Source organism: Lepidochelys kempii, chromosome 5 (genome assembly GCF_965140285.1).
Source record: "Lepidochelys kempii isolate rLepKem1 chromosome 5, rLepKem1.hap1, whole genome shotgun sequence".
NCBI classification, from domain to species: domain Eukaryota; kingdom Metazoa; phylum Chordata; order Testudines; family Cheloniidae; genus Lepidochelys; species Lepidochelys kempii.
The window spans coordinates 5,177,204-5,249,292 of record NC_136384.1 but is presented as its reverse complement, the minus strand read 5'-3'; the positions used below and the strand labels follow the sequence as shown (position 1 = coordinate 5,249,292).

General features: G+C 45.6%; 1 protein-coding gene across 3 annotated transcripts; it reads right to left on the bottom strand.

The window, feature by feature from the left end:
• Nucleotides 1–17,376: 17,376 nt before the first annotated feature.
• DCAF12 (DDB1 and CUL4 associated factor 12) lies at nt 17,377–64,963 on the bottom strand. 3 transcript variants are annotated; one of them, XM_073343387.2, is made up of 10 exons: nt 62,642–62,787; nt 61,758–61,844; nt 61,012–61,266; nt 48,580–48,786; nt 46,979–47,039; nt 39,673–39,866; nt 38,562–38,627; nt 34,794–34,956; nt 28,872–29,056; nt 17,377–26,942 (listed from the first exon to the last, which is right to left on the bottom strand). In XM_073343387.2, exons 2-10 carry the CDS (start codon nt 61,818–61,820, stop codon nt 26,784–26,786), a joined length of 1,353 nt encoding a protein of 450 aa, XP_073199488.1. In that variant the 5' UTR covers nt 61,821–61,844; nt 62,642–62,787; the 3' UTR covers nt 17,377–26,783. The 3 variants fall into 3 exon arrangements, with proteins under 3 accessions (XP_073199488.1, XP_073199489.1, XP_073199487.1); XM_073343388.2 differs by lacking the exons at nt 61,758–61,844; nt 62,642–62,787 and adding an exon at nt 64,675–64,963 and having other exon boundaries at nt 48,715–48,786; XM_073343386.2 differs by lacking the exons at nt 61,758–61,844; nt 62,642–62,787 and adding an exon at nt 64,675–64,961.
• Between the last annotated feature and the right edge of the window lie 7,126 nt (nt 64,964–72,089).

The following is a 72,089-nucleotide window of genomic DNA, read 5'->3' as shown; positions in this document are numbered from 1 at the left end:
TTCTCTAATTTGTCAAGGTCATTTTTAATTCTAATCCTGTCCTCCAAAGTGCTCGCAACCACCCTCACCTTGGTGTCATCCACTAATTTTATAAACCTACTCTCCACTCCTTTATCCAAGACATGAAAGAAACTATTGAATAGTTTCAGACCCAGCACAGATCCCTGTAGGGCCCTGCTAAATACATCCCCCTAGTTTGACAGTGAACCATTGATAACTACTCTTTGAGGATGGTCTTTCAATCAGTTGTGTACCCACATTGTAGTATTTTCATTTTGATCACATTTCTTGAGTTTGCTTCTGAGAATATCATGGAGGACTTTCTCAAAAGCCTTACTAAAATCAAGATGGATTATGTCCACTGCTTCCCCCTGCATCCTCTAGGCCAGTAACCCCATTGAAGAAAGAAATCAGGTTGGTTGGGCATGGTGGCTAGTCCTTAGAACTCTCAGAGTGGTAGCCATGTTAGTCTGTATCAGCAAAAACAACGAGGAGTCCTTGTGGCACTTTAGAGACTAACAAATTAGAGCATTGGGTTGGACTAGATGACCTTCCAGCCCTGATATTCTATGATTCTTTGAAATTTATTTGGCATAAGCTTTCGTGGGCTAGAACCCACTTCATCAGATGCATGGAGTGGAAAATACAGTCCATGCATCTGATGAAGTGGGTTCTAGCCCACGAAAGCTTATGCCCAAACAAATTTGTTAGTCTCAAAGGTGCCACAAGGACTCCTCATTGTTTTTCCTTATAACTCTATTATCCTCTTACAAATTATTTTGTTCCGGGATCTTTCCACATACCCAGGTTAGGCTGACTGGTCTATAATTCCCCAGGTCCCCTTTGTTCCTCTTTACTTAAAAGACAGTGTGACAGGGTTGGGCCGGATGGCTACAGGAGAGTAATAGAAGGCAGAAATATTAGCCCCAGGTTAAGTAGGTCCCTTTTCTCTGGGTAAGGTAACAGGGAAGGTTCCAGAGCAATCAGGAACCTTCTGGAGACAATTAAGACAGACAGGCTGATTAGAACACCTGCAGCCAATCAAGAAGCTGTTAGAATCAATTAAGGCAGGCTAATCAGGGCACCTGGGTCTAAAAAGGAGCTCACTTCAGTTTGTGGTGCATGTGTGAGGAGCTGGGAACAAGAGACACTAGGAGCTGAGAGTGAGAGCGTGGACTGTTGGAGGATTGAGGAGTACAAGCATTATCAGACACCAGGAGGAAGGTCCTATGGTGAGGATAAAGAAGGTGTTGGGAGGAGGCCATGAGGAAGTAGCCCAGGGAGTTGTACCTGTCACACAGCTGTTCCAGGAGGCACTCTAGGCAGCTGCATTCTGCAGGGCCCTGGGCTGGAACCCGGAGTAGGGGGCGAGCCTGGGTTCCCCCCAAACTTCCCAAGCCCTGGTCATACACAGGAGGAGTTGACCTGGACTGTGGGTTCACGAAAACGGCCAAACTGAGGGCTGCCTTGAAACTCCAAGGCGAGCAAATCCACCAATAAGTGCAAGACCCACCAAGGTAGAGGAGGAACTTTGTCACCACTAGTGTTAGCAGTGGGATTTTGTGTACACAGCGCAGCGGAAGAAGGAGGGTGTTGGGAGGGAGAAAAAAAAAGAGGGTTTATTTTTTTTTCCCCACCACAATGGAGGAAGTAGTGCGGGCACTGATACAAGCCACAGCTGCCCAGCAGGAGGCTACCCATGTCCAGGCAGCCGCCCAACATGAGGCAGTGCAGCTGCAGCAAGAGACTAATCGCCTGATGATGGACCAGGCTGCTCAAGACTGGGCTATGTTGTGGGAACTGATAAACCAGGTAAAGACCCTTACAGAGCTGAACCGCGTCCATGATGGGACGCAGATCATACAGGCCAGCAATTGGCGGCAGAAAATGACACAGGAGGATGATGTAGAGGCATACCTCCTGGCTTTTGAGAGGACAGCCCTGCAGGAGGCTTGGCCCCAAGAACAGTGGTCTGGCATCCTTGCTCCATTCCTGTGTGGGGAGCCCCAGAAGGTCTACTATGATTTGCCTGAAGAGGCTGTGGCAGACTACCCCCAACTGAAATCAGAAATCCTGGCCAGATCTGGGGTAACGACCGCAGTGCAGGCCCAGTGATATCATGAGTGGAGGTACCAGGAAAACAAAACCCCGTGGTCCCAATTATATGACCTCATCCATCTTGCATGAAAGTGGTTACAAACTGAGTCCGGAGGAGATACTAGAGGTTCTTGTAATTGACTGGTACATGAGGGGACTACCACCAGACCTTCACACCTGGGTAAGCCAGAACGAACTCTCCACCTACGACGAGGTTGTCGCGCTGGTAGAAAGGTGAAAGACTGCGAGGGAGCTGACCCAACCAGTTAAGGAAGAAGCACCCCGGGTTAAACTAGCAGCACCAAGCCCTAGAGCTCGGGTGACTGGGCCGCCAGGAGAGCCCAGGTGGAAAAAGAGAGGGGTTGAAGGCCCACCAGAATCCACAAAGAGTCAGAGCACTGAGGGGGAAGAGGATCGTGATGTTCGAATACCCAAACCAAGAGACCGGGGAACGCCTAGGGCTCCATACAGATGTTACGCCTGCGGGGAGTGGGGACACATAGCTGTACAGTGTCCCAATGCCGAGGAGCCTATGCAGCGTAACCTGGGGAACTGGGCAGACCCATGTTCCCTAATCCACCTTGTGGGGGTCTCACTAACCCCACATATGTACACCAGACCAGTGAAGCTAAATGTGGTAGAGACCACAGCACTGATTGATTCGGGGAGTGCTATCATGCTTGTCTCGGGGAAGCTCGTGAAGCGTAGTCAGCTGCTGTGGGCTAAGCGTATGGGGATAACATGCATCCATGGGACAGTTGGTTATTACCCCACCATCCCAGTAAAAATCGAGATTCAGGGAAACGCTACTGAGGTAGCAGCAGGTGTAGTCCCTAAACTCCCATACCCGGTGCTCATAGGGAGGGACTTCCCAGGGTTTGGAGACTTACACCCGGTAGGGGAATTGGAGAAAGAGGGAAGCCCTGAAAGTAGTGAGGCATCCACAGTAGACTGTCAACCCCCAACCTTCTCTGAAATATCCCCAGATTTGTTCTTCACTCCCAGACAGCATAGAAAGACGAAAAGGGAAAGAAGGGCAGCTAAGGCCTTGGGAACCCAAATACTGGCCCAAAGCCAGAGGGTCACTCTTGTAGGTAGGCAGACCCGAGCAGCTGAAAAGGAGGCCACCTAGGAGGGTGGAGCACCCAAGTCTGACCCACACCCTAAAGCCTCTGAACCAGTAGAGGTGACAGAGACTGGCCCCCTAGATCTCAGGCAGATTAGCCCCGGGAGAGGAAATTTTGGACGGGACCAGGCTGAAGACCCAAGGTACAACAACATTAGGAAGAAGGTGACCGAAATAGATGGGGTCCCCGTGGAAGGGAAAACCCAGGGACTAGAACCCTACTTCATTATGAAGAAGAATCTCTTTTACCGGATTGCACCAGTACAGGGGCAGAAGGTACAGCAGATCCTAGTACCTCAAAAACACCAGAATGGTGTATTAAGTCTGGCCCACAGTCATCTTTTTGGGGGGCATTTGGGCTTAGAGAAGACCCTGGCATGGGTCCTGTGGTGATTCTTCTGGCCCAGAGTACAGGAAGTGCAGAGGTACTGTGCGTCCTGCCCGGAGTGTCAGCTGCACAGTCCCTGTCCCCACTTGAGGGCACCTTTAGTACCCCTTCCCATCATAGAGGTCCCCTTCGAGTGAATAGCCATGGACCTAGTGGGACCCCTGGAGAAGACAGCCCAGGGCCACCAATATATACTTGTCATTCTGGATTATGCTACTCACTACCCAGAAGCCATCCCCCTGCGGAACATGGCCTCTAAAATGATAGCTAAAGAGTTGGTGGGGATCTTTTGCCTCAAGGCAATGATAAGGAAAGGGGTAAGTCGGGAAGGGAAGGATTGGGACACCCTACTACCCTACCTTATGTTTGCAATCCGGGAGGTACCTCAGGGCTCCACTGGGTTTTCCCCCCTTTGAATTATTATATGGACACCATCCCCGTGGCATATTAGAAATCACAAAAGAAATCTCGGAAGAGGAACCCCATGAAGGGAGAAATATAATTGACCATGTGTTGCCGATGCGAGAACGGATAGCACGGGTCACCCCTATTGTACAGGAACATTTGGAAAAGGTGCAGGAGGCCCAGCGAGCCCATTACAATCGCCAAGCAAAAGTCCGACAGTTCCAACCAGGGGATCGGGTGATGGTGTTGGTACCCATGGCAGAAAGCAAGCTTTTGGCCCAATGGCAGGGGCCCTAGAAGGTGGTTGAACCCGTGGGGGAAGTAACCTACAAGGTGCAGCAGCCAGGATGACAGAAACAAGAACAAATTTATCACATTAACCTCTTAAAGCCTTGGCACTAACGAGAGGTGTGTGCCAAGAGACCCCGATCCAGGGAAATAACATGCAGGAGCAAATCAGGATATCCACTGATCTGACACCAAACCAGAAGGAGGTAACTGAGATGATCAACAGATACCAGGACGTGTTTTCAGCCAAACCAGGTCAAACCACCGAAGCCTATCACCACATTATCACAGACCCTGGGCAACGTTAACTTTAAGGCCCTATCGGGTCCCAGCAGCAAAAAAGGAGGAGATCAAGGCAGAGGTAAAAAGGATGTTGGAGCTGGGAGTCATTGAAGAGTCCCACAGTCAGTGGTCAAGCCCGATTGTGTTGGTACCCAAACCCAATGGTACCACTAGGTTTTGTGATTACTTTCGCTGGCTGAATTAGATATCCAAATTTGATGCATACCCAATACCCCATATCAATGAGTTAGTTGACCGCCTGGGCAATGCCCGATTTTTGACCACCCTTGATTTAACGAAGGGATACTGGCAGATTCCCCTTGCCAAAGATGTGAAAGAAAAGACGACATTCTCTACCCCAGAGGGTCTGTTTCAATATACTGCTCTTCCTTTTGGACTGCATGGGGCATCTGCCACCTTCCAGCATCTTATGGACAAGCTCCTACGGCCCCATACAAGTTATGCAGCGGCATACCTGGACGATGTGATTACTCACACCCCCAACTGGGAAACCCACTTAGGAAAGGTGGAAACGGTTCTAGACACGCTAAGACGGGCTGGCCTCACAGCCAACCTGGCCAAGTGTGCTATAGGGCTAGCCGAGGTTAAATACTTTGGCTACATTGTAGGAAGGGGCACGGTCAAGCCCCAACTAAACAAACTAGAAGCTATCCAAAATTGGCCCTGGCCGAATCAGAAAAAGCAAGTCCGGGCATTTCTGGGTGTGGTGGGGTACTACCAATGATTTATTCCCCATTTTGCTACCAGAGCGAGTCCCCTGACAGACCTGATAAAAGCCTGGGGTCCAGACATGGTGAAATGGACAGATGCTGCAGAGAAAGTATTCATGCATCTACGGAGAGCCCTCTGCAGTAACCCTGTGCTTATAGCCCCAGACTTCAACATTTTACAAACAGATGCATCTGAAGTAGAATTGGGAGCTGTCCTATCACAGATGGTCGGAGATGAAGAACACCCAAATCCCCTACCTCAGCAGGAAACTCGTCCCGAGAGAGCAGATGTATGCCGTGGTTGAAAGAGTGCCTAGCTGTGAAATGGGCCATGGAAACACTACATTATTACCTTCTGGGACGACGGTTTACCCTTACTGACTGACCATGCACCCCTCCAGTGGATGTAGCGAAATAAAGAGAAGAATGCAAGGGTGACCAGATGGTTCCTGTCCCTACAACCTTTCCAATTCACCATACACCACCAGGCTGGAAGCCACCATGGAAATGCAGATGGCTTGTCACGAGTACACTGCCTGACATCTCAAGTTGCCCAGCCCCATAGTGTTGAGCAAATGGGGGGCACATGTGACAGGGTCAGGCTGGATGGCTACAGGAGAGTAATAGAAGGCAGATATATTAGGCCCAGGTTAAGTAGGTCTCTTTTCTCTGGGTAAGGTAACAGGGAAGGTTCCAGAACAATCAGGAACCTTCTGGAGACAATTAAGACAGACAGGCTGATTAGAACACCTGCAGCCAATCAAGAAGCTGTTAGAATCAATTGAGGCAGGCTAATCAGGGCACTTGCGTTTAAAAAGGAGCTCACTTCAGTTTGTGGTGCGCGTGTAAGGAGTTGGGAGCAAGAGGCACTAGGAGCTGAGAGTGAGAACGCATACTGTTGGAGGACTGAGGAGTAGAAGCATTATCAGACACCAGGAGGAAGGTCCTATGGTGAGGATAAAGAAGGTGTTGGGAGGAGGCCATGGGGAAGTAGCCCAGGGAGTTGTGGCTATCGCACAGCTGTTCCAGGAGGCACTCTCAACAGCTGCATTCCACAGGGCCCTGGGCTGGAACCCAGAGTAGAGGGTGGGCCTGGGTTCCCCCCAAACCTCCCAACTCCTGGTCAGACACAGGAGGAGTTAATCTGGACTGTGGGTTCACAAAAATGGCCAAACTGAGGGCTGCCATGAAGCTCCAAGGCGAGCAAATCTGCCAATAAGCCCAAGACCCACCAAGGTAGAGGAGGAACTTTGTCACAATAGGTACTTCATTTGTTTTCCTCTAGTCTTCTGGGACCACACCTGTCCTCCATGAGCTATCAAAGATAATCACTAACAGTTCTGAGATTGCTTCAGCTAGTCCAGGGGTTCTCAAACTTCATTGCACTGCAACCCCCTTCTGACAACAACAATTACTACACGACCCCAGGATGGGGGGACCCAAGCCTGAGCCTGCCCAAGTCCCACCACCTTGGGTTGCGGGTGGAGGTCAAAGCCCAAGCACGAGCGCTATTGCCCAGGGTGGGGGCCCAAAGACAGAGCCCAAGGGCTTCAGCCCCAGCCAAGGGGCCTGTAACCTAAGCCGAAATGCCCAGGGCTGAAGCCCTCAGGTTTCGACTTCGGGCTTCAGCCCCGAGTCCCAGCAAGTCTAAGCCAGTCCCTATGACCCATTAAAATGGGGTCATGATCCACTTGAGTCCCAACCCACAGTTTGAGAACTGCTAAATTAGTTCCTTAAACATCCTAGGGTGAATTTCATTAGGACCCACGGACTTGAAAACCTTGCATTTCTTTCTCCATCTTGTTAATATTAATTGTGTTAAATATCTCGTCCCGATGTACCTTTTTAGTGAAGATTGATGCAAAATAGGCATCAATCTTGGCCTTCTTGCTAGCTGCAGTTATTGGCTCTCCTTCTCTGGTAAGTAGAGGACCTACACTTTCCCTCCTCTTTCTTGTGCTCCTAATGTACTAATATCCTCTTTGGTTACTAAGGGACTGGAAGGGACTTGATCATCCTGCTGTGAGAAGCACATCTTCCTACTTCTTTCCCAACAGAGAACAGAAATGCTCTTGAATGCTTCTGCCTGTTCTGCATCATTAACAAATGTTACTATCTTCATGCATCTGATTAAGTGAGCTGGAGCTCACGAAAGCTTATGCTCTAATAAATTTGTTAGTCTCTAAGGTGCCACAAGTCCTCCTGTTCTTTTTGCAGATACAGACTAACACGGCTCCTACTCTGAAACTTGTTCTCCGCGGAGCGGCCTTGCAAATGTCAGTGATGGGAAGGTGCTTGTAAAATGCCATAGCTACACCCATTCTCCTAGTAAAAGGAGCTCTAACGCTATATCTACACTGGCACTTTTGTCGGTAAAGCTTTTGTTGGTCAGGGGTATGAAAAGAAAAACAACCTGACAGACACAAATTTCACTGACAAAAGCACCTGTGTGGACAGTGCTATGTCACTGGGAGATGCTCTCCCATCAACACAGCTACCGATGCTTGTTGGGGGTGGTTTAATTATCTCATTGGCATAGTGTGGCTACAGGGAGACCTTACAGCAGCTAATCTGCAGCGTTACTGATGTGCCGCTGTATCATAGACATAGCCTCAGGTGGGAGGGGAAAGCAAAGCTGCCATATAACAGTCCTCAATACAAAAAGTCTGACCCATCTAGAGAATGATTGTGCTGAAAGGGCCATACCCTTCAAGGAACCAGTATGAGAGATGAACTTAGGAGATCTGAAGTCCTTAATTTGATCCAGGTAAAAGGAGACTTCTCCTTTTGCATCTAAAGAATATAATCCAGCACTTCCCTTCCTTATGTATGGTTTCAGAAAAGATCCAGGTAAGTTTATACACTGAGTCACATGGAGATTGGAAAACATTTTTGGAATGAATTTAAGACGTTGTCTAGTATGCAGGAGAGTTGCCATTAGTTCATGCAGCTCACTAATTCTGCTAGTGAACGTGACTGCTCTCCTAAAGGCTGTTTTTATCAAAAGGTGAAAACAGGGAGCAATCTTGTAATGGCTTGAAGGGGGCAGAGCTCAGCTGAGTCAATACTAAATTCAAATTCCACAAAGAGAGACAATCTTTGGTGGGTGGATAAAGGTTCAGCAGCCCCTTCAAAAATCTCTTTACGATGTGATGTGAGAAAATGGGTTTGTCCACAGTGTGTATTGACACAAAGCTCTGTCCTTGCCTCCATGGGTCCCGTGTTTCCTGGCAGATTTAGCTAGCCTCAGAGGCTCACTGTGACTATCCATGTACCCCTTCTCTCTCTAGAGACAAGGGTCACAGTCTACTGAGCCATTTTCATCATAAGCCAGCGAGGGGGGTGAGGAGAAGTTATCTTTCCTTTCACAGTCTCTGTTGTCTCCAAGTCTCAGTGATTAATCGGGGAGGAGAGTCCGGGCCCACCCTCTACTCCGGGCTCCAGCCCAGGGACCCTAATAGTATCAGCTATGGTAGCTGACCTTTTAGAAACATGACACGTACAATTCCCTGGGCTACTTCCCCCACAGCAGCCCCCACTTTCTCAAGCTCCACTTCACCCTTACCTCAGGGCCTCCTTCCTTGTGCCTGATATGGTGTGTACTGCTCAGCCTCTCCAACAGCACAACTTCCTCCCACAGCTCCTGACATGCACCCCCACCTGACTAACTGGGAGGCTTTTAACTAGTTTCAGCCAGCCCCTGATTGGCTTCAGGTGTCCCAATCAACCTAGCCTTCTCCCTGCCATCTGGAAAGTTCTTAATTGGCCCCAGGTGTCTTAATTGACCTGGAGCAGCTGCCATTTCACTTATCCTGGTACCAAGGATTTGTTTAGTCTGGAGCTAATATATTTATCTCCCACTACTTTTCTATAGCCATCTGGCCTTGCCCAGTCACAGTATGGACTGATGAAAGAGCTGCCAGATGTACTTTAACAGATGATATAGCTAGACTCTCTGTTTCTAAGTGTAACAGATATTCTAAGACCATCTGAATCGGAGTTTACATTGGATCTATGTTTCTATTTTCTGCCCTTATAGTGAATCTTTTCCATTTGAAGTCATAACACCTTCTAGTAGACGGCTTCCTACCATTAACCTCACACTGGAGCACAAGCTTTCTATATCCCTCACAGTGCTGTCACCCAAGCCCATAGATGTAGAGATCTGAGGTTCAGGTGGAGCACTTTCCCTTGTTGCTGCCATAATAGGTCCATCAATAAAGCCAAAGTCCTGTTATTGCCATTAGATAATTGGAGTAGATCAATGTGGCCAAGATGACAATGGTACACTGGAACAATTAAGATCATCCTAGCAGAATCTTGTTTTACTGGGTTTAGAACTTGGAGAATTGGAGGGAGTGGGGGAAATGTATACATGAGATCCATTCCCCACTTTAGGAGAAATGCACCTGTCAAAGATTAGAGAGAGAAAGTGGGTGAGGTAATATCCTTTATTGGACCAACTTCTGTTGGAGAGAGGCAGGCTTTTGAGCTTCCTCAAAGCTCTTCTTCAGGTCTAGGAAACGTGCTCAGAGTATTACAGCTAAATACAAGGTGGAACAGATTATTTCTTGAAGAGCGCTGTGTAGCTCGAAAGCTTGCCTCTCACCAACAGAATTTGGTCCAATAAAAGATATTACCTCACCCACCTTGTCTTTTTAATATCCTAGGATGAACATGCCTACAAGATCATCTGTCAAAGACTGACTATCCATCCCCACTTGTGAGCAAAAAAGGGGGCATTTTGCATTGAGTGAGGTAGCAAACAGGGCTTTAGCCATGGATCCCCAATCGTAGAATCGTAGGACTGGAAGGGACCTCAAGAGGTCATCTAGTCCAGTCCCCTGCACTCGTGGCAGGACTAAGTATTATATAGACCATCCCTGACACGTGTTTGTCTAACCTGCTCTTAAAAATTTCCAATGATGGAGACTCCACAACCTCCCTAAGGAATTTATTCCAGTGCTTAACCACCCTGACAGTTAGGAAGTTTTTCCTAATATCCAACCTAAACTTCCCTTGCTGCAATTTAAGCCCATTGCGTCTCGTACTATCCTCAGAGGTTAAGGAGAACAATTTTTCTTTCCTCCTCCTTGTAACAACCTTTTACATGCTTGAAAACTCTTATGTCCCCTTTCAGTCTTCTCTTTTCCAGACTAAAAAAACCCAATTTTTTCAATCTTCCCTCATAGGTCATGTTTTCTAGACCTTTCTAGGCTTCTCTGGACCGTCTCCAATTTGTCTACATCCTTCCTGAAATGTGGTGCCCAGAACTGGACACAACTCCAGATGGGATCTAATCAGCACAGAGTAGAGCAGAAGAATGATTTCTCGCGTTTTGCTTACAACACTCCTGCTAATATACCCCAGAATGATGTTTGCTTTTTTTGCAACAGCGTTACGCTGTTGACTCATAGTTAGCTTGTGGTCCGCTATGACCCCCAGATCCCTTTCTGCAGTACTGCTTCCTAAGCAGTAATTTCCCCTTTTGTATATGTGCAACTGATTGTTCCTTCCTAAATGGAGTACTTTGCATTTGTCCTTATTGAATTTCATCCTATTCAGACCATTTCTCCAGTTTGTCCAGATCTTTTTGAATTTTAATGCTATCCTGCAAAGCACTTACAACCCCTCCCAGCTTGTTATCATCTGCAAACTTGATCAGTGTACTGTCTATGGCATTATCTAAATCATTGCTGAAGACATTGAACAGAACCGGACCCCACTCGTTATGCCCTTCCAGCATGACTGTGAACCACTGATGATTACTCCCTAGGAACAGTTTTACAACCAGTTTTGCACCCACCTTATAATAATTCCATCTCTGTTGCATTTCCCTAGTTTGTTTATGAGAAGGTCATGCAAGACAGTATCAAAAGCCTTACTAAAGTCAAGATATACCACATCTACCGCTTTCCCCCTACCCACAAGGCTTATTACCCTGTCAAAGAAAGCTATCAGGTTGGTTTGACACCATTTGTTTTTGATAAATCCATGCTGTTACTTATCACATTCTAGGTGTCTGCAAATTGATTGCTCCATTATCTTTCCGGGTACAGACGTTAAGCTGACTGGTCTGTAATTCTCTGGGTTGTCCTTATTTCCCTAGTATAGATTGGCACTATATTTGCCCTTTTCCAGTATTCTGGAATCTCTCCCGTCTTCCATGACTTTTCACAGATAATCGCTAATGGCTCAGATATCTCCTCAGTCAGCTCCTTGCGTATTCTAGGATTCATTTCATCAGGCCCTAGTGACTTGAAGACATCTGATTTGTCCAGGTAATTTTTAACCTGTTCTTTCCCTATTTTAGCCTCTTCTGATCCTACCTCATTTTCACTGACATTCACTACGTTAGATGTCCAATCACCACCAACCTTCTTAGTGAAAACTGAAACAAAAGTCATTAAGCACTCTGCCATTTCCACCTTTTCTGTTATAATTCCCCTCCCCCCTTTGCTCCCCCGTCCTAGATCTTCCTCTCGCTTCTAATGTATTTGTAGAATGTTTTCTTGTTACCCTTTATGTCTCTAGCAAGGTTGATCTTGTTTTGTGCCTTAGCCTTCCTACTTTTGTCCTTACATATGTGTGATATTTGTTTATAGTCATCCTTTGTAATTTGACCTAGTTTCCACTTCTTGTAGGACTCTATTTTTAGATCATTGAAGATCTCCTGGTTAAGCCAGGGTGGTCTCTTGCCATACCTCCTCTATTTCCCACCCAGTGGGATAGTTTGCTCGTGCCCTTAATGTCTTTTTGAAAAACTGCCAACTGTCTTCTATTGTTTTTCCCTGTAGACTTGTTTCCCATGGGATCGTACCTACCAACTCCCTCAGTTTGCTAAAGTCTGCCTTCTTGAAATCCATTGTCTTTATTTTGCTGTTCTCCCTCCTAGCATTCTTTAGACTCATGAACTCTACCATTTCATGATCACTCTCACCCAAGCTGCCTTCCACTTTCAGATTCTCAACCAGTTCCTCCCTATTTGTCAAAATCAAATCTAGAACAGCCTCTCTCCCTGGTAGCTGTCTCCACCTTCTGAAATAAAAAATTGCCTCCAATACAATCCAAGAACTTATTGGATTATCTGTACCCTGCAGTGTTATTTTCCCAACAGATATCTGGGTAGTTGAAGTCTCCCATCACCACCGAGTCCTGTGATTTGGATGATTTTGTTAGGGGTTTAAAGAAAGCCTCATCCACCTCTTCTTCCTGGATAGGAGGTCTGTAGTAGACCCCTACCATGACATCATCTTTGTTTTTTACTCCTTTTATCCTTACCCAGAGACTTTCAACAAGTCTGTCTCCTATTTCCATCTCAACCTCAGTCCATGTGTATACATTTTTTATATAAGGCAACACCTCCTCCCTTTTTTTCCCTGCCTGTCCTTCCTGAGCAAGTTGTCCCCTTCTATACCAATATTCCAGTCATGCGCATTATCCCACCAGATCTCTGTGATGCCAACTATGTCATAGTTGTGTTTATTTACTAGTATTTAGAGTTCTTCCTGCTTATTCCCCATGCTTCTTACATTAGTATACAGACATCTAAGATATTGATTTGATTTCTGCCCCCGCCCCCTCCCCAGTTCTGTCTTGTCTCTCCTTTATCCCTGCTATAACAGCCCATGCTCCCCCTAAATTCCAATCTTTCTCCCAGGTCTCCATGTTCTTGACTTACCTGGGGCGGGGGGGTGTGTGGAAGGGAGGCAGTAGAATGATCTGAAGGTCTTGGATCCATGGCAGAAGGATCAAGACATCTTGTCTCCATAGAACGTGGTGGAATCTGTTCCAGACCTGGAGAGTCCAGTCTTCTAGCATGAAAAGAAAAAGGAGAAGGAGGTGGCTAGTATGGCCATAGCATCCAAGGAGGCATAGGGTAGTCCTGCCAGCTTACCCAGCGAGGTATCAGTCTCCAAAGGACATCCAGGGAATTCAGGACCACTCCTTGCCTGCAATTTCTTCCATGAAAAGAACATGCACTTGACACCCATACCAAATCTGGCTCTAGCTTGGATCCAAAGCTCTTGATGACACTCAGTGTAGGAATTCTAAAAAAAGAGAAAAAAAAGAGAAGGCAGGGAGAAGATCCATGTAGGGGTCTGGAGTGGAAGTAGATGCAAAGCTAGGGAACTTTTTCTCAAACCTTCTTGTCTTAGTCTTTTGTCTGGAGGAGACTGTTTCAATTGGATCTGTAGAGTGCAAATCCAGGTAAATTTGAGCTGTCACTTCTATCATGTGCCATTGGCTCTTTGTTAACAGATCCAGAGGTCTCTATCTCAAGCCCATAGATCTGGATGCATCATGACGTCCGGAGGCTTTTGACTTGGGTTCTGCTCCATGCAGCCTCTTGGAGGAGCTGTGCTTAATCTTTCTTGTCCTCAGAACTGAGAAAGATGTTCTGGGCGCATCCTGTGGCTCCTTATCATGCTTGTCCTGATACAGGACTGATGTAGATTGCACCATGGTCAAAGTCAGTTCCGAGGACTTGACTATCAGGTCCTCAGCTGATTTGGAACCGGAGCCTGGCACCAAAACTTTTGTCACGGAGCCGGAAGACTTCTTGGATCCAGAAGTAGACTGAGCCGCCGATCCTGGTCTCCTACTTTTATAGACAGATCTTTTTGAGCTTTTGGCTCCATAGGCTTAGCAGATAGCACCTCCTTTAACAAAAGAGCCTGAAGTCTATTTTGTTTGTCCTGCCTGACTCAGGGGGTGAATATGTTGCATACCTGACAGCATGCTGGCGAGTGATTTTCTCCTAGACGTTTTAAGCACCAGATGCGTACATCAGAGAAAGGAAAGACTGTTGGACACAAAAATATATTTTTGAAGCCATGCTTCTTCATGTTGACATCTGTCACAATTGGTAAGTCAACAATTTTATTTATTTATTTTTTACTAGCAACTATAAGTTATCTATATTATCAAACTACTGGAAGAGCACAACTATATTTATTCAGTTTTAGGCCACAGCACTAACTGCAGAAAGAAACAGGCCTAAGCTGGTTCATGCCCTGACTGGCGATTGGAAAGAACTGAGGCACCAGAAGTCATAGAATCATAGAATATCAGGGTTGGAAGGGACCTCAGGAGGTCATCTAGTCCAACCCCCTGTTCAAAGCAGGACCAATCCCCAACTAAATCATCCCAGCCAGGACTTTGTCAAGCCTGGCCTTAAAAACTTCTAAGGAAGGAGATTCCACCACCTCCCTAGGTAACCCATTCCAGTGCTTTGCTATCCTCCTACTGAAAAAGGATTTCCTAATATCCAACCTAAACCTCCCCCACTGCAACTTGAGACCATTACTCCTTGTTCTGTCATTTGCTACCACTGAAAACAGTCTAGATCCATCCTCTTTGGAACCCCCTTTCAGGTAGTTGAGAAGAATGAGGGGGGATTTGATAGCTGCTTTCTTCTGCAGACTAAACAATCCCAATTCCCTCAGCCTCTCCTCATAAGTCATGTGTTCCAGTCCTCTAGTCACCATGTTAGACGTGTCAACGCACCTCCTTTAGCCATGCCCCCTGGCCAGCTTGGATGCTGGGGACAGGAGGGGAGGGGTGAGGCACTGCTGTTAGAAGGTTCCGCCATCCTAGCTGCACCAGGCTGGCATGTCCCAAGAGTGGGAATGTGCAGAGGGCACTCAAAGACAACCCAAGTTTTGGGGTTGGTCATGTCTAACCAGCTCCCCGCAGTGAGGCACTGAGCACAGTCACTGGCTTCCCCCAAACTCCCACCTCTTCCCACCCTCACTCTGCCCCAAGCCACACCCCACACCTCTTCCCACCCAGTTCTGCTCCCTCCCCCGAGCACACCCCATCCCTGCTCTTCCCCCTCCCCTCCAGCGCCTCCTGTTCACCGCTGAAGAACTGATCGCAGCAGGCGGGAGGCGCTGGAAGGGAGGCAGAAGAGCTGATCGGGGGCTGCCGGTGGATGCTAAGCAGCATCCACTAATTTTCTTCTGTGGGTGCTCCAGCCCTGGAGCACCCACAGAGTCAGCACCTATGGCATGGAGTTTGAAGGCTGGCTGAGAAGAGAGTTCTCTCCCCTCAGGGGGAAGCAATCCCATTATCGGAGAGAGATTTCCCAGTCCATATTTTACTCTGGGCCATATTTAAATGGTCAAGGTGTAACTGCTCCCCCTTCCCAGCAGGGGGTGGAGTGGACCACTGCATGGGAGCCCCCAAAATGTAGCAAGCAGGCTCTATACCGTTACACCACAATCAGCTGGGAAATGCTCACAGCCACTCAAGAAATGTGGAACTGGGCCCAAGCAGAGCCAACTAAACGGTGTCTGATCAGCTAGCATCTTGGAGTGCTCAGTGGCTTTTTCCATGTGCGAGGCCCCGGGCACTGTTCCACTGTGATCCTTTGCTTTGTAACAGCAGCACCACCAACTGGCAGAGACAAGACACCACATTATACTAAAAAATATGCTGGAGCTGGAAAATGCAAAACACAAGCAACCCTCATACTTTAGAGGCAGCCCTGCCGTACTTGGCCCCGGAGCAGTCGCGAGGCAAAGGACTCAGCACCGGGAGGAAGCAAAGTAACTATGAGCACTGACACTGGGTTTGTCCCTTGAAAGCACAGTACAGGAGTTCTAAGTTCTTGGCCTTCATCACTGTAGTATCAGAAGAGCTCCCGCAGGTGAAAGTGACAATACTCTTCCTCTGCCTTCCCTGGCAGCGATGCTTCAGAGGGGTGTGGGGGTTTATGGAACAGAAGTGCTACCACTGCAGGAAAGCAGGTGGGTAGCAGTCATGGTAGTAATCGCTATAGCATAGACCTATCTGCCTCAGAGTTTTATCTGTGCTCACAAGCCTCCCACATTGGTCGTTTTATTGTCCCAGTGCAGCACAGTTGCAATGGTCAGAGAGGAGGTCTCTGGAAACTGGGGGGGCCCAGTCGATACAGCACTTTGGACCAAATAGTACAGACCATGACTTTGAACTGGAGTCTGTTCAAGGAGGAGCCAATGCAGAGAGCAGTGTCTCAGGGCAAGCAATTCCTGGGCACCTGTGTTGCTGAATCCACAAGCTGCTGTGTTTTGCACTAGCTAGGAGCTTCTTCAAGGTACAGGGCTTTGTTCCTGTATATTAAACTCTGTGCAGAAGATGTCTCCTAATTCACCTGGGAGACTCCTTCCCCCAAGTTGGTGGAGATTGATGGGCTCTGCAAGAAACAGCATCACACCCTCCTTAGGCAGGAGTGGTCTCAAACCTGTTGGGATAGGTACGAAAACAGAGAGAAAGCAAACATGCCTGTAGAGTGGTTAAAACAAAACACTTCACTGTGAGAAGGAAACGGAATGAGAAAACGACTGCCATGGGCGTGTAGATGCAAAATGTCTCCTGTGCACAGAAATAATGAGCGGTGTGCTGAATAGTATCTAGTGGCACAGACAAGCCTGCAAGTGGTGTGCCAGACCTGCCAGAGATCCTAAGGGCCCTCTATTACATTCTCACCATCACCCTGAAGATGTCTCTAGAGGTAGTGAAGCCAAAACAGCGGTTAAATGAAGATTATGCCTGCCTCAAGAGGGTGGGACAGCAGTAGCATAGCTATGTCATGTTTATGAAGGGCTTTGAGACCCTGCGATAAGACAGCATAGAAGTCTAAAGTATACCTACAGTGTTGCCTTTAGATTTATTTCCTTGTGAAACAGAGACTACTCTGCTGCTGGGGCCATGTAGGGCATGGGATAGATTCTGGCTGCGTGGGGACAAGAGGGCTGTTCCATAGTGTCCTTGAGATTATGTTCTTCTCTATACAGTCATTAATATGCCACAAGCAGTTCAGATGTATTTCCCTTTGAACAACCCAGGCCAGCAAGGAGGCCTCCTGACTGTTGAAAAGGGGCATGACCAAGACAGTAGGTCTCAAGTTAGATTCCCAGTATGACACTAATAGCTATTAGGCATTTATACTAGGCTAGGTACAGCAGTTAGGCTCTACTTCCGGCTCCTAGCAGGTTGTTAATACAGATCATCATGGTTGCCCCTGGGTTTATGTACAATGGTGGGGTTAAATAGTAAAGACCACCACTAACCAACACTATACAAATACATTTTATTTAGAGATATCCATATTAAGATGCACAAATACTTTTGTTCACCAATTTCAGTTCACACAACTTCAAGTAGTGGAAAAAAACTGCAGTTAGTTACAATTATTCTATATAACAGGGCAGTAGTAAAAGATCCATTTGTCAGACTACAGAATGGTTAACACTCAGATGACAATGTACAGATCTATGTATTAAAAAGTGCACTGGTCATTGCCACATACACTAGCATGCTTTTTCCAAGAGCAAGATCTTTCTGGCTTGTGGACACAGTAACCCGGTTAATGTGAGATTGAAAATTAACCTCTTAATTTGATTTGGAGATGAATCTATTCACAAATCTCCCCAAACCAGGAATTATGAGTTTTATTCTTTAATACAAGGATGTCAACTTGCAAACCAAACTCCCATTGCGCTGTCCATATGATCAGGTAACACACTGATGACCTAAAGCCGTCACAGTTATCGCCCAACTTTAACTGCTCTCCTCTTACATTCTGAAGAGAAGCCCAAAACACTCAACTGCATTTAGGAAGCGGACGTAGGACAGTCACCAAATCTTTGCAGCTGGTTTGAATTCTTCCACACAAGAAAAAACACCTCATCCCGCAAAAAAATATGCAAGCAAGCCAACAGGGATCACATGTTGCTGAATTCATATTTTTGTGATCCCACATTAAAAGTAGAGAAAAAGTGGTGCTGGATCTGTAGAGTAACTGCAGTGGGTTTAAAATGAATAAAAACACATGGAACCTTAAATCATCTCCTTAACACAAGGAAAGCCCAGCAGGTTCCATTTGTTACTGTTACCCCCTTATTTTGCATTCAATAACACAGCGAGAGAGAGCACTGCATGCTGCTCAAGAAAGACCAGCGAGGACTGCTCTATGGATGTTAACACTGAATACCAGGAATCACATAAAATCAGTCTTCAGTTAAACTCCTTGCACTGAAGACACAAAGTGAAACAGATTGACCTTTTCATTATACTTAAGGAAATCCAAGAGGCACACTTTGCATTGATCAGAAATAACCGTGATGTACATTGCAACGTTCAATGGATTTAGAATCCAGTGGAAGGAATTAAAACACAATTCAGGACCTCTGTTCTTATTCCATTAAGACTATTTTAAACTGCTCCCTCATCTACTTGAGCTAGAGGTACCTTTCCAGTGCCCTGCATACAAAGCTTGTTTCCCCCCGTAAGGCTTGTTTTCATCGAAGAAGTTTTCTTCTGCACATAATGGAAACAAGTAACCTCAATGCCTCACAGGGCAGGTCCCAAAAGCACGTCAGGAGAGCGGAGGGTGGGAATCAGTAGACATTGTACATATGCAGTCATCCCCAGAACAAGAAGGTGGAAAGTAAAAAACAACCAGATTTAGATAGCCAGCAGTGCAGGAATTAATTCATTTACAGAGCCGGAATGAGTGGGGAACACAGCCCTCCAGATCAGAGAAGGAGACCAATTTAGGGAAACACCCAGTGCTGGGTAAGAGAAAGGTGGGAATCAAACTGTAGAAGTTCTGATCCAGCAAAGTACATAAGGGCTTGAAGTATATGCTTAAGTCTCATCAGCTTCAGCAGGGCGTAAGCACATAACCTGGTTTTCTGCTGAACAGGGGCCCAAGTTAGCAAGCCACGATGGAACATGCTGGAGTCCACAGAAGAGTGACTGGGACAAAAGGCTGAATGATGGAAACAAAGCTTGTGGAAGAACAAGAGGGACAGAGCCTGCCGCAGGCTGTTTTGTGAGCAGGAAAACTGAGCCAGGGGGACCGGCCCCTGCTGCGTTCTGTGAAGTCCTAGGGAAGCGGCCAGTTGAAGTACTAAAGTCCCAACTGGAATTCTACATCCCCTGCACCCAGAGGTAATGCAAGATCAATAGGTAGAGCCAAGCGGAGGAAGCCACAAACAAGGGCCCTCTTCACTATGGCCCGCCAGCAGTGCGCAGAGTGCTGCCCCTCAGCACCCCAGAAATGAAGCCGTTTCCTAAGTCAGGGAAAGGCTGGAAAGCTCAAGCGCAGTAGGAGCCTGGGGAGGAAGGGGTGGCTGGCAGGCTGATGACAATGAATGGAAAAACTGGTGCTTCCCCGCACTATCTTCACACAGCATCTCTGAAGATAGAAGGCCAGCCACTTTCCACAGGCAAGCTCTAGGCGTTGTAATCGACTGTCAGATAAGGGATGATGAAGAGCTGTAGCCGAACCCACAGACCTTCATTGTTCAAGTGTATTAAAATAGCTGCTTGTCTTCTAAAGTAACAGGCATGTGGAATTCCCCTTGGACAAACTACGCAATACGTGTCTGCCACTTAACTATACGGTCCCAGCAGCAGTGCTCCCCGCCCCCGCATTAATTACGGCAAGAAACTGCCTTTTTTTTTTTTTTGGAAGTAATTCTAGCTATTACAGTTGTGAAGAAAGCCCTGTGCTGTAACCAGAAGGAACCTGCAATCAGCTTGGAAGTGTGATGTACCCGCTACAGTACTCCAATGGGGTGTTAACTCTGAAGTGGAATGACAACATTGTTAGTTGTTTCCCTGCTGCTCAGATTGCAGACAGTGGGCCATCACTTCCCACCTTATGACCACTGCTTTATGAAATCTGGATGTTAGAATTTCAGCTTCTGTAGAGGTTGCCAAAAAAGCAGGAATTGTCATTTCACATGCAGCTAGGTAGCAACAGGTTTAAGACACAGCACAGAGTGGTCTTTCTACCCAGGGGCAACCAGGATTTTTCATACAACTTTCAGTACAAACTATTTTAATATTTTTCAGACCAGACAAGAGTTTGGAATTTATTCTTAAAGGTGAACTGGAAAGAATGGAGAAAAAAAGTTAAACCGCTAAAGAATACAAACCAGAAAACAAGTCAGATTAAGTCTGCTCTGTAGGATGCAATGAGGATAAGTAGGGCCAAAAGCTACACTAAATAAGATCTCTAGGTTACTCCATTTTAGGCATGTGCACATTATATCCAAAGACTAATGACCATACATTGACACAGCTGTGCTGGCTCTGTAGGGCTAGCAGAAAAGAAGGAGTGACAATCTGGTTCAGTAGAATTTTTGTGCTAAAGTTCCAATCAGCGACTCATTTGCAAACTCACTGAAAGCAGTGGGGATTAGTGATACACAAGAAGAAACCCAGCTTGAACTTCAGATCATATTGAATTTGCAGGGTAGTTAGAAAAGTAATATTTGTACTCCAATTCAGCACATTGGAAGTCACTGAGAAACAGAACCAACCCCACAAAGCCTCTCTCTTTTTAAAAGTTATTTTTCAGAGAAGAGCAGCTATTTACAGGATAACTTTCTAGACACTGAGCTACATATACAAATAAGTTGGTTTCTGCATGTAGTCTGCAAGTTTTCATTGTTTAATTTGCAAATTGCATGGACAGTTTTAGACATTTAGCCCTCAAGTTAAACACATGAACTACAGAACATTTGAAAAACCTCTACTCCCTTCGCTTAACTGCTTAGGTGCAAGTTCAAGATTGTGCACTGTATCGAAATAGTTGATGCTATAAACCATACTGAGAATTATTTTGTGCATGCGTGCGCACAACAGCAATGTATGCCAAAGAAACATTGGGTCCTGAATTTAAAACGGAAGCAGGCAAGTGACAGAAGTCTTGATATTTTCAATGCACTGGATGTTTAAGTCTGTGAAGTGTGGTCTACTTGGAAAAACATTTTAAAAGAACTACAGTTCACTTTAAGACAACCTAACCCCAAGCCACAGTTGTGATCCCCACATATTTTAAACATCCTGCATAGTTTGTGCATCAGAGGCAAGTGGGGAAGATCCAGCATCTTATGTACATATTACCAAACATGTAAGCACTGATGTCTATGAAAGGACTCATCCCAAGACAAAAATCAGTGCATTTGATTTGTGTCTGTCCCATATTCTTGAATGTCAAATAAAAAAAGTCACCACAATACAAACTTGTTGCAACTTCACGGTTTACATCTTAGAAAAAGACAGCAATGAGTTTCTGTCAGGTAACTTTACAAAGATCAAGGTACCATAAGAGAAAGGCACGTTAACCTCTGATTGGTCCTTTTCGTTATTTGGATGAATCATAGTGATTTATATACCCTGAGACTGCAGGAGGCCATAGTAGGAGAGGAAACCAGGTGAGCAGGTAAACAAAAAGTACAAGTTTAATGAGATTTAAGATTCAGCACCTGAAATTTCCCTTCTAATTAAGGAAATCTATAGAAAGCTCATGATTTTTAGAATCTGCTTATCTCCAAGATATTAGTTTTGAGACCAGAGAATCAGTGTTTGAAGGGGTTACAGACAGGAGACTGTACATGTCTCCAAGTGTTTGCCACAGTACTGGACTGAAATAAAATACAGGGCTATGTAAATTTGTATACAGTCAATACCGTTACCCAGTTGGTCAGATGGAGCCTACAGCTTAGCTAGCCACAGCATTTTTGTTTTACATATGAATGTCCTGCCGGAACTACAGGTCCCAGCATACAGCTAGAAGAGAGGAGGTTGAAAAATGGCTTCTGAAGGCCTCTGGAGTCTAGGGACAAAACAGACCAGGTTCCACTCAGACAACTCTTGAAAACACTGTGGGTTTTTTTGTTTTTTGCAAGTATCCAATACAGGATTTTTAAGTATCCAGTTTTGATGAAGAGACCCAGCACAGATGAAGCTACAAGGATTACCTAATTCCCAAGCAATATATTCCAGCACATGGAAAACAGCCAGAATAGATTCCACATAAAGGGACAATATCAACTTAAGTTTCTCCTTTAAATAGAACTTCTGGGTGGTTCTGAGAGCAACACCAAACCTGCCCTCCTTTCTGCACACACTCCTGCCTGCCCCTATGCTGCTGCTACTTGCAGACCCAGGAGAACAGCATGCACAAACTGCCCCAGAGAAGAGTGTGAATACCTTCCCCTCTCCTCTATTCTGCCCTAAGATTAGGACATGGGAGTGATGCAACTGACCACCAACACCACAGTGAAACCAACCCTCCACGAATTGCTGTAAAATCCACAATGACAATCTGAAAAAAATAAATTGATCTCTGTTTTAGGAAGCCCTGCAGTTACTTTTGACAACAGATGCAGCATTTTCAGATGGAGATGCAATTTGAGATGAGTTGCTCTCAGAGCTTCTTTGACACCACTGCAAAGATGGGCATCTGAAAAATACAAGTCTTCTCTGGGACTTTGCAGCTACAAACTTCTCACAAGAGCAGCACCTCAGGGAGCAAGGTTTAGATGGAAGTGACTCACACCTGAAGGTATGAAAATTGCCAGTCAACGATTATTACGATAGTGTATTTTTGCATTGACCTCAATGGGTGTTGAATTGGACCGGTCTTAAGTGGGTTTTTTAAATAGCTTAGAAATATATATGCTATCTATCTTCGGCACCACTGGAACTGGCCCAGAATTAACACAAACTATGAATCTCAATGAAACTTGAGCTTGGTCTGTGGCTCTCCTGAGCTGGGAGTGCTGGGGTGGTAACACACTCAGCCTCTAATGGGAGGCTGCTTGATCTAACATGGCCTCTAGCTCTCTCAGAGTGATACTGCAGAGAGCTGTGTCAAGCTTTCTTGGCTGGCAGGACAGACTGGGAGATGATGGACTAAGGTTGGAAGGGTTAATAGAAAAATGGCCTGGGGGAATAATGTTGAACTTGAAGGTGGAAAAAGCTGGACAGTTTAGGAAAAGGAAAAGGAAATGGAAATTGGTTCTCTCTCATCATGAGCACACTGGCTAGCTGCTGTAGGGTTCCCACTCAGTACTCATGAGTTGGCTATTATTGGGTCCGTCACTGTTAAATAATTAATCTGATTCTACATTAGAACAAATGCATATGGTGCTTCAAGGATACCGTGCTTTCTATAGCAGCCTTATGAAAAGTTCTGGATGATAAAATAAACTGCTTGAGACATTACAATGCAAACAGGAGACCACGTTAATATAATGCCAAATATCAGAAAAATGCCTGTCTTAATGATCCTTAAGAACCTTCTTTCCCTCAAAGCAACTCTGAGAAAAAAAAAAGTCACAAGGGATATCTGACTTTGAGCACTTGAAAAAATTAGCTAGTCAACAAACAAAGCGAGAACACCACTGGGTTTCTGTACCCTATTTTAAAGCTATTGAAATCTAGTCAGGCGGCCAGATTCACCCCCAATAGGGTTTCTCTACTGTTGTTTGAGAGATGGGAGCTGTGTCTTCACACCCACTTCTATGGCTGGGCTCATAGCCTCCCCACTGCTGTGATACTGCTGTGCCAGCAAACCAGTGACCCATATTTGGATCCCCATGTGCTGCTATCCACCCCGCCAGGTTCTGGTATTTCAATTTTAAATCTAAAACGGTGTGGTCGAAGCAGCATAGTGCAATGAACAGGCAGAGACTAGCAATCAGGAACCCTAGGCTCTTTCCCTATTTCTACTTCGGATTTACCGTGCGACACTTGGCACATCACTTCCCCTCCCAGCCTCAGTTTCCCTAACTGCTCAGTGGATCAAAAGAAATATTTGGCTTTGGAGATTGAGGATCACACCACAGTAAGGCATCCCATCTCAAAGGGGCATCTACTTAAAACATTTGTCTGAAACTTTATCATCTATTACTGTTAAAAGCAGCACAGGATTACCAGGATAAAGAAAAGTATTTCCCAGTTTTCTTTCTGCATTGGACAGCACTGGGTGTATATTCCAGTTACCTTGTTTGGATGGGCTTTTCATGTAAGGGAAAAATTCCACCCCCAGAACAGGAAATAGTCCCCAATAGGATGACAAGCCCTGCAGAAGGCTCAGGAACAAGTGGAGTACTTGAAACTACATCATCTCCACGACCCCCTTCCTCCACAATGAAACGGACTAATTTTAAATTGGTGTCCCCTTAACACCAACACATCTACATTGGACAATGCTCAAAATAATATGGAGAGAACAATTTCCCCAAGGAGTCAAAGCTACAAACAAATGAGCTTCAAATTAACACAATTAACTATAAAGGGGGTTAGATTTCAAGACCAAAAGGCTTCCTTCAGCATTAAAAAAATTTAAAATGTTACTAAACATTGTGGACCAACTTTAACACAGTGAGCTCTGCTCTCAGAGATGTCAGCTGGAGCTGAGTACTCAGTGCCTCTGCAAATCTGACCCCAAACAACAGGACCTGCCTGGGAATAAAACACCCCCCAACAGAATGCAGAACCTATCTATAGAAGGGTGATCTTAGACAGGATTTCAGACTACTCCTTCACAGAGATGGTGTCACCATATTTCATGTAGATTAAATATTTATTTTCCTTTGCATATTTCTGGACAGAGTCAAATGCTATATCTCTGCCCCGCCACACATTCATAAAAGAAACCCCAAAAACAACATGTTCCCACCATGGAACAGTGACTGGTGACAGTATAAAAATACTTAGAATCTTTACATCAATTTAAACAACGGAAGTTCTGAGAGAACTACACCATTTACAGCCCTATAATTTAACAGCTACTACTTGGACACTGCGTAATAAAACCATATTTAATGTTACATTTTTGCTTTGATGCAGATTTTAAGCAATGAACCCACTAGCAGAAGTCTGGAATGCAGTAGTAAAGTTTCTTGGTTTGCAAAGTGATTAAGTCAGGCCTTAGCTTTAAGTAACCTATACTTCAAATCCAGGTGTGCGTACGGGACAACGCTTTCCTTACCCTTGACGTGCAATCAGAATGTGGGGGGGAAACCTGCACTTCTACCATGTCTTTCGTCTGATAATTTCAAGTTAGAAATTACCTCAGGTGCCACGCATGCTATTAACCTCATATTACAAATCAGCACAGTGAGGCACAGAGACATGAAATGACAGGCAACAGCAGCTAGAGCCAGGAAGAGAAACGAGTCCAATAGTTAACCCTGTGTTTTAGCCACAAGACCACCTTTTCCTCACCAGAAATGCACAATCCCTCCATGACTGGGCTTGTATTTTGTTCGCTAAGCGTATCCAGACTGTCATCCTGCACCCACAGCTCCTGGTGAAATCCAAGGCTGGACTGAACAATAAGATAGGCGCTCAGAGGGGGAAAAAAAGAAAGAAAGAAAAAAAGACAGTCTCCCATAAAATCCAAGTGACAGCCTATGCTTTTCTTAACATGATGAGTTGAACAGGAAGTCTAGCTACCTGGTAAGCTTCAAATTAAAAAATTAGAGTCTACAGTCATTAGAGAAGAAGACAACAACTGTATTTGCTAATAGCATCAACTAACTGTATATGACACCCTCCTTCCAAAGGCCAGGAGGGGAACAATATGAAAATATTAGTGTAACATCCCCCTGCCCACCAAATTTAATAGCAGTAACTGGCTAGAAAGGACCATTCCTGCCAACATTGCTCACTGCTGGCAGGAGAGCTACAAGGTGGGCGGGGGGAATCTCCAACCTGAGAGAAGTTTGTGTCATTAGGCAGACTCCAGGTACCTAGGCCCTGGCTCCTCCCTGCCATCTAGCCCCAGCCACGCAGATGACCCCCAGCTAGTCTGGAAATTAATCAGATTGAATTAAGTTAGCCACCATGCAAATCTCTCTCCTCCTGGGATGCCATTTCCCTTAGTGCCCCAATAAGCCGCATTCCACCATCATAACAGCTGTCATGTCACACAATACCCCCGCTGCAGTGCGGGCAGCCTACTCTGTAGCTCCAACAACCCTGCAAACTGACACTCAGAATAGAGAGAGAAGGGGTAACAAGAAACAGTAATTTTGCTCATGCACTGCTGGGATGCCAGGCTTGGTGTCTTTGCTACACTCTGGGCTAGAGAAGATGTTCCTGGTGGTACTCTGTCCCTGGGTTCCAACAAGTTTGGTTTCAATTTACTTTCCTTTATGTGTCATTAGACTTGTACTTAAAAAATAAAATAAAATAAAATAAAATCAAGCCAGGCCTGAGCCAGGCTCTGCAGATAAAGTAGTAGCTTATCTCATAAATATTTTTAATATTTTTAATTACAAGTAGTCCTCACTCCAGATAATGTAACCGACACAAAGTACCTGCATACACACAGCCCCTTGACTTTCACAGAAAGCCTGGCAGCAACCACTCTAAAAAAGGAATCCTACCTCACAGCAAAGTAGGGGGCATATGGCTGTAGTTAGCCTATACAGGGAAGAGTCATTTGGAGTAAATACAATAAAAAGGGATTTAAAAAACCCTTCATATAAAGGATCAAGGAAGTTAAAGCAAAATCTGGTTCAAAAAAAGATGTACAAAACTGTTGAAGACCAACAGAAAACTCTGCCAAAAATAACTTGCATTTAAACCAGAAAACAATGTCATCACACAATTTCTTTGTTAAAAAAGGAAAGACAAAGTAAAGATGGGCATTTGGGAAGAGTTCTCATTAGCTCCAGAGACCAGCATAATTCCCGTGGAGTCCTGATGGAAGGGGGCCTCCTGCCACAAAGAGTTTCGTTCCAGACGAGTCGTAGCAGTGGGTGTAAACAGCATTTGCGAAGAAGTTAATGTCAGAAAAGTAATTCCTCCAGGTTTCATCATGATTCTGTTAAAGGAAAGTTCAGATCAGTATCACTGCAAAATTAGCAAAAGACAAGAGCTTGTTTCACAAATGCAAAATTTAGTCTCCATAGCCTGAAAAGGGGCTTTCTGCATTAATGATCCCTGGGGTTTATGCGGATAGGCTAGAACTGGAAGATACCAGGGACATCCTGCAGTGTGTTTGATGGCCCAAATTTCCTCAGAAAGAACACTGGGGGGAGGGGAGGAAAATAAGGTTGGAAATCTCATTTATAATCACGCAGACTTTATTTAATAACTAGAACTGAGAGAGTCATTACTTTGTACGGAATAATTTATATTATGGTAGCACCTAGGAACCTCAATCAAGGATCAGGGTTCCCCTCTTCCCATACTGATGATGGTCCCCACCCCTGCACAGTCTGAAAAGGGTAGATGTACTAATCAAACAGGAGCGAGTCTGAAAAACCTATACAATTCCACCAATACAGTGTATTTCTGATCTCCTAAATCAACAGGTTAGATGCACATTCTATTAAGCAACAGCATAGCAGGGTGTACGCAGTGTGTATGCTGAATGTAAGGGTATAACACAGAGTATAATATCTTATTTGACAAGTATAAAATAGAGATAGCATTTTTTCCAAAGCAGTAGTTTGTGTGTTGACTTGTTCCATTTTTTTTTTTATTTCAGCTCTTATCTTGATCCCTCCTGAATGCAGATATCTAATCTAGGCCTCCGGGACTAAGTTTTCTAGACCACAAACAAATAGCCTAAGTCTACTATGACTACATAAGATCTACTTTAATTGTGTGTAACTAACGTTACTGTACCAATGCTCAACATAGAGATCTATTTCTGAGATTTCAATGAGAACTACAAAATAGAGTATGAAGTTTGTCCATTCAGCAGCAGTTATGCAAAAGTTTTGCTAGGAGAATATTTTGTCAAGATTGATTTCAGAGTAACAGCCGTGTTAGTCTGTATTCGCAAAAAGAAAAGGAGTACTTGTGGCACCTTAGAGACTAACCAATTTATTTGAGCATGAGCTTTCGTGAGCTACAGCTCACTTCATCGGATGCATATCGTGGAAACTGTAGCAGACTTTATTTACATACAGAGAATATGAAACAATACCTCCTCCCACCCCACTGTCCTGCTGGTAATAGCAACAGAGTTGTCACTTTGGATGGGCTATAACCAGCAGGAGAGTGAATTTGTGTGTGGGTGGGTGGAGGGTGAGAAAACCTGGATTTGTGCTGGAAATGGCCCAACTTGATGATCACTTTAGATAAGCTATTACCAGCAGGACAGTGGGGTGGGAGGAGGTATTGTTTCATATTCTCTGTGTGTATATAATGTCTGCTGCAGTTTCCACGATATGAATCCGATGCAGTGAGCTGTAGCTCACGAAAGCTCATGCTCAAATAAATTGGTTAGTCTCTAAGGTGCCACAAGTCCTCCTTTTCTTTATGTCAAGATTGAGTAATTCAGAACTGTCTCATCATATTTTGCTCAAGCTTTCATAAAAAGAGTACTTGTGACGGACAGTTACGAGCAACTGAAAAATAAGAGTTAGGCTGAAATCAAATGTTAATTCTTACTAGTATGCGCTATAATTGCTTTGCACCATCCTTTCCCTCTGCCTGGTCTAGCATTGTAAGTTCTTCAGGTTCTTAAAATGTATCTTATTTTAAAGAGCACTTAGATTTACAGTGCAATACAATACATTGAAAATATAAAGTGGCATTTGCTAAGAACTGCAACGAGTTAGAGAAATGTTCCCCACAGGTCGTTATTTCTGAGGAAAGGCTAAAGGGATTTCAGTCACTGAGTCAGTGTTTTCGTGAAGCGCATTTGACACGCATAGTTCCCAAAACTGTAGAATTAACTTGTCTTCAAACCCTGTAGCCTCCCTATATAGAAGAGCTTTAACAGCTGCAAGCTACTCACAAGCCAGCCTTTCCCGGTCGTCAACTTCAAAATTTCACTTCCTCCTAGTTTCTGTTTTTGTCCACGGCAGGTGTGATTGGGCTTTTCATCCAGGAACCTTTGGGCTCGGATGTCATAAAACAACAAGGAACCCTGCCCTGTTCCCACTGTTATAATGTGCTCATAAAAGCTCACTGACCGAATACCTGTCAAAGAAAAAGGAATGTTACAATCACATTTAAGAGGAGATGCATGTTCTGGCTATGCAGTGGTGGGTGCTGCTTTAGGGTTATTTTTTCTGTGTTACTAGAATGTATTAATAGGCAGATTATTTTGTTTCCCTTTAACTGTAAGACAGCACAAGTCAGTTCTATTTATGTTACAGAAATCACAGCTGCAATTGCAAATATCTTCCCCTCTCCCCACAAAGGATCTGATCCAGGTCCCATTATTTATATCAGAGTAGCGTGCCAAGGAGCCCCACTAACAGAGTTGTCTTGTGCCAGACAACATACAAACAGAACCAAAAGATGGGCCCTGCCCCCAAGGGCTTACAATCTAAGTAAAGACCTGAACTAGAGAGGTGGGTACAGACGGGGGGGAGCACAAGGAAACAATATGGAAAGACTTCCTTAATTTCAGTGGGAGCAGGAGCAGACCCATGACTACTTTGAGGGCTATCATATGCAGATGTACTAATCACTAGGAAGGAGACTGTCCTTTAAGACTCATCTCCCTGTGTTCCAAACATCACTTCAAAAATCTAGGTTTGTGCCCTGAACTAAGAGTCATTTAAACTGATCTGCTTTGGGGAGAGAGTTTACCCAAACAAAAGTACGTACCATTACTTTGTTATTAAGGTCCAGTCATCACTTCGCTATTTGCTATATAAAGCATTTGTTTTGTAGATCCACAAAGAAACCCAATAAATCAGTGAGGAACCAAAAACAGCTTCTGCCACCTTCTTAGTATGATACAAGAAGCTTATGAAGCATGCTACAGTTTGTTTAAAATAAGATAAAATTAAACATTCAAAATGGAAGTGAAAGTTGAGTGTAAATAATATGCCTGCTCCCATCCAGCTATGTCGTTTTTACATGTTAGAAAGATTTGGGTTTGGCAATTCAGTGTGCAAGTAGGTTCGGACTCTGTATAAGGGAGCAGAGGCTAGCATAGTCAGTAAGAGATCGATCATTTGGGCTAGAAAAATAGCACTTATTTCTGTTACTCTGAAGCTGCTCTTGAAGAGCAATCCATCAGGGTGCTCACACAAGGGAGGTAGGGATGATGAATGCACACAGAGGACACATGGTCTCCAAACCAATTCCTGCATTTTATAGCTTTTATTAATAAAACTTTCAGAGTAACAGCCGTGTTAGTCTGTATTCACAAAAAGAAAAGGAGTACTTGTGGCACCTTAGAGACTAACCAATTTATTTGAGCATAAGCTTTCGTGAGCCACAGCTCACTTCATCGGATGCATACTGCGGAAAGTGTAGAAGATCTTTTTATACACACAAAGCATGAAAAAATACCTCCCCCCACTCCACTCTCCTGCTGGTAATAGCTTATCTAAAGTGACCACTCTCCTTACAATGTGCATGATAATCAAGGTCGGACATTTCCAGCACAAATCCAGGGTTTAACAAGAACGTCGGGGGTGGGGGTGGGTTTGGAAAAAACAAGGGGAAATAGGTTACCTTGCATAATGACTCAGCCACTCCCAGTCTCTATTCAAGCCTAAGTTAATTGTATCCAATTTGCAAATGAATTCCAATTCAGCAGTCTCTCGCTGGAGTCTGGATTTGAAGTTTTTTTGTTGTAATATCGCAACTTTCATGTCTGTAATCGCATGACCAGAGAGATTGAAGTGTTCTCCGACTGGTTTATGAATGTTATAATTCTTGACATCTGATTTGTGTCCATTTATTCTTTTACTTAGAGACTGTCCAGTTTGACCAATGTACATGGCAGAGGGGTATTGCTGGCACATGATGGCATATATCACATTGGTGAATGTGCAGGTGTACGAGCCTCTGATAGTGTGGCTGATGTTATTAGGCCCTGTGATGGTGTCCCCTGAATAGATATGTGGGCACAGTTGGCAACGGGCTTTGTTGAAAGGATAGGTTCCTGGGTTAGTGGTTCTCTTGTGTGGTGTGTGGTTGCTGGTGAGTATTTGCTTCAGGTTGGGGGGCTGTCTGTAGGCAAGGACTGGCCTGTCTCCCAAGATTTGTGAGAGTGTTGGGTCATCCTTCAGGATAGGTTGTAGATCCTTAATAATGCATTGGAGGGGTTTTAGTTGGGGGCTGAAGGTGACGAATAGTGGCGTTCTGTTATTTTCTTTGTTAGGCCTGTCCTGTAGTAGGTGACTTCTGGGAACTCTTCTGGCTCTATCAATCTGTTTTTTCACTTCCTCAGGTGGGTATTGTAGTTGTAAGAAAGCTTGACAGATATCTTGTAGGGGTTTGTCTCTGTCTGAGGGGTTGGAGCAAATGCGGTTGTATCGTAGAGCTTGGCTGTAGACAATGGATCATGTGGTGTGGTCAGGGTGAAAGCTGGAGGCATGTAGGTAGGAATAGCGGTCAGTAGGTTTCCGGTATAGGGTGGTGTTTATGTGACCATCGTTCATTAGCACTGTAGTGTCCAGGAAGTGGATCTCTTGTGTGGACTGGACCAGGCTGAGGTTGATGGTGGGATGGAAATTGTTGAAATCATGGTGGAATTCCTCAAGGGCTTCTTTTCCATGGGTCCAGATGATGAAGATGTCATCAATATAGCACAAGTAGAGTAGGAGCATTAGGGGACGAGAGCTGAGGAAGCGTTGTTCTAAGTCAGCCATAAAAATGTTGGCATACTGTGGGGCCATGTGGGTACCCATAGCAGTGCCGCTGATTTGAAGGTATACATTGTCCCCAAATGTAAAATAGTTATGGGTAAGGACAAAGTCACAAAGTTCAGCCACCAGGTTAACCATGACATTAATTGGGGATAGTGTTCTTGACGGCTTGTAGTCCATCTTTGTGTGGAATGTTGGTGTAGAGGGCTTCTACATCCATAGTGGCCAGGATGGTGTTATCATGAAGATCACCGATGGATTGTAGTTTCCTCAGGAAGTCAGTGGTGTCTCGAAGGTAGCTGGGAGTGCTGGTAGCGTAGGGCCTGAGGAGGGAGTCTACATAGCCAGACAATCCTGCTGTCAGGGTGCCAATGCCTGAGATGATAGGGCGCCCAGGATTTCCAGGTTTATGGATCTTGAGTAGTAGATAGAATATCCCAGGTCGGAGTTCCAGGGGTGTCTCTGTGTGGATTTGATCTTGTGCTTTTTCAGGGAGTTTGAGCAAATGCTGTAGTTTCTTTTGAATCATAGAATATCAGGGTTGGAAGGGACCTCAGGAGGTCATCTAGTCCAACCCCCTGCTCAAAAGCAGGACCAATCCCCAATTAAATCATCCCAGCCAGGGCTTTGTCAAGCCTGACCTTAAAAACTTCTAAGGAAGGAGATTCCACCACCTCCCTAGGCAACGCATTCCAGTGTTTCACCACCCTCCTAGTGAAAAAGTTTTTCCTAATATCCAACCTAAACCTCCCCCACTGCAACTTGAGACCATTACTCCTTGTCCTGTCCTCTTCCACCACTGAGAATAGTCTAGAACCATCCTCTCTGGAACCACCTCAGGTAGTTGAAAGCAGCTATCAAATCCCCCCTCATTCTTCTCTTCTGCAGACTAAACAATCCCAGTTCCCTCAGCCTCTCCTCATAAGTCATATGTTCCAGACCCCTAATCATTTTTGTTGCCCTTCGCTGGACTCTTTCGAATTTATCCACATCCTTCTTGTAGTGTGGGGCCCAAAACTGGACACAGTACTCCAGATGAGGCCTCACCAATGTCGAATAGAGGGGGACGATCACGTCCCTTGATCTGCTCGCTATGCCCCTACTTATACATCCCAAAATGCCATTGGCTTTCTTGGCAACAAGGGCACACTGCTGACTCATATCCAGCTTCTCGTCCACTGTCACCCCTAGGTCCTTTTCCGCAGAACTGCTGCCTAGCCATTCGGTCCCTAGTCTGTAGCTGTGCATTGGGTTCTTCCGTCCTAAGTGCAGGACCCTGCACTTATCCTTATTGAACCTCATCAGATTTCTTTTGGCCCAATCCTCCAATTTGTCTAGGTCCCTCTGTATCCTATCCCTGCCCTCCAGCATATCTACCACCTCTCCCAGTTTAGTATCATCCGCAAATTTGCTGAGAGTGCAATCTACACCATCCTCCAGATCATTTATGAAGATATTGAACAAAACCGGCCCCAGGACCGACCCCTGGGGCACTCCACTTGACACCGGCTGCCAACTAGACATGGAGCCATTGATCACTACTCGTAACTCTTTTTGGTAACTCTCAGTGGGATCAGAGGGTAATGGCTTGTAGAAAGTGGTGTTGGAGAGCTGCCGAGCCGTCTCTTGTTCATATTCCAACCTATTCATGATGACAACAGCACCTCCTATGTCAGCCTTTTTGATTATGATGTCAGAGTTGTTTCTGAGGCTGTGGATGGCATTGTGTTCCGCACGGCTGAGGTTATGGGGCAAGCGATGCTGCTTCTCCACAATTTCAGCCTGTGCACGTCGGCAGAAGCACTCTATGTAGAAGTCCAGTCTGCTGTCTCGACCTTCAGGAGGAGCTATTACCAACAGGAGAGTGGGTTTGTGCGGGGGCTGGGGGTGGGGAGAGAAAACCTGGATTTGTGCTGGAAATGGCCCAACTTGATTATCATATACATTGTAAGGAGAGTGATCACTTTAGATAAGCTATTACCAGCAGGAGAGTGGGGTGGGGGGAGGTATTTTTTCATGCTGTGTGTGTATAAAAAGATCTACACTTTCCACAGTATGCATCCGATGAAGTGAGCTGTAGCTCACGAAAGCTTATGCTCAAATAAATTGGTTAGTCTAAGGTGCCAAAAGTACTCCTTTTCTTTTTAAGGAAACTTTGAATCCTTCTCTAACAACATAATTAGTACCTCACTGATTCTCCCAGTTAATCAGGAGGATGTTTTAGAGCACCCTTTGGAAAATGGCACTTCAAATTGGTTCATAAGGGGAACATTCAGCAGCAAAGAGCTGATGGCCAATATTTTCAAGCCCAGGTGCTTAAAATTAAACCCATAGTTAGTGTAGGATTCAACTCAATAAAAATGGCCCATTTTTAAAGGTGTTAGGCATCCACAAACCCACTGAAATCAATTGGTGCTACAGATGTTTAGCAACTTTGAAAATAAGGCTGCTTATCCAGGTGCCTGAATATAGATTTAGGCATTAACTTTCAAACCTGGGTACCTAAAGTTCACTGTGTATAACCCAAAGCAGTACAGAAGTTTACAGTTAGACTATTTACATTTGGCTCAATTTAAAATTTTGTAAGAACAAGATTTTACAAAATTTTAAAACCCTAGAAATGTTTCCTTCATGGTTTTAAAATTCTAAAAAAACATTCTCTTGCAGAGTTGGAACTCAGTAATGTAGTACAGGGCATGAAGGTGACTAAATAGTTATCATTCCCAGCACACACAAATGCAAGAAGTAAACAGAGTACCAACAGTTACTGAAAATCATATTTGTAATCTACTGCATTATTATTATTAAGTAGTTTACAACATATACTCTGAAGCGATAGCATCCCTTTAAGCGTGACAAGAGAGAAATTTTAATTAGATCTGATTAAAGAGCTAGGTGATTGCCTGGCTTCAGAGACACTGTTTTAATCTGTTTTGTGTGGGGAGTATTAGTGCAAAGGTTAAGTTTACATATACTACTACTGATCTGGGAAGTTCACAGGAAAAGCCTTGATATTTACTAGCCTACTGTATTTTATTGCAGCCCTGACTGTTACCTTTTTGGAAACATCAACAATTTGATACTTCACTTTGAAGTTTCCTTACCACTGCCTCGTTCTCTGGAACAGACGGATTTAACATTGTGGGAAGGTTGCCTTGGATCCAGAAAGGAGACATGTGCCTGAGATCCTACTGCATACACTGACCACTCCTGACCATAGGCCAGACACACATTCTCCCTGCAGTAGGGCAACTTGGTGGAAAGTAGCTGGAAATAAATGGAGAGAGAAGTTAACTAAAAAATGTGTGGGGGAAGAGGGATGCAAGTGACTGAATAAAATCTAAACATCCTTGAAGCCATATTTCATAGAATATCAGGGTTGGAAGGGACCCCAGAAGGTCATCTAGTCCAACCCCCTGCTCGAAGCAGGACCAATTCCCAGTTAAATCATCCCAGCCAGGGCTTTGTCAAGCCTGACATTAAAAACCTCTAAGGAAGGAGATTCTACTACCTCCCTAGGTAACGCATTCCAATGTTTCACCACCCTCATAGTGAAAAAGTTTTTCCTAATATCCAATCTAAACCTCCCCCACTGCAACTTGAGATCATTACTCCTCGTTCTGTCATCTGCTACCCATTGAGAACAGTCTAGAGCCATCCTCTCTGGAACCCCCTTTCAGGTAGTTGAAAGCAGCTATCAAATCCCCCCTCATTCTTCTCTTCTGCAGACTAAACAATCCCAGCTCCCTCAGCCTCTCCTCATAAGTCATGTGTTCCAGACCCCTAATCATTTTTGTTGCCCTTCGCTGGACTCTCTCCAAGTTATCCACATCCTTCTTGTAGTGTGCGACCCAAAACTGGACACAGTACTCCAGATGAGGCCTCACCAATGTCGAATAGAGGGGAACGATCACGTCCCTCGATCTGCTCGCTATGCCCCTACTTATACATCCCAAAATGCCATTGGCCTTCTTGGCAACAAGGGCACACTGCTGACTCATATTCAGCTTCTCATCCACTGTCACCCCCAGGTCCTTTTCCGCAGAACTGCTGCCTAGCTATTCGGCTCCTAGTCTGTAGTGGTGCATTGGGTTCTTCCGTCCTAAGTGCAGGACCCTGCACTTATCCTTATTGAACCTCATCAGATTTCTTTTGGCCCAATCCTCCAATTTGTCTAGGTCCTTCTGTATCCTATCCCTCCCCTCCAGCGTATCTACCACTCCTCCCAGTTTAGTATCATCCGCAAATTTGCTGAGAGTGCAATCCACACCATCCTCCAGATCATTTATGAAGATATTGAACAAAACCGGCCCCAGGACCGACCCCTGGGGCACTCCACTTGATACCGGCTGCCAACTAGACATGGAGCCATTGATCACTACCCGTTGAGCCCGACAATCTAGCCAGCTTTCTATCCACCTTATAGTGCATTCATCCAGCCCATACTTCCTTAACTTGCTGACAAGAATACTGTGGGAGACCGTGTCAAAAGCTTTGCTAAAGTCAAGAAACAATACATCCACTGCTTTCCCTTCATCCACAGAACCAGTAATCTCATCATAAAAGGCGATTAGATTAGTCAGGCATGACCTTCCCTTGGTGAATCTATGCTGGCTGTTCCTGATCACTTTCCTCTCATGCAAGTGCTTCAGGATTGATTCTTTGAGGACCTGCTCCATGATTTTTCCAGGGACTGAGGTGAGGCTGACTGGCCTGTAGTTCCCAGGATCCTCCTTCTTCCCTTTTTTAAAGATTGGCACTACATTAGCCTTTTTCCAGTCATCCGGGACTTCCCCCGTTCGCCACGAGTTTTCAAAGATAATGGCCAATGGCTCTGCAATCACAGCCGCCAATTCCTTCAGCACTCTCGGATGCAACTCGTCCGGCCCCATGGACTTGTGCACGTCCAGCTTTTCTAAATAGTCCCTAACCACCTCTATCTCCACAGAGGGCTGGCCATCTCTTCCCCATTTTGTGATGCCCAGCGCAGCAGTCTGGGAGCTGACCTTGTTAGTGAAAACAGAGGCAAAAAAAGCATTGAGTACATTAGCTTTTTCCACATCCTCTGTCACTAGGTTGCCTCCCTCATTCAGTAAGGGGCCCACACTTTCCTTGGCTTTCTTCTTGTTGCCAACATACCTGAAGAAACCCTTCTTGTTACTCTTGACATCTCTTGCTAGCTGCAGCTCCAGGTGCGATTTGGCCCTCCTGATATCATTCCTACATGCCCGAGCAATATTTTTATACTCTTCCCTGGTCATATGTCCAACCTTCCACTTCTTGTAAGCTTCTTTTTTATGTTTAAGATCCGCTAGGATTTCACCATTAAGCCAAGCTGGTCGCCTGCCATATTTACTATTCTTTCGACTCATTGGGATGGTTTGTCCCTGTAACCTCAACAGGGATTCCTTGAAATACAGCCAGCTCTCCTGGACTCCTTTCCCCTTCAAGTTAGTCCCCCAGGGGATCCTGGCCATCCGTTTCCTGAGGGAGTCGAAGTCTGCTTTCCTGAAGTCCAGGGTCCGTATCCTGCTGCTTACCTTTCTTCCCTGCGTCAGGATCCTGAACTCAACCAACTCATGGTCACTGCCTCCCAGATTCCCATCCACTTTTGCTTCCCCCACTAATTCTACCCGGTTTGTGAGCAGCAGGTCAAGAAAAGCGCGCCCCCTAGTTGGCTCCTCTAGCACTTGCGCCAGGAAATTGTCCCCTACGCTTTCCAAAAACTTCCTGGATTGTCTATGCACTGCTGTATTGCTCTCCCAGCAGATATCAGGAAAATTAAAGTCACCCATGAGAATCAGGGCATGCGATCTAGTAGTTTCCGTGAGCTGCTGGAAGAAAGCCTCATCTACCTCATCCCCCCTGGTCCGGTGGTCTATAGCAGACTCCCACCACTACATCACTCTTGTTGCACACACTTCTAAACTTAATCCAGAGACACTCAGGTTTTTCTACAGTTTCGTATTTGAGGGAACTAGATTCAAGCAGTAACATGGACTTGGAAACTCTTCTGGAAGAAGGTAACTATTTGATCTATAGGGCAAAGACTTGAAGGGGAGAGGCAAGGAGAGAAGGTAATGCCACTGAGTGGAGAAAAGCTGGAATTGCAGCTCTTGGAGAGCGGGGAAGGGAGGGAGGCAGGCATTTAGACCTTGCCTACATGTAGAAATTGTACTGGTTTAGCTAAAGACTGTTTTTAAACTGACTTAGTTAAACTGGTACAATTCCCTGTGTAGACACTCTTGCTTCAACTTTGTTTAAATCTGTTGCTTATTAACTTAACCTAAATTGAAGTACGCCTAGTTTAAACCAAACCAAGCATCAACAGCAGTTTGCACCAGTCTAAACCAGTCTGAAAGTACATCTTACCGCCATGCCTCCACTACAGAGTCTATTTTGGCATAGCCCCTTATTGCAGATGCAGTGTACACCGGCAGAAGAGTTCAGCCAGCACGGTAATACCACCTCCCTGAACAACATTAGCAACAACGTAAACAACATTTAAGTTTTAAATGTAGATCTGGTTTAACTTAGGCCTGGGCAACTTCCTCATATTGATAAACCCTTAGTATAACTAACATTAGAACAAGACAAGTAAAAGCTCCTAATTTGTCCAAGATCGGTAAGAAATTAGGAGCTTCCCCCCCTCAAAAGGAAATAAGTAGTCACCTGTCCAGTGCTCTAACTTCATAAACCTTGCCTCTGCTATGAAACTTTTCAACCTTTAAATCAAGGTTTTGGGCAAGTGTCTTACAGACACTGCTGGAGTCTATTCAGACACATTCTAGGGAAACTGACTTAGAGTAGGAAGCAGCCTTAACTGATAGGTTAACTATTAAAATTTAGCATAAATACACGAGAGAGGCAACCTTTGATAGCGTGTGCTCTGCTTTCCAAAGATGAAAGTACCCATCCAGGGACACAGCTCCTAGCTCCTAGGAGAAGAAAAACAGTTAGCTTCCAGATGATACATCTCCTTACAAATAAATTTCAATAAAAAGCAGCTGTTTAAAGGCTACTTTAGTGACTTGAGTTGAACATATAAATGAATGCTACCTGGAACTGTTGATGAATTTGTACAAGATAAGTCTTAACTGCACGTTGATTTCAGTGGAACACAAGAGCACAAAAGGTACAGTGGGGAAGGACCAGAAGTGAACTGGAAAGCCTACAACCAAACGGTAGCTTAGCCAATGTAAGAACTTTGTTCGATCAAGTGACCAACCCTTAGTAAATGCACTACAAGTTAGCATTAGCAATTCTCAGCACCAGCACCTAAAGCAATATGGGACAATAAATATTAAGTAAGATTGCATGTATGCATTTTCACAAAAACTGCTGCATCACAGAGAGAGTCTTTTAGAAGCCATCTCCTCCTCCCTAACAATTGGTATCGATTAGTTTGCAAGATCCAGTTTCACATTTTTACAGTTTGACAAATACCAAAAACAAGCTCTGCCAACAAAAAATGTTGAGTTGTCTAATGTTATATCTTCGGAGTCAAATCAGTTGAATGCTCATTAGCTGGCCACTGGCAGACATGCACTGATCAATAACAACACTACTGACAGGCACATGGTGAGGGAATTTATACACCAGTTAAGAGTGGGGAAAGGATTACCACCAGTGAGCATGGTCCAAACTGGTCTAGTATTTTGCCTATTGTATTTATTGTATAGACACATTCCATAGGCCAAAGAGCTTAAAATCAGAAAACCCACAGGAAAACTCTTCCTTCCAGAAGTAAATTTTATGTTTGCTCCAGTCCCTATCTGTTTGTTAATGGCGGAGACAAAAGAAGCAGACAAAGAACAGTATCAGAGAAGGGGAAGACAAAAGAATCAGCAAGCAAAACATAACGCAAATGCAGGTTTGCTGTTAATTTACTAAAGTGATTCCAGTCGAATTTTGTATCCAATTTTACAAACTGAAAGGTTGCAATTTTTCACTCCTCAGGTTCCCTGTTTCTATCTTACTGACCTTGTTCTTATTGTTGAATGCCAGTGCTCGGACTTTACAGTTATCTGGATTGGTGTTCTCCTTGGGGATATCTTTCAGTGCCCTGTGTGTTATGTGAGCATAGACAGGGACTCGAGAGAGGTTGTGCCTGGCATCGCTTTTAGTCAGCACATCCTCTGTCACCTCCCAGAGACCCATCGAGCCATCCCGGGAACCTGAATAGAAAGGACATAGCAGCATGTGTTAGGCACACAAAATCTCCCTGTTGAAGATGGAACTTCAGTCAAGCAAATAAGACGTGGCCCTAACAAGGGAACAATAAAGTGCTGTTAGTTTAATCTAGCTGAACACATTGTTGGTCCGTAAGTATTAATAAAGACTAATAAAAGTATGATATTTGAAAGCATTCAAATTTAGACAGATAATTGGGCTCATTAAAACTTGCCAATGGCTACATACATTTTAAAGCACCTAAGTCAATCGAGCTATTCTGAGATCTACGAGCAGTAAACAGGAGCATCAAACTGGAGCTATCATCTTCAGAGAACACACACAACTAGCAGCCACTTAGAGGTGACTGGAACAGCAAGGTCTAGCCTACGTAGTTGCACTGGTTTAACTAAAGGTGCATTTTCAAATTGGGTTAATTAAACCAGTGGAAAAACCCTGGATGAACACTCAAGTAGGTTTAAACTTGGCTTTCATTGGTTTAACTTGCAGTGTATTTACAGGTGCAAACTAAACAAACATCAGTTTTAAACAAACATAAGTGTTTAAAACAATGCAAGCCACTGTTTGACTAAACCTGTTTTTAAACTAATTTTGGTTAAACCAGTGCATCTTGTGTGTTTAGACAGCCCTGAACGTGTCCAGGAACTCAGATGGCAAGAGACTGAGCAAGCAGAATCTTCAGACGAGCAACTATTTTATTTCTCTCTATTGGGTCTGCAGACACCAGTCAGCAAGAGCATCCTTCCTATGGTCTCTGATGACACTAGACAAGAGTGGATAAAATCAGGTTTTTTTTAAATTACAAAAAAATCCATTTTGTAAAAAAATTTTATTTAAATTATATCAAGTTTTTCTTTTAAAAAACTAACCTGCTTAAAATGAAGTCTGAATTTAATACAAAATATGTTAAGGCCTAAATTTATTACAATCTCTTAAAACATTTTAAAAAAAGTGCTGAATCCATGAACCTCTATCAAAAAATTGCAGTTAAATGCTGCTTTCCTGTACAGAAAAAGCATCAGGGAAAAAACACCTAACTTTTGAGGTCAAGCTTTATAAATAGGGCACAATAAATCATATACTGTATTAGGAGTTTGATCCTGTGTGTGACACAGGGGCTGTGCCACTCGGTGCCAGAGAGTGGCAAAGTCATCACAGGTGTTGGGACCCAGCCTAGGGCTCCAGGAGACACCATCAGATATCTCAACATGATCATCGCCTGAGCTCATCAGGGTGGTGCCATATTCCTATTTTACAGCTTCTCCCCTATCTGAGGTAAGATTGGCTGAGTTCTCAAATTATGAATATCTATGACTCCACCCACCATGGAAACTTTCTCTCCAGCTCTTGGAAAAACCCTGATCTGCCCACTAACTACCACGCCCTTGCCTTCTTGGCACATCAAGTAAATGGCCTTGTCCTGTCTCCTTGCCCTGTCTCCTTGCACTACAAGCAAACAGAAATTCATTAATTTCTCGACTGCTTCCCTCAGCTTCTAAACAAATAAAATACTGCAGTACAAAAGGCATGTGGGTTACTCAAGCAGAAATCTTAGTTTGTTGTTGTTTTGTATTTCTGAGGGCAATGCAGGGGGAGGAGAGGGGAAGGGAGTTATGTAACAAGGAAGGAGGACGAGAGTACACAACCAGAAAGGAGCAACAATGGCGTCAAAGCAAGACACCGTGGGAAGAAGGGACAACATTCTTCAGAGTGCAGCCTGTAGCACTGATTTCAACATCTGGGAACTGGAGAAAAACTGCCATGGCGGCAGGCTGTAAAACAGACTCCGTATAGGAATATTTTTCAATAAATTCCTGTACCTCTGGGTAAAAAAGGAACACATGCCAAATGTAAACAATGCAAGGAAGAGATGCAAGGCCTGATTGTTAGAATGAAACCTTATGAAAAATGCTCCTCAAAAGGCAATGACTGAAAGTGATATGGACATGTCTGAATATGGATCAGCTGGGCAGTAAACTGATTTTGACACCATTCTTACGGACTGTCTACCATGCTAATAAAGGATAAGACTGATTATTGCCATGTATGTGTGTTTTGGGTGGACTACTGATGAATTTCAAAACATAACTGTATGTTAATTTGTTGTGGGAATATTTATCAATTACGTTTTTACTATTAACGTATTAACGTGTTTTTACTATTAACTGGGGGGGAGGGATAGCTCAGTGGTTTGAGCATTGGCCTGCTAAACCCAGGGTTGTGAGTTCAATCCTTGAGGGGGCCATTTAGGGATCTGGGGCAACAATTGGGGATTGGTCCTGCTTTGAGCAGGGGGTTGGACTAGATGATCTCCTGAGGTCCCTTCCAACCCTGATATTCTATGATTCTATGATTATTGCTGGACTTTAGAGATGATTTTAATTGCTCAATATAATCAAACATCCTAGGTGAAGATTTCCTTTTTAAAAGTTTTATTCGGCATGTATGAATTTTAATATTTAAAAAGTTTTTCAAGCTGTTTGGTATATTGCTAGAAATAACTTACTATTTAATTAATTTTCCCTACAAAACTGGGTTTAGAATAAATTATATAATTTCAACAGTGGTACAAAGAGCCGCAGTAGGAGGAATCTTTCATTTACAACCTTTTTAATTTTTTAAGGTAGCTGAGTAACACTCAGTGAGAGTGTAACTTGTGTTTACCATTTGGTTTTAGGGTCCAGCTTAGACATTAAAGGTTATGGATGTCCATCGTCTGCAATGTCTGCAACTTCAGAGTCAACTGCTGGTGTCACCGGCAGTGCTGCAACTCAGCTACATCACACAGTAAGTCACCTGTATCAGAAAGACTTTTTTCATCATCCAGAAAAGCTTATGGATGAGTTTGTGATCAGGACCAGCCAAACTCCATAGGTGAAAAAGTTGCTCAGTTATTTATGCTGAAGAAGATACTGCTGTGACTTGGGCATCTAATAATCATCCATCAATAATGAGAGACAAGGTAGGGACGAAATATCTTTTATTAGACCAACTTCTATTCATGGGAGAGACAAGCTCTGCGTGGCTTGAAAGCTTGTTTCTCTCTCTCTCCAACAGAAGCTGGTCCAATAAAAGCTACTACTTCATCTACCTTGTCTCTCTAATATCTTGGGACCAACACGGCTACAACTAAAATAATGTCAGAGTGGGAGGTGAACCATTCAAAGCAGTACTTGTTTGCTGATGTTTTAAATAAAGTCACACCACTGAGCTGGTAGAAGTCACTAGCTAAGCACCAGAGTTTGTTGAAGTGCTATAGACTGGCTTTCAGCAGCAGTAGCTCCTCTGCAGGCACAGAAAGTCCAAATGAAGAAAATATTCTAATTCATTCAAAATTGAGAAATTGACCAGGAAGTGAAAAAGCAGGAAAACTTGTCTCTCTCTTCCAGTCTATGAATCAGAACAAGGGATGAGATGTACTAATTTTAAAAGTTTGAATGACAGCTTAAATAATTTAAGAGACTGTTGTCTCGTGTTCAAGAGACTTAGGTGAGTAGAAACTTAAGCTCCAGTCACTTTCACTTAGTGAAATTTGAAAATTTTTCAAGGTGACCTGAAGAAATCAGTTTAATTCACTGACTATAGTTAATCCCTCAGTTTCTTTAGCTGTAAATGTGGAACATGTTTTGATAAGAGAAGTTTAGGTATCCAGAACATTTAAGATATTTTTATGGAACAAAACAAAGTTATATATGCTGTTGTGTTTAAATTCCAGATATCATCCTAATGCAATTTGACATAAATCAAGAAGTTAATTACCTAATAAATAGACAATATATGATCCACCATTTCTAACATAGTAAAAATGTACAATTAATAAAAATCTGAAAATATTCAGCTATACAATTGCATAAATAAATGTATTACATTATAGTGCACCCTCCTAAGTTGCAAAAAGATATACCAAATTAGCATAAAGGCTCTACTGACTTGGAAATTAACATGTTTTAATGATTATGCCAACCAGTAAGAATGCACCTTTCTTTAGAAAACAAGTACAAATGGAAAAATTTATTAAAACTGATGATTTAAATACAGGCTTTCCACTTGATAATTTAAATCATCATTTAAAACAGCTGATTTAAATTAGTCCAAGCTGACACTAGAGGAGCACAGTGAGTACAGGTCTGGAAGCAAGGAACAGAGTTCTTATTCCCAGCCCTGAGACCCAATCCCTCTGGACCTTGGACAACTCGCTTCCATCTGTGCTTCCACTTCTTTGCCTGTACAATATGTATAATAACTCCTGCACAGTGTTCATGTGTAAGACACTGTAAATTTTAAAGAAAATTCATAACAGCATTAATTGCAAAGTATGGAATTTCAGAGTTTGCATGGAATTAAGTTTACAAGTAAATACAATAAAATACATTCCATCGTTAAAATTGACTAAGTATTTTTTGTATTATGAAATTGCAGATATTTTCCTTTTTTAAAAAAACGTCAAAAATCACAGTTGGGGGAGCAGAAGGGAGTGTATTTTCGTGATTTCTATGCCCTCTGTTCATGTGTGTCTCCTTTGAAGCTTAAAAGAGCAAGTAAGGATCAGTATCCCTTGAAATTGTAGCCTTGAAATTGAAGCCTAACACTTCCTTTTTTATATTTAAAGCATAAAATGGATTCTGAGTCATCTGGACATGGCAGTATCCTCGCATGACATCAATGGCTTAACATATTTTGTCTTTTACCGTCAAATAAATCCCATCAGCTCCCACTAATGCTCATTACTGACCATCACAGTGAAGGGCTTCCCAATAACATTTTATGATACAAGTGTTCTACCACTCAATTAATTTCTATGATCATGGCTTTTAAATGGAGCATAATCTTACTTGTTATGGAGATTTAAAATTCAATAGCACCCCCATTAATTTCTAAACACCCTGATATGCTTTATAAAGAAGCTGTTCTTTTTATTACTGCAAACAGAGAAACATGTCACTGTATCTTGTTAAACTGTTTAGCCCTGAAGCTAAGGGGAGAATTCCATTTGTCACCCTAGGCTTATAAATATCATCTAGAGAATTATTCATCCTATCAGAAGCTCTTACCAAGGAAGAGCCTATTGTTCACCTATAATGAGAGACTTATTCTTCCTTCAAAGCTGCTTTAGGTCAAAAGAGATTTAGTTTTATGTCTATGAACTCCTTGAATAAGACACTCTACACACTTGGGTGGAGGTTGATCCTTGTATCTATCTAAACATTAGCAAAAACAAGTGACACAGAAAGTCAACCTTCCAGCCCTCTCTGGAGCAGGATACAAAAAGGCCTCCCCTGAGTCTTCACATGAGACATCAGAGGCTGGCAGGCCTCTAATCCCAAACTAGGGGAAGTGGCTAGCAACCTGACCTGACGTGGGACCAGTAGCTCCTTTCGCTGAGAGGGAAAGATGTTTAACCTGCCTCCCAGAAGGTGGTGTGAAATTTTGCCTTCATTTTTTTGACCTACATAGAGGCATGTGGTAACTCCTCCCCCAACTTTATTTCAAATATTTCTGCTTCTTGACTTTAATGGCAAAATATGATTAGTTTCATATTTGTAGGGTTTATTAATTCTCCTTCTGCATCGTTTTGTCCTTGGCATTTTCTGCACCAGGACCCACAGGTAAACAAGCTCTCCAGAACATACTTGGCAAGCCGACTAAAATTTTAAATACAGTACTTATGCTCGGATTTGTTGCCTTAGTGACATGTCCAGACAGCAGAACCTGCGTGTTACAGAGACACATGCCAAAGAGCCAAACTGAAGCGTCACATGGTGTAAGTGATGTGACAGGCTCTCTTCCCCTGAATGCACAACGATGAAGCTACGTGGGTGGGTAAAACAATCATGGGTAAAACAATCATGTACTAGGTTTCTTATTGCTCTGCTGTTCCCTTCTCTCTCTCCACCAAGCGTTCTCAGTAATATCTGTTTTTTTCTCCAACTTTACTAGCTTGTGTTTCTTGAGACACTTCCCATTGTGTGAACACTCTCCTCTCCCCTTCTCCCTCCCTCGCAATCTAGGCTCATTGAAGGCTGAGAACAATAGTAAAGGAAAGCTATAATCAGCTAGAAAGAAGTGTGAAAGCAGGACCAGTCCCTCTGCAAGACCAACGCAGTTCAGAGTTGACCAAAGATTGAAAATAAGCAGCTTTAAAAAGCACCACTGAGGCTGCAGGTGGTTTCGGGTGGAGCTGCACCCACAGTCAAGCCCAAATCTCCCTCTCTACGTACAGAGGAATGGTATCCAATATTTAATGACTACAAAAGAGATTTATTAAATTGTATTAAACCTTACCTACTAAAGGAGCGGAATCAAGTACTGCACCACATTGTTCAGTGTTGGAGAACATGTTCCTGGAGACTTCACATCTCCACAATCAAGATTTGCTTTACTTTATTTGTTTTCCAGTGACAACGTCTACAATAAGCACGGATATGCAGAAAATTTTGCGAGTGGGATACATTCTCTTCCCGATGCACACTAAGAACTAGGTTAGTGGGATTTAAAGGCACTCAGTATAACTACATGGGTGTGGAGGTCTGGGGTTATTTTTAAAGCACGATTTAATGATTTCATTGCATGTAAAGACATTTGCTGTCTCTAAAGAGTTTAGATACAGACCTGGTTGAGACACCATCCACATGCAATTACACACACACACACACACCCCTACCTTTTAGCCTCCAACTACACTTCAGGTTGAATCACGTCCATTCAGGGCTGTCATGGTTAGAGGTGCCCATGTTCTAATAAGGCTTTTTGTTTGTAGTGTGGCCAGTACAGCAGTTCTACAGCCATGCTGTACCATCCACACTAGAAACAAAATGCATTAGAAAAAGGATGCTCCTAGCTAGATCAGACAGCTTGGTGCTACCATGATTATATTTCAAGTGTAGCTTGTGGTTTTGTTTCACAAGGTTTAAACTGGAAGCATGAAAAAAAATTGGGCTTCACTGTTCCTCCATCAAATACCATCTCCCTGACACTCTGACCACCTCATCAGACAGCATGTACTTAAACAGTAGCACTTTGCAGTCTCTCCTTAAGACACAGACATTAAACAACCACTCTCTAAAAGGCTTACTCACTCTCTAAAAGATAAACTTACCAGAAACAGCCATAGTATCACTGATCCAGGCAATAGAAAATATCCAGTCTTTGTGTCCATCCTGAAGGGGGGAGGGGGGGAAGACAAATCAGCCTGTCAGATTTATCAGGGTGTTTATGTTACATACCAACTGCTAGCAAATGTGCAACTAGTCGTACAGTTTACCTTGAACAGGGAGTTTGGTTTTTTGTACAGCAACAAAAGGAAAGCCCTATTTAAAAAAAAAATAGACAATTGTGATGGCAACACCACAAAACTTGCAAATTTTAGTTTATTACCTTAAACTACTTTTAACTTACTTTTTGAAATAGATTTCAAATAGACAGTGGCCCTGTAACATCAGTGGTGAGTAAAGACGCCTCCTGATGAAGATTAAACTTCATTCAGTTCCAAAATTTAAGTTTGAAGAATCAGATGTTGCACTTAGATAGGTGCATCCCTTACTTTTGAAAAACAATCACATTTCCTGTGTATTTTCCTCATACACACATCACTACTATTGATGTAATCAATTGTGTTCTACATTTTATACGAAGAAGCTATTAAAAATAGTTATGTATTTACAACCCATGACACTGCAGCTCTGGAAAAATAGGTCAGGCTGGAAATATGGGTGTTCCACACACAATAATTACCCATGTAGTAAAGCTAGATAACTCAAGGGCTGCCCCTGTAGTCTGTTCACAGACCTGTGGGCCTGACACTCTTTTGACTTCAGTGGGAGTAATTCTGCGTAAGAGAGGTTGAGTCACAGTACTATGCAACTGAATAGCAAGGGACGTCCTAGAAACCTGAGAAGTAAAGCTGCTCTGCAGTTGGTTATCACCCTAAAACAGCTGTCACAGACATCATGACCTCAGCTGCTGTGACTCATTGATGCTCGTAAAGGTCCTGCCCAAGAACAAAGCTCTCAAAAAGACACTCCCTTTAGCTTTGTTTTTTAAGAAACTTTTCTAAAAGGTCATAAGATTTATTTATTTATTTAATTAATTTATTTAATGGAGCATGGTACAGTTTACATCATATGCAGGCAAGAGCTACAGAGTTAGCACTAACCCACAGAGCCCAATTCTGTCCTCAGAATCCATGTGCAAGTCTCACTGGCTTAGGGAAGAACTCATTGACGCCCCCCGACAGTAGCATCTCACAACATAGTTTTTATGCTAAACAGCCTGGTTTATGCCTCAGTTTACTGTGTGTGAAATTTCAGTTTTCCGTTAGCAATTTAGGATGTTGCTAATTTCTAACTGAAGGGTAACACTTGTAGTCTCCAAAATGGGTCTGTTGGGGGATGTGGCTTACTAAGAAGCTCTTTCCACAGTGAAGCCTTTGCGAGAAGATTGCTTATTAAGGATAGAATCAAACCCCAGGATCAGCAGAGTAGACTCGTCCCTTGCACGGTTTGCCTGTTCACTCTTCCAGACTAAAAGGAAGATTTTTAAAGATGTGCACAGACCATATTAAACAGGGATGTGTGTCCATATCTCCAGTGCATTCACCGTGACACTTAAATTCTACACGAAGTGAGATTTCTGACCTTGGACACTTCACTGTAATACCTACTGAGTGACTCTGTACCTTGCCCAAATATGTTAACTTACGTCTCCCACACAGACAGGATCAAGTGTAGGCAGACGATAAATCGCAAGGCTGTTTGGATTGTCTCCTCCTGTAGCCAAGAGTGTCCTTGAAGGGTTCAGCTCAATTGCATGAATGCCACAGCCCTGCTGGTTTACCATATCAGGTTCTCGGTCTTTCAGAATAGGAATCTTCGTAATTTGACCCGTCTGGACATCTACCACAAACAGCTGAAAGACAGATGTACATGAAGTTGTAGAGACAGAGCCATTGAACCAAATTCACATCATAAGTTTGAAGAGAAACAAAATGGCAGGTCACTTGATCCACTCTTGATCCGAGTTATGACATTGTCAGTTCTCATAATGGTGCTTAAATTCAAAGCTAAGCCACAAAAATGTATGTTCAAAGAAATGCTACAAGTGTGATTAAAAGGGACAGAGTTAACTTTTTAGCATCTGATTTTAAGGTAACTTCTTAAGTCTTACCTGTAAGAACAGAAGTCTAACACTCAAGACAATAGTGTTAAGTTGACTGTTTCTTTAAATCCAAACATAGGACACTTAGGGTATGTCTACACTGCAATTAGACACCTGCACCTGGCCCATATGCCAGCTGGCTCGGGCTAAAGGGCTGTTGATTTGCAGAGTAGACTTTCAGGCTTGTGCTGCAGCCTGAGCTCTGGGACCCTCAAACCCAGGAGGGATAGCTCAGTGGTTTGAGCATTGGCCTGCTAAACCCAGGGTTGTGAGTTCAATCCTTGAGGGGGCCATTTGGGATCTGGGGCAAAAATTGGGGATTGGTCCTGCTTTGAGCAGGGGGTTGGACTAGATGACCTCCTGAGGTCCCTTCCAACCCTGATATTCTATGATTCTATGATCTACACTGCAATTCAACAGCCCCTTGGGCTTGCAGGGCTCAGGCTAAGTTAACTGTCCCTTTTCATCACACTTGTAGCATTTCTTTTAACATACCCTTAGTATCAAAGGCTTTTAAGAAGCTGAATTAACAAAATGGAAAAAGAACAGAAAAACGTTCTGAAATTATCACTTTGCCAGACACTTCTATAATGGGGTCAACACAACAATTTCTGGTGCTTAGAATAAAGTTTATATTTACATATCATTTCTTTGTCAGTTGCCTAGAAAACTAGTAATTCTTTTCCATTCCCTAATAAGCATCAAATGATAAACATTGAGTTAAACCCAAAACATTTAATATAATTGTAGATCTTACAGTTGCTATCCCACACATCTACGTAAGCCAGAGAAGTCCAACTCATTCTGTGGAGAGGGATGAAATCCATCTTTATTTACGATAGGAGAGTCTAGGACTGCATACTACTTTCAATACACAATGGAGGTCCCACTGTTACCAATGGGAATTTTGCACAGAAATCAGAGTAGAATACAGCCTTTACAGAATATCTGAACATTGCAACTTGTTCCGTATTTACGGTCCCATTCAGCACCACTCTCCCTAGGACTATGACTATTTCTTCCCTTTCCCCAAAGTATGGTCTCCCCCCCCTCATTCGTGTCCTACTTTCTTCCAGCAGGAACTCCCAGTTCCTATCCTCTTCTTTATTTCACCCATCAGCAATTAAATAAGTAGTGCAAAACCATGTGCAAGTGCTTTGAGGCACTCTAGTGGGATTAATGTGAGACAGTGCAGTTCACTCCACTCAGAGTAACTGAGTCAGAATGCCTGCAGACTCAGGAAAACAGCGTTGCATTAGTTACACCTGGTTAATTTTTGGAAGGTTTTCTTCACACCTGTGTGTTAGAAACATCTTTAAAAAATATAAAACCTTTGATTCTGTGGAATCTGAATATGCCACATGCATCACATCAATATACCATACAAGCAGCATTGGGCACCCGGGGCAGGCATTTGACACTGTAGGTGAACGTCTAAAAAACCGACACTAATGCAAAACCATTAGGGCCCCACCAAATATCTACAAGAGGGCTGAGAAACTAGCCCACACATATAAAAGGACTTGGAGAAACAATGTCAACGTTCATGGACACCCAATCCTTCTGCTTTAATTTTTTTGGTCTTCCATGCTTAACAGCATTCGCCTACAGCAAGCAACCAAACTAACATGTTTTAAGTTTCAATTTGTTGCTCATGCTATGAGCCTATGACAGTACACTACCCTCCTTCTGTGCCAGTCTGTTCTGTCAGTCCCGTTCTATGTTTCCGGTTCTCTTTCTCCCTCCCCAACATATTGCAGATGAAATCCCTTACTTCTACGACATATCACTGTTTTCTTAAATTCCACTGCAATTATAACAAAAAGATATTTAGCTGTGTTAAGGATTTGTACCTAAACCATAGACTATAAGCTCTTAGAGGTAGGCACCTCACAGAAACAGTCCCTAACACATTTCTGGATGATCTAAAAATAATTAAGTCAAAGAATAAAGCAACCAGAATACCTTGAGTTTAGCACGGTAACCAAGACCATTATGGGGGAGCAGGTGTGAAAAAGGGGAAGCGGTGGCCGATTTTCTATTCGCACTATCAAGTGCCTACAGGTCTTTCTGGTTTCACTACATTTGCTCATGATCTAGTAAGAATCACAGAATCATAGAAATGTAGGACTGGAAGGTATTAACAGGAGACTAAACGTGTCTCTGAACTGGCTTTAACATAGCCAATCAGACAGATGCCCTGCTGTCCAACAGTGCAAGAAGCAGGAAGGCAGAACCCGTGATCCTGTTACTGATTCATGCATTCAGAAGTACGAAATGTTTGGTTGCTTTAAATTCAGTATTTGTTTTTTAAACCCAGCACATTATGGCATCTAAACTGTAAGTCAGAAATGCCCTATTCCCCATCATTTGCTAAACGTCCCAAACACACCCAGAACATCAGTGTGACTGAAAATAAAAGTATGGATGCAAATGCTCTTCCAAGTGTCTATAGCAGTCTGGTCTCTACGATGGTTAAGAAAGTTCTGGAATGGCTACACTATACAACCCTAGTGGTTTTCCCTTCTTACCTCCACATCTTAAGCGAGGATGAGAACCCCTCCCTCAGTAACTCACCTTTGGGTGGAACTTTCATCCTGGTCTGGGGCTCAAAAACCACAACTCATGGGGCAAGCTTATGCTGACATGCTCAGCACTGGATAGCTGCCTATACCTGAAAGGTTAGTTATATAGATTTGTTTCTTTATTCTTTAACTTCTTCCATAAACTTATTAACTAGCAGCAAAGAGTGATTTATATCAATTGTCAGTATGCAGTAACATGGCATCCAAGCTTTAACCGGACAAAAGAATGCTTTGACAACTACCAGGAACCAGAGGATCACACCCTGATTTGTATCAAATGGAGCAGACTCAAGCTGTCCAGTGGGGAACAATCTTGCACTGGCACAGAAACAGACTGGATGACCCAACAGACCTTTCCCATCTCTAGCTTCTATGATTCCTCATCTCTGAATTAGAGGTATAGGCTGCTCAAGGATCAAGAAGAGAATGCCTGGGTCAATGCAAACATGGAATGCTGGGATTTACAGTTGCCACAGCCACACCCCTTTAGCTTATGGATACTAGGGCTAAAGCCCTGCACAGATACAAAATTTCTATCCACATTTGATCAGTGATCCACAAACGTGGTCCGTGGATATCTGCAGATTTGCAGTGCTCTAGCTATGGCTACATTTGACCCCATCCTATTGTACCTTCTTCGATTACTAACTTTATGCGTTCTTTAGAATTTGTATTACAGTAGCACCTACAAGCCCTAGCAGCAATCAAGGCCCCGTTATACTAGGTGATATATCTGCACTTGGGGGAGAGTTCCTGCCGCACAGAGCTTACAATCAAACTAGACCATACAAAGGAATTATCTCCACTTTGCAGTGGGAGAATTGAGGCAGACAGCAATTAAGTGAGTTGCTTGAAGGTCACACAGTTAAGCCTTTGGCAGAGACAGAAGTTGAACCCAAATCTCCAGAGACACAGGCCAGTGCTTTTACCACACAATCCATCCTTCCTCTTTTAATAAACTACTTAAATCAGTTTGCAAGTTCTTCCGTCAGTTCCATTTTGGTTCTTTACCAGTCTTTTCAGAAACAACAAGGAAGAAAGCCAAACTCATCAGTATGTTACACATAACCACATGACTTGCATGCCCCATTTGATCTTTTGTAACCAAAAATGTCCTACAGTCAACTCAATGGCATTTCTTGGTCTGTAACATGATACTGTACATTTAGAACACTCCATCTGATAAATTCCAAAATTCTAGGGAATGCTGTATGCATCAACAGGCAAAAGTACTGATTCTGATGAAAACTGAAAAATGAGGAAGTCTGATTTCCACTGACTACAAACCACAGAGAGCTCATTTAGTGTACGTCTCTGATTGCTTATGCAGGCTGAGCTATACACCCAATAAGATGTGTGATCCTCTAGTTAATGTACTTTCTACAAACGCCATAAGTGGGCACAAACTTAAATTTATACATTACCAGGTTTGTGCATGAATACTGACTGATCGCATCTTTCCTTGTGTGACAAATAAGCACATTATACAGTAACTCCTCGCTTAACATGGTAGTTATGTTCCTGAATAATGCAACTTTAAACAAGACCATGTTCAGCGAATCCAATTTCCACATAAGAATTAATGTACATGCGGGGGTTAGGTTCCAGAGAAATTTTTTCACCAAAGGACTACTTTATTTTATACATACACACACACAGAGTATAAGTTTGAAACAATTTAATACTGTACACAGCAATGATGATTGTGAAGCTTGGTTGAGGTGGTGAAGTCAGAGGGGGGGATATTTCCCAGGGAATGCCTTGCGGCTGAATGATGAACTAGCACTCGGCTGAGCCCTCAAGGGTTAACACATTGTTGTTAATGTAGCCTCACACTCTACAAGGCAGCACGAATGGAGGGAGGGGAGACAGCATGGCAGAGAGAGAGAGAGACATGCATTGCCCCTTGAAGTACGCTGACCCCACTCTAAGTACACTGCCTTTTTAAGTAGATCAGCAAGTTGAGACAGCAGCTGCCAGCAAGATCCCTCTGTTCTGAGCCCTGTCATGCCCTCGCCATCCCCGCTCTATGGAAATAAGGTACAGTACAGGAGCAGGGTGTGTGGGGGGGGGGGGACACCCTGACTTTAGCTTCCCCCTTTTACTCCCCCCCACCCTGCACAGTAAGCAGAAGGCTCCGGGGAGCAGCTCCAAGGCAGAGGGCAGGAGCACTGGGGGAAGGACAGGTGAACTGTCTGGCAACTGATAGCATGCTGGAGGGAACTTTGGGGAGCGGGGACCTGATGGGGGCTGCTGGTCCACCCTGGTTCCAAGCCCCCACCAGCTGGCTCCAACGGGCTGCTCTTTCTGCAAGCAGTGGACAAAGCAGGCGGCTGCCAAACAACGTTATAAGGGAGCATTGCGCAACTTTAAACGAGCATGTTCCCTAATTGATCAGCAACTTAACAATGAAACAATGATGTTAACTGGGACAACTTTAAGTGAGGAATTATTGTACTCATTTTGCACAGCAATTCTTTCAAACTCTTGCAGGAAGTAACATTGCTACCTCCGTATAAACTAAACTGTATTTGGGTTATTTATGTCAACATTTGAGTTTATTGTTGACCAGGACTGACTTGCTGAAAAGTAAGGTCACCAAGAGTTGACAGTAACTTTGTCAAACCAGAATGGAAAGTGGTTTACAGTAAGATTATGCATTAGACTTCACTCTTTAAACCTGTAATATTTCTTTATGAAAAGGTCAAGCTCTCAAACTGGTAGGACTCCCTCACAAAAGAGATTCGAGCAAACAAATCTCAGTACCTCCAGTACCTTCGTGGAGAACTGAAGGGGCAGTGGAGAACTAGCACAGTCGTTTGAGAAGCTAACAGATAGGCAGAAAGAGACCACCATCAGCTCTATGCCCTGTGAAGGGCACAATAGGAACCTAGATAGAAGTGACAACAGCAGGGTATAAGCCTGCTTGCAAACTTGAACACTAGCTCTTAGTACCAGAGACCAAATGGCACATTACACCAAGACGGTGTCCCTAAGACACTCAGCAATTTGAAGTACAAACTGGTTTCAGGTTGCGGTGATGCCGGTCAACGAGGGAAGAGTGCTACTGTTCTATCGGCCCCACACCGGAGCCCGGTTTGTCAGTTTCTCATGTGCCTCTCCCATTGTGTTTAATTCCGAGAGGCTGTCAAGACGGTTCATATTTTTAAACAGATTGCAAAGGATGCAGAGGGAAAAGACTGAACCTACCAATGGGCCTCGATTTTGAGACCCCATCACATATCTGCTGAGAAAGTCCAAACCAGAATTGGAAGAAAAATATTAATGCAAACGGATGCCATCATGCAGCAGGTGGCAGAACAGCAACTGCTTACAGGTACAAGAAAATGGTCACTCCACTATTTATTAACATGCAACTGAAAGAACGGGTCTCCTTTAGACGCTCATTTGCACAAAGTCAGATTTAGTCTGTTCAGGAGGCTGCACCTTCAGGTTTACAAACTCTAAATGCAGGCTTACAAGAGAAGAGACTGAAACCCTGATGCTAGGGAAGAACCCCCTTCTCCTATATCCTCCATTTCAGACACATAGGGTATGTCTACACTCCAGTTAAACACCCACAGCTGGTCTGTTTCAGATGACTCAGGCTTGCAGGATTCAGTCTATGGAGATGTTTAATTGCAGTGTAGATGTTCAAGACCCTGAGAGAGGTGAAGGTCTCAGCCCAAATGTCTACACCACAATTAAATAGTCCTGTAGCCTCCCCCCCAAGTTCAAGTCAGCCAACATGGACCAGCCATGGGTGTTTAATTACAGCATACAGATACCCTAAGAGGTAGAGTAGAAAATAAATTGGCTTGCAAAGGAAATATTAAACCATGCTTTACCTCAGGAGTTATCAGAGCCTGCATCCAAACAAGGGGGAGAATTACCACATACACACTCTAGTAACCAACTGCTGCAATGTCAGGAGTCCCTTGTGTTCCTCATGATTATTTTGTCATTTAAAAGGAAGATGAAGTGCTCTTATATCTGATCACCACCTGGTCAGCTCTGGCACAAACCCAGGACTGAGCACATGGGACTAGTCTGCTGATCTCCTTAAGTACAAAGGAGATTGGGCCCAGTGCTGACATATGGCCTGCACAAGCCACAAATATTCAAACAATCAAGAGCTGGTGACTTGCAGCAGGACTGCTGAGGCTCTGAGCACAACACAGTCATCACCTAGGGGGAGAAAGAGTTTCTAATGGGCATCGAGCAAGCAAACCACTCATCCCTTTGAAAAGCCATTTCAGAAACAGTAACAGCCAATAAAAGGAAAACTTGAGGTTCTGCGACTTAGCTATCAGTCCTGACAGGGAGCAAGAAGAAATTGAAGAGCAAGGCATGCCGTCTCCCTCTGCTAGGCAGGAAGCAACTGACAACCAAGTCCATTAGGTAAGTGGAGTGACATCACAGCTCTAATATTTTCCTGTCTGAGCTTACAGTAAGTCCCCTGCAACTTCTACTACAAACAACAACTGTGTATGTTCAGGTAGATGTTTTGAACCTGAAGTTTGGGGGGGGTGGGGGGGAATAGGGGGTTAGTAAAAAGACCTTTCCCCAGAGCTATGAAGATTAAAGAGAGAGGCCCCCCAAACACATTGAAGTGCAGACAGTCCAGCACCCTTTATGGTACCACACTGTTGTCTCCAAGCACCAAATCTAGTCATCTCCCACACAGCCCTGAAGTTTCTCTCTAGTTTGTTTGCAATCATATCCATCCCTGCTCCTCTGCCTAAATATCTGGTACCAATCATTGGTATTTAGATACTGCTATATGTGCCTTAAAACATCCTTTGACAGACACGTAAAAGTCTCTCAGTTTGGGGGTGAGGAGCAGTTACTAGCTCTATTTGGTTATGTGTACTGCAGTGGCACCTAGAGAGCCCAATCAAGGGACAGGGCTTGTGACGGAATGCAGCCCTTTCACAGAATATCAGGGTTGGAAGGGACCTCAGGAGGTCATCTAGTCCAACCCCCTGCTCAAAGCAGGACCAACCCCAACTAAATCATCCCAACCAGAGCTCTGTCAAGCCTGACCTTAAAAACCCCTAAGGAAGGAGATTCCACCACCTCCCTAGGTAACCCATTCCAGTGCTTCACCACCCTCCTACTGAAAAAGCGTTTCCCAACATCCAACCTAAACCTCCCCATACCCTACACACTATTGTAATAGTTTTTGTACAAAGTATGCCTTATGAGGTATCATTTGAAAACTCACTATTTGCTGCTCACTGTTCGGGTAAAATGAGTGGCAACCCTGAAGTTATAAGATACCCCCAAATGGCATTAACACCACATTTCAAACCCCATAACCCTTCCCAGAGAAGGGGTAGCAACAGTTCTGTCCAAAACAAAGGAGTATGTGCTCTACTTCATTCGTAATCAAGCAGTAAACAGTGATCAAGCAGGAAGGGAAACAAAGAGAGCTCAAACAGGTGAGAAAAAAGCAGCAGGGACCATCCTTCTGCATAGACTTTGTCTCCTGGTGCACAGCTGGAAATGTTTTTCAAGAAGTGGACTGAAACTATAAAAAGGAGGAACAAACGCCCCAAAGGACCCTTCTCTCTCCCTGCCCATTGCATTCACTGCACCTGAAGTGACAAAGGAAACATCTGTTCAACTGTGGAAGAAAGGGTCCTGACCTACAGGGTTTGGTCAGTAAGACTGCTGAAAGCATATGTTAAGAAACTTTGCTTGAATCTGAAAGAGTTTGTTAAGCTATTAGTAATGTCTTATCTTTATTTTTCTTGCAATAATTTTTTACTTTAATGCCTCATTACTTGTACTCACTTAAAATCTGTGTAGTTTATAAACTTGCTTTATTGTTTTATCTAATCCAATGTGTTTAAATTGAAGTGTCTGGGTAACTCCATTTGGGGTGACAAGTTGTGTGCATATTATTCTTTTAAAGAAACAGTGGACCTAATATAATTTGTATTGTCCAGGAGAGGGCTGGGTAGTACAGGACAGACATTTCTGGGGGAAAATCCAAGACAGGAGGTGTACTGGATCACCCTGCAGCATAACCAAGGCTGGTTGGAGCCAGAGTGTAACCCAAGTGTGGTTGGCAGCCTAGTGTTACACACAGACAGGGTGTGGCTTGCATACTGGAAGGCTGTTTGTGAGCAGCCCAGGTAGCAGCTACTTCAGCAAGGCATTGTTAGGGCCCTTCATTTTCTATTTTATTTATTTTCCAATAATGTATTGGTGTTTATTACCACAACAACAAAAACAGGTGAAGAAACAGTGGAAAAAAAAATTATTTTTCTGGGTAAATATTGGGGTTTATTTTGGTGGATGGAAGAAGTATTCAGTAGATTAATGCTCTGATTAATGGAATTCAATGTAGTTTGCTGCAGAACTAAAACAGAATGCAAAACACAATGCCACCTCTGAGTTTAAGAAAGCAATACATCTCCAATCTCCAAATAAAACTTCATTTTTTCATTTCATTTCACAACAGTTTACTGTTGTAGACTTAGAACTATTAGCCTATAAATATTTAGCTTGAATAACTGGGTCACACCATTTGCAGCACATACAGGAGAAAAGGATGACGTTGAGTGTTTCTTTTTTTAAACTTTTGAATACTTCCTTGTGTTCTGAAATGTATTCTTCTACAGATTTGTGTTTCCTTCCCATTTTGTGTGTCAGATCTTTAAACTGGGATCTGCTAACAGCTTTTAATATGTATGCGGCGAGTGTGATATTCATCACTACGTTCACATGCAAATGCACTTCAGAGCTTGTGTGTGCGCGTGCCTGTTTATTTACTGTGTGTATCTTCTACATAGCCTTACTTCAACAGGCAGCTTTGCATATAAACAAACTAATGTGTTATTGTAATACATATATCTCATGCAATTTATTGCATTTTCCTAATAAAACAAGTTAGTGGAAAATCAAAAAAACAAATACTTTTTGTAAAATTCGGCATTTTTCTGGTAAAAATTGGTTTATGCTGAAAACAAAGCGGCTTAGGTATTGTAATGCACCCAAGGTTGCAGGGCAGAGGTGACAGTTGCTCACTGTATTTGGTTATGCGTATTGCAGTGGCACCTACAGACTCCAATCAAGGGACAGGGCCCCACTGTGCTTGTCACTGTACAATCATGACAAAATAAGAACTCGCCTCAGAGAAATCGTAATCTATTGTGCGTTTGAGTTCTGGCAGAGATACTAGGATAGAATCCTGTCTCATATATATTAGTAACAAATACAAAATAGATGCCAAATTTTATTTAAAACTTGCCAATTGTGAAATCCACGATACTTAAGGACAATGATTGAGCTCTTAGATATGCAAGAATATGTACAGGGATATTTATAGGAAAAAATTAAGGACCCAGAGACTCAGACAAGAAGTTACTTTTCTATCCGATAGAAGCTGTAGCAACTGATAGAGCTGTCCATGTTCCTTACAACATTGCTTATGAAGTGACCAACCATATACACTGCAGATTCATCAGAAAAAGCACAACTAACATTGTGTCAATACATTTTCATTTTATGGTGAAAAAGTAATTTTAATTTTGTTATGGTATAGCCAAAGGCAGCTTACATAACAAATGCAAAACACTGTTGATGTGGTTTGTTAAACTTTTCATTAAATACTATGAGCTAAATCCTTTACATTAGCTTCAGTTGAGTTGCATGTAGTTTACACTAATTAATTACTCAGATTTACATCCCATATAGCACAATTTAGCCCTTTGTGGGAATAAGTTAACTTTCCTGTTGTTAGTGCACATCACTACAGTGCATGGAAGATTTTCTAGTCCTGATTTTCTAATTAAATGTGTGGTTTAAAACCCTATTAAATATGTACCATAAAGTGGCCAAGCTAGACTGGCTATAAGAACCTTCATTTTTGCATTTCCTTAAGGTTTCAGTTATGAAGACGCAACGTTGCCTTCCGTCTTTTGCTTTTTCTCTTTTAGTAAAGGATATTAAGCCCGTGCTGTGTACTGACATTTAAATAGCCCCCATTAGTCTCTGGCTTTTACACCTCACTGGGGTGAGGGCATAACAGCAAGGTTAGTTTCCCACTTTTACTTCTCAGCTTTGGCAACAGTTTTCCACAAGACTGTGTTAACAAGGCAGCAGCCCATTTGTACCTCTGTCATGTACAGATAAAAAGTGCAGAATGAAGCAAAAACCGCTGCAGCCCTGTAAGATCTACAATTCTCATGCAAGGAAAAAAAAAGATTTTCTAAGCATTTGTTGTGTTTTGCTAAAGTCTCCCTCATGTAAACTGTCCCAGCAGCAGTCCCAGAGCAGGAAGAATGTAAGTGGAGAGAGGATAAGGCATTGTTAGGCTCTGCTCAAGAGTTATTTAAATGTAGCTATTTTAATTTATCTAGCTAGGCAGTAGTTCTCATTAAGAGATATTACATGCCAAGTTTTCTAAATTCAGCCATTTTTGTTGTAGCCATCACTACAATAGCAGAGTTATACTTTTTTTAAAAAAAATTGAGAAAATACTATTTCTACCAATTACAGTTAAATGCAATTTCCTCACATTTTGCAAAATGTTTAAGCCAAAAAAATCAAAGTTAAGTCAGCTTCTCATATACCATGCTGTCTAGGTGACTTGGTGCTATGTCATTTATCAGTTTGCTCCAGCACATATTCTCTTTTAGTAAGTCCCCTCAACTTAGCATAAGGCCAACATTTATTTCTCCATGAAGCTTCATGTAGCTTGATATGTGCAATCCTGGCCCCAATTTTGTCGATGGACTTTTGCAATAACTTCAGTGGAGCCAGGATTTCATCCAACAGAAACAGAAATGTTTATGTTTTTATTTACTTAAAACATTTCACTTTAATATTCTCTGCAGTGTTTGAAATCCAAACAATGCAGCACTAAGAACCTGAAAATGTTTAGCTTCACCAGAAACAAATGAAATTAAACTAGTTCACGTGCCCAAATGGAATGAAGTTAACAGAAGTAAACCAAAATGGGAAAAAATGGATATTTAAAATTGAGTTTAGCAGTTTATGACCATAAAATTGAGAAAATTTTGCATTTAGGTGTATGATTTTTGTCTTCACAGTGTCCCTTTAAAAGCACTTACAGAATATGGTACACAGACCGCAACATGAACAAGAATGAGTAATGAGAAATGGAGCCTTATTTTATTATTAGCTTTAGTTACCAAACCAGACTACACCTCTAAAGCTACCTTCCATAAAATCCAATAATGATCAAATCTTGCCTTCCTCATGACAAAAATCAAGACTCAACTGTGCCATCGTTTTTCCGACAATAAAAGTAGTAAACTCCTCTGATGGAAAGGAGAGAGGCTGGATCTACACATAGGCCATGCATGAAAATAGTAGTTGTAATTATCAGAGGGGAAAACAAGTAAGTCACACTTACTGTGTTGCATTTTGTCCCACACACCACTTGTCGGTGGTTCAACCATTGAGACGCAAAAACTTTATTAAGGGTCCCGAGATGAAATTCTCTCTCTTTCAGGAGACTGGGAAGTTGCTGTGCTGCATATCCATGCAACAAACGGTGGTAGCTGGATTCATTCTGCAGCCGAACCTCTCTGCCTTTCAGGTAGTACACCAGAGACTTTTTTACTGGGGGGAGTCTTTTCCTTTTGTGAGTTGAGTGATCCCAGCCATACTGTGAATGATAATCAAAATTCAGTGCTGTCGTCACAGTGTATTTTAAATAACTTCCTCTTTAATACAGAACCATAAATTATCAATGAACAAATGAAATACTGTAACCTACCCTAAAATACTATACAAGAGAGTTAAACCCATCCCAGCATAAACTTCAGCCATACATGTATTTTAAAATTCTTAATGTGTCAGGCAACTATCGCTGCAGGGATGTTGTACACCAATTCTGACTGCAGTGTGCTGCTGTTGAAATGAAATTTAAAAGATGCCTATGAGCAACAGGAAATCCCAAAGCACTTTCAAACAGCTGAAGGTATCCCCAGTCAAGATTCCAGGTCTAATTATGTCAATTTCCACTGAAATGTATCAAACCCAGACTGCTGGGGGGGGAGAGGGGGCGGGGGAAGGAGTGTTCCAACAAATAGCTTCCCCATTCAAACACAAAGGAGGAGCGGTTTTTTAAAATGCACAGCCTGGTTCAATACCGACCTGGGTAGTAACCTGAGCTCCAAAGCACCTCCTCCCACTCCGTTTACAATCACTCCGGAGCATCGAGCACTATTGGCCTGCCACTGACTGAAAAGGAGGGATGGGTGGGTTTATCAGGACCCGGCGGAGTGAGTTTCCTACACAGGAGCAGCCGCGCCCGCCTCCCTGCGCCCCAGGCCCCGGAGTGCGAGTCGGTTACGGGGTTCGAACGATCGAACCCAAACACCGGCAGCAGCCGGAGCCCTGCTCGGGAGCCGCTGGGACCTGGGGATGGGGCCGCCCGGCACCTTGCCCGGGCGCCGCTCCCCTGGGGGCCGCCCCAGACACCCGACACCCGGCTGACACCACGGGGCCCTAAGTCCCCGAGCCGGAGGCGCCCAGCAGCACGGTCAGCAAGGAAGAGCAAACCCCGGCGGCCCCCTGGCAGCCCCCGCAGCAGGCGCGCCAGGAGCCAGCCTCTCCCCCGGGGTGGAGGGCAGGGGCCAGGAGACCCAGGGCCCAAAGCCCCCGGGGCGGCACCCGAGCGAGCGGCAGGAGGCCGGCCGGCCGGGACGGGACTAGCTCATCCCCTCGGTTGCTCCCCACCCCGCCCCCCGTGTTACCAGGCCTGAGCCCCGGGGAGACTTAGCGCCCAGCCCCGGTACCTGCTCCCCGCATTACCTATCTAGTGTCCCCTCGAGCCTCCTGTCCGCCCCGGCCCCCTCAGCCCGCCCCACCGCCATCGCTGCCTTCCCCGGGCCCCCGCCTCCCCTTTCCCTAGGGCCGACTCCCACCCCGGGCCCCCGCCTCTCCTGTCCGGGGGGCCCGTTACCTGCACCCTCTGCAGCCCCCCCACGCACCCCGGGGCTGACCCCAGCCCTTCCCCCTGCAGCGCCGGCACTGACCTAGGCCCTGCCCTTTTCCTCCGACCCGAGCACGGACCTCGGGCCTTCCCCCCGCGAAGTTATCGGTCCCCCGGACCCAGCTCCCCCGCGCAGCGTCCGCCGGTCTCCGGGCGGGGGGCTCGACTACCCGCTCCGCAGGCAGAGCCGCTTCACGCTCCCATGAGCCCTCCCCCCGTCACCCGCGCCCCCCCGGCCGAGCCCTCCCCCCCGGTACCTGCTCACCCCCCCCCGGCCGCTCCCCTCCCCCCCGTTACCCGCGCCCCCCCGGCCGAGCCCTCCCCCCCGGTACCTGCTCACCCCCCCCCCGGCCGCTCCCCTCCCCCCCGTCACCCGCGCCCCCCCGGCCGAGCCCTCCCCCCCGGTACCTGCTCACCCCCCCCGGCCGCTCCCCTCCCCCCCGTCACCCGCGCCCCCCCGGCCGAGCCCTCCCCCCCGGTACCTGCTCACCCCCCCCCCGGCCGCTCCCCTCCCCTCCGTTACCCGCGCCCCCCTGGCCGAGCCCCTCCCCCATGTCACCCGCTCCCCTCCCCCCCGTTACCCGCGCCCCCCTGGCCGAGCCCTCCCCCCCGGTACCAGCTCACCCCCCCCAGCCGCTCCCCTCTCCCCCGTCACCCGCGCCCCCCCGGCCGAGCCCTCCCCCCCGGTACCTGCTCACCCCCCCCCGGCCGCTCCCCTCCCCCCCGTTACCCGCGCCCCCCTGGCCGAGCCCTCCCCCCCGGTACCAGCTCACCCCCCCAGCCGCTCCCCTCTCCCCGTCACCCGCGCCCCCCCGGCCGAGCCCTCCCCCCGGTACCTGCTCACCCCCCCCGGCCGCTCCCCTCCCCCCCGTTACCCGCGCCCCCCCGGCCGAGCCCTCCCCGCCGGTACCTGCTCACCCCCCCCCGGCCGCTCCCCTCCCCTCCGTTACCCGCGCCCCCCTGGCCGAGCCCCTCCCCCATGTCACCCGCTCCCCTCCCCCCGTCACCCGCGCCCCCCCGGCACCTGCTCACCCCCCCTCCGTTACCCGCGCCCCCCCGGCCGAGCCCTCCCCCCCGGTACCTGCTCACCCCCCCCCGGCCGCTCCCCTCCCCCCGTCACCCGCACCCTCCCGAGCCCTCCCCCCCGGTACCTGCTCACCCCCCCCCGCCGCTCCCCTCCCCCCCGTCACCCGCGCCCCCCCCGGCCGAGCCCCTCCCCCATGTCACCTGTTCCCCTCCCCCCCGTCACCCGCGCCCCCCCGGCACCTGCTCACCCCCCCCCGGCCGCTCCCCTCCCCCCCGTTACCCGCGCCCCCCTGGCCGAGCCCCTCCCCCATGTCACCCGCTCCCCTCCCCCCCGTCACCCGCGCCCCCCCGGCCGAGTCCTCCCCCCGGTACCTGCTCACCCCCCCCCGGCCGCTCCCCTCCCCCCCGTTACCCGCGCCCCCTGGCCGAGCCCCTCCCCCATGTCACCCGCTCCCCTCCCCCCGTTACCCGCGTCCCCCAGGCCAAGCCCCTCCCCCTCGTCACCCGCTCCGCTCCCCTCGCCCCCCGTTACCCGCGCCCCTCCCCCCCGTTACCCGCGCCCCCCTGGCCGAGCCCCTCCCCCATGTCACCCGCTCCCCTCCCCCCGTTACCCGCGTCCCCCAGGCCAAGCCCCTCCCCCTCGTCACCCGCTCCGCTCCCCTCCCCCCCGTTACCCGCGCCCCCCTGGCCGAGCCCCTCCCCCATGTCACCCGCTCCCCTCCCCCCCGTTACCCGCGTCCCCCTGGCCGAGCCCCTCCCCTCCCTTCCGTACCTGCTCACCCCCCCCAGCCGCTCCCCTCCCCCCCGTCACCCGCGCCCCCTGGCCGAGCCCCTCCCCCTCGTTACCTCCTTCGCGCCTCTCTCCCCCGGCCGCTCCCCACCCCCCGTTACCCGCGTCCTCCTGGCCGAGCCCCTCCCCCGACGGCCGCGCCCCTCCCCCGACGGCCGCGCCCCTCCCCACCGTCACCCGCGCCCCCCAGTTAACCGCGCCCCCCCGGCCGAGCCCCTCCCCCCGTTACCCCCCCCCCCGGCCGCGCCTGTCCCCGTTACCTGCTCCCCCCGGAGCCCTCCGGGCGCCGCCGCAGTGGCAGCCGCCGCTTTCCGCTTCCTGCTAACTGTTTTCCTGGCCATAGTAGGCGGGGGAGACACCGAGGCCCCGGCCCGGGCCCCACATGGAGCAGGAGGGGGAGGCGGCCGCCAGGGGACGGGGCATATAAGTGCGGGGGAGCCAGGCCCGGCCACTCTCACCGCCCGCAGGCCCAGCAGGCCGGGCTTCACGGCATTTTACGCCCCATTGACAAGTTTACGGCCGAGCTCCCGTCGCGCGGTTTCCTAGCAACCGCCAAGACTGGGCCGCGCGGAGTCGAGCGCTCGCGGCACAACGCCCCGCCCTGCGTGGTTGCTAGGAGACCGGGGTGGACGTGAGCGACTCAACCCCCCGGGCCTGCCTCAGAGGCCTGGTGTTCGGCCCGCAAGGCCTGCCCTTCTGACGTCAGAGCCTGTTCCTGCCCCACGGCCTGATCCCCCCGCCCTCGGCCTATCTCCCCTTCCGCGGGTCCGCCCCCTCCGCCCCAAAACGAGAACCCCGCCTGCCCCTGGGGGCGACCCCGCTCTTCCGTCCCAGGGTGATCCCCCCCCCGCGCCTTCTGCCCGCCTGCCCCTGGGGGCGACCCCGCTCTTCCGTCCCAGGGTGATCCCCCCCCCGCGCCTTCTGCCCGCCTGCCCCTGGGGGCGACCCCGCTCTTCCGTCCCAGGGTGATCCCTCCCCCCCGCGCCTTCTGCCCGCCTGCCCCTGGGGGCGACCCCGCTCTTCCGTCCCAGGGTGATCCCCCCCCCGCGCCTTCTGCCCGCCTGCCCCTGGGGGCGACCCCGCTCTTCCCTCCCAGGGTGATCCCCCCCCCGCGCCTTCTGCCCGCCTGCCCCTGGGGGCGACCCCGCTCTTCCGTCCCGCGCCTTCTGCCCGCCTGCCCCTGGGGGCGACCCCGCTCTTCCGTCCCGCGCCTTCTGCCCGCCTGCCCCTGGGGGCGACCCCGCTCTTCCGTCCCAGGGTGATCCCCCCCCCCGCGCCTTCTGCCCGTCTGCCCCTGGGGGCGACCCCGCTCTTCCCTCCCAGGGTGACCCCCCCCGCGCCTTCTGCCCCTGGGGGCGACCCCGCTCTTCCCTCCCAGGGTGATCCCCCCCCCGCGCCTTCTGCCCGTCTGCCCCTGGGGGCGACCCCGCTCTTCTGTCCCAGGGTGATCCCCCCCCCGCGCCTTCTGCCCGCCTGCCCCTGGGGGCGACCCCGCTCTTCCGTCCCGCGCCTTCTGCCCGCCTGCCCCTGGGGGCGACCCCGCTCTTCCGTCCCGCGCCTTCTGCCCGCCTGCCCCTGGGGGCGACCCCGCTCTTCCGTCCCAGGGTGATCCCCCCCCCCGCGCCTTCTGCCCGTCTGCCCCTGGGGGCGACCCCGCTCTTCCCTCCCAGGGTGACCCCCCCCGCGCCTTCTGCCCCTGGGGGCGACCCCGCTCTTCCCTCCCAGGGTGATCCCCCCCCCGCGCCTTCTGCCCGTCTGCCCCTGAGGGCGACCCCGCTCTTCTGTCCCAGGGTGATTCCCCCCCTTCTGCCCCTCGGTGCGACCCCCGGTCTTCCGTCCCAAGGTGATCCCCTGATCCTCCCCTTCTGCCCGTTTGCCCCTCAGTGTGATCCCCGTGTTCCGTCCCAGGGTGATCCCCCCCCCCAACTTCTGTCCATTTTCCCCTCGGTGCGATCCCCGGTCTTCCATCTCAGGGTGATCCCCACCCTTCTGCCCATCTACCTCTCAGCATGATCCCCATGTCTTCACCACCTCTGGGTGATCCCCCCTTCTTTCCATCTACTCCTCGGTGGGACCCCTGGTCTTCCCCCTCAGGGTGATCTCCCCTCTTCTGTCCATCTATTCCTCAGCGTGATGCTCCTTCATCCCTCCCAGGGTGATCCCCCCCTTCTGCTGCTTGGTGTGAACCCCTTATCTTCCCCCCCAGATGATCCCTCTTTTGCTCATCTACCTCTCAGTGTGATCCCCTTCTGCCTCGTCTGCACCCAGCATGACCTCCCCGTCTGTCCCCCCCATTGTGACCCTCTTCTCTATCTGTCCCTCAGTATCACTCCCCCATCTGCCTCCATTTACCCCCCAGCGCAACCCTCCCATTTGACCCCAGTTTATGCTCCACTGTGATTCTCCCATCTCACCCTGGAGACTCACTATCAAAAAGAGCTGCACCAGGACATAATGGGTCTTCTCAGGTGGCAAACCCAAATGCTGCAGACCCAGAATGACCTACAAGTCCAAACAGCCCAGACTTCCTCCTCTTTGCAGTCCTTAGAAAACTCCATAGTAGCAGCTCCCTATTCCTCCCACCATACTACATGGCATCAGGGGCCACATTCTTACTCCTACCACTTCCCTCCGGGTCTGAGGGACCACTAGGACAACTATAGCTTCATATAAACCAGTAAGGATTCTCACAGGTCAGAGTATGGGTAGCTATGAGGGACTACATTTGTGCACTGGAATGGGTAGAAATGGACAGCTCGGGCTGGCCCAGGACTCCGGCCACACCAGGTCTCCTCTGGGCAGGTTTGGGGGAAAGGCTCTGGCTGGCCCGGGTCTCCTCTGGCCGCAGTGGGGAGGTACACAGGGTTCCTCTCGGGGGGAGGTCTTGTCCTGGCTGCGGGGGGTGGGAGGGGGGAAGGGTCTCGGGGCTCCAGCCACAGAGGGACACAGGGGGTCTCAGGACTCTAGCCACAGAAGGGAGCAGTAGGTCTTGGGGCTCCGGCCGTGGAGGGGGACGGGGTTTTGTGGCTCTGGCCGCGTGGAGAGGGACGGGGGTCTCATGGCTCTGGCCATGGGGGAGGGGCATGCCGGTGCAAGGGGTGGAACCAGGGGCTAGCCTCTTCAAAGGGGGACTCCACCTGCTGCCCATGGCCAGCACAACTCCTGATGGTAAGAAAACTCCGAACTACTGTTCCCACTTTGGAAGAGAATCTCCAGAATGGCCAAAGAGTAGCCAAATGGGATAAAAAGGCTAAAAGCTTATAAATATGTTTACAACCGAGGTCACTCAGAGAACTGCCAGGTCTAGAATCTGGTGACTGTGTTCGTGTTAAATTGGATGGAGAAAAAGGACGGACAACTCCAGCTGTCATAAAGAACAGGAATTCAGCACCCAGGTCATACATGATCGGGATTGGGAGTGGAGAGTTCAACAGAAACCACTGACATGTATAGTTCTTTTCCTCAGAAAGAACAATCAGCAGAGCAAACTCTGCAGATGCAGGTGGAGAACAAGAATAATAATAATCAAGGATTCCAAACCGACACAGCCAGTCGTTGCAACTAATGGACAGCCAGATGACCAAGCTGTTACATTTTGGGTTGTGTAACTTGAAAACAAGTACAGTTCAGAGACACTTAACAGACTGATACGTACTGAACTTCAAAGACAGTATGATGGTTGTAAATATTGTAAATGGTAGGAATGTAGAACTTAAAAGGGGAGATGTTCAGCCAATAGGTGGCACTGAGTGCAAAATACCTTATTTAAATGAACCTCAGACAAACCTGGCAAAACATTAAAGGATGTTCTGACAAACATATCTGGTGTGTATAAGCAAGCTCTGTAGCCGGTCCATATATAGAACAGAAGTATATAACAGTATCCATGTTTGACACATATCCCATGCCCCAAGATAACAAATTGTTGGTGTGATTAGGGTCTGGAAAGTATATCTCAACTTTAGATCTGACCAAGAGCTACTGGTAGATCCCTTAATAAAGGGATCTGGAGAAACAATGGCCTTTGCAACACCTTTTGACCTGTACCATTTCAAGACCATGCCCTTCAGGCTTCGTGGGGCCCTTGCCACCTTCCAATGGCTGATGGACACAGTCCTGTGACCACACAATCAGTATGCAGCAGCCTACGTACACAATATAGTCGTTTACAGTTGTGAGTGGGAAAAACACTTCAAGCATATATTGGCAGTCCTATGGCCCTTGAGGAAGCCAGCCTTATGGCAAACCTGGCGAAGTGGAGATGTAAGTTTCTTGTCTTTCTGCCCATAAGCCTCTGCACTGGTGATCCTAATTAAACATTTTTGGGTGTGTTGCTATATTCTAACAATGGATTACTTGAATCCACTAAGGTTTTTATAAAATCCAGTTCTTTGCTGTTCCTACAGACTTTTCTGCTAATCCATTTAACGGTGTGCAGTAAACACTGGATGGAGTAAGGGCATGAACTGATGTATGAAAGGAAATTGCAGAAATGTGACACTCATGAATTGCAGGACATTATCTGTTATTAACTTATTTAGAATCCCATGGCAAGCAAATGCAATTTATACTGTATTTTTACATTGCTTCACTGTGTTGTGCAATGGTGACATATGAATAATAGTATACCGATAACGGTAATCTTTCTTATTTCTTTTAAATAGACTGGTGCCCACCTTGACCCAAAAGTGTTCAGAAATCTCATGTGATTTCAGTGGTTCTTTTTCATTATTTCCTGTGTTTACTGCAGATTTCATACTCGGGTGCCTCTTCTCACATAGCAGCATTCATGTCTGGCCTGAAAAAGAGATCTCAGGCTTTGTTCATAGAATCATAGAATAGAATCATAGAATATCAGGGTTGGAAGGGACCCCAGAAGGTCATCTAAAAGGTCATGTTCTTATACTTCTCAATACTCCCGTGCGCCCTATGGATTACATCTAGTATTTTCAACATTATCCTATGCGGCTTGGACACAATGTACTTTGTACAGAATCCCATCACATGTAGCAATTTCAGTTGGTGTTTTCACAAGAGAATGAGGCACCCAACTTCCATTGACTTTCAGGGGGAGTTGTTGCTTGGCTCCTTTGACAATCCCATCCCTCATCTCTATAGTCCCAAAACAGTTCTATGCTTGGAGATATGTGCACTTTTTCTGTTGTTCATACAACTAGAATGACTCTCCCCCTTTTGTGTCTGCTCTTCTTGCTTTATCTTAAAAAGAAACAGGATGGGACTTCAACAAGAGTAATGTAAGCGTTACCATCTGAAACTGACCCTCTTTGCCCTAATAAGGACCTTTGATATCATATAAAGGACTGTCGAGCAAGGGATGTTCACTTTAAAGTGCTCTTTACACCAAAACATGGGGAATAGTTAAAATTAAATTTTTACTTAACTTATTGTTCCCCCCCTTCTTTTGGAGTGCATTTCGTAAATGGTTACAATGGTATTATGGTGTTGGTTTCCAGCCTTAACTTTATGCAAACCCTGGACTACAATTAGCTGTTTAATAAAGACAGGTTTCAGAGTAGCAGCCGTGTTAGTCTGTATTCACAAAAAGAAAAGGAGAACTTGTGGCACCTTAGAGACTAACCAATTTATTTGAGCATGAGCTTTCGTGAGCTACAGCTCACTTCATCGGATGCATCATGCATCATGCATCGAAAGCTCATGTTCAAATAAATTGGTTAGTCTCTAAGGTGCCACAAGTACTCCTTTTCTGTTTAATAAAGTGAGAGTAAGACAAGGGTTTTAAAACACCTCAACTCCTTTGAGCCTAGAAACTCCTAACTCAATACAACAATACCCCAATCCCTCTGAATGCTGTGTTCCAGTTCTGGGGAGACCCCTCAAAACAGTCCAGTGCCTTCTGAAGACCGTGCCTCCTTGGGGTGTCCAATCACAGGCTTGCAATCCCTCTGAATGCTGACTCTCACCTCTTCTGCATGTTGTATCCCACCCTGAGAATCCTCTGCCCTCAGGAGAGCCCTGGGACAGCTCATCCTTGTGAATGCTGCACCCCCCTGCCCGGGAGAACCCCACCCAACCACAGCCCAACCTTCCTGAACGCTGCATCCTGTTTGTGGCACCCCTTGTGATAGCCTGACTGCTGCATCCCATCCTTATGCAGATCCCATTCCCAAAGGAACATTTGGTCACTCCAGACACTGTTTCCCCAGGGGACATCTTTTGTCAATCTCATCCAGCTATCCTGATTGCACTGGGGAAGAGTGAGGTAACAGAGAAGGGAGGTTGTTTGCAAAGTCATCACAGCTCAGCCTCTGTAGACTTCAAAGGTCACTCTGCAGCTCCCAATAACAGTAACTAGTTGGGCAAGTTTCCCCCACCATGAGCCCCAGTCATGTCTGGCTTGTCACAGCCACAATATATGAAAAATAGGGTTTTTTTTAAGCGATCCTAGTTCTGGAATAAGCAGTTAACTTGACTCTGATTTGGAATGTTAGTAAAACAGAAGGTGTGGATAATAGTCCTTTATTACACTACACTTTTATGTAGTTATAAATGTAGGGAGCAATGTCTTATACATGCAACTTTCCCAGGAGGATGCATATTTTGCTGTACATATATAATCTATGAGAATCTGTTGGATCTATGCCGATGTACACCAGCCAAGGATCTGGCCCATTGTGTATAAGCTGTGGGAGCATATTCAGAACTGCTCCATTCTAAGCATCTCCCTGAGTGAAATTTTGGCAGATGTGAGCATGTGAATTGAGGGTTGTTTTTTTCATACAGCCTGTCACCTCCTATCTAATAATAAACTCATGCTAGTACTCCTTTGGAGATAGGTCAGTTTTACAGATGAGAAATTGCAGTACATATAGGCAATGTGACTTTCCCAAGGTCACTCAGTGGCAGAGCTGAGCTGAGAACACAGGATCCTTGATTCTCTGTCTTTGTGTATTCATTGAGACCACTTAGCTTCAAGGGGACTATTCACACGCTTAAAACTTAGCATGTGCACACATCTTTCCAAGCCTGTGATAGGTACACTCACTGGTAGTGTTATCTCCTCCTGGCTATCCTTTCTGTTGTCAGATTCCTAGCTTATATAGGCCCTGCCTGTTCCTGCCCAGCTGAGCCTTTTCTAATTAATTCCCCCCCAACCCTTCTCCAGGTGCAGCCTGGGCAGTTAATTGGTCATCTTAAACCCTCCAAGCCTTGTGTGGGGTAGACACCCCATCACAGAGCTTGAGAAGACAGGTTACATGAAAAGTGAGGAGAGACAGTCAAATATTTATAATTTCATATAAATGTGCATTTTTTGTTGTTATTAATAAAGTCAGCTATCCTAATGTGACCATCACCCTAGCTTAATATTGTTTTTCCACCTCTGGCTTCTGATTCTGATAGGAAACCTCACTATAGCATTTTGCTATTATTATCTCTGCTGAGAAGTGGGGAGATACTACTTGCGTTTTGTGTATAGATTATATGGGAAATGCAAATTTCTGAGGTTCTGCTGAATTTATAATACAAATCCTAAACCCACTGCTTTCTTTTTATATATGATAAATCAACTTGTAAGATATTGTCTCCTTGCCAATTTCAGGTAGGAGAGGCTGCTGCAGCCTGGCTGCTTTCCTCCTGTCTCTCTCTTTTCTTTTCTTTTTTTAATACTAACACTTGCTGCAGGTCTGCCTGGAAG

What these genes read in the sequence shown, in the direction of transcription:
- DCAF12 (XM_073343386.2), bottom strand. Translation starts at nt 64,755, where the DNA reads ATGGCCAGGAAAACAGTTAGCAGGAAGCGGAAAGCGGCGGCTGCCACT. An exon ending in CATTCAACAATAAGAACAAG is followed by an intron (nt 38,628 to 39,672) that starts GTCAGTAAGATA and finishes TTCTTCTCCTAG; the next exon opens with GAGCTAGGAGCTGTGTCCCT. An exon ending in CAGAGCACACGCTATCAAAG is followed by an intron (nt 34,957 to 38,561) that starts GTTGCCTCTCTC and finishes ATTTATTTCCAG; the next exon opens with CTACTTTCCACCAAGTTGCC.